Genomic DNA, 72,089 nt, shown 5'->3' with positions numbered 1-72,089 from the left:
TTCTGTGATTCTGTGATTCTGTGATTATAATTCATTCCCACAGACATTCACTTATGCAAGAGACTATTGGGTCCAAGTACAACTCTCTTCAAGTCAACCTTACTGCATCACCAATGAAAGTGGGAATAAACCTACTTCAAATTATGGTGTTGAGACTCAGTAGCTGCAATGATATCTATGAGAAGGTGAGAATTTGGAAACTAGGAGCACGCAGAGTCTGTCACATGGCTTGGTCATGTCCCTGTCTCACAGTACTAAGCCCTGGGTCCCTTGACCCTCCATGGGGTGCTCCTAATTGTTTCTTTTTTGCAGGGTTACTTTTTTCAGTTCAGTGTCTGTAATATCATGACCACTCAGCTGTAACCCATCACAGTGACATTTTTCTACCATGAAACTGAGGATACATATATTAAGAGGACATATTAGGGTATAAAACCTCCTGTGGCAGTGTTAGATGGATTTGTTTTGCTTTCAAGAAAGCTAGCTTGTTCATTCATTAAAAAAAAAAAAGTCTCCAGGATTTCCAGGATTATATTGTAATATTTATACAGTGTGGAAGTGCCAAGAACAAGATTCATAGTGAAGTGGGTAGCTAAATGTTTTGACCAGCTGTACATACCCTATGCGTGCTTAATACCCTTATAATCATTTTTATAACCATTTCCTGCAGCATGAATATATGCCTCAGTCTTTAGGGATGGCATGTGCAGGCAGTTCGGTTGATAAGCCTGGCGAAGGTTTAGATACATTTTATACAGCTCAGCTATTTTACCTCTTATTTTTTATTTTCTTTTGTTGTTTTTGGTTTGGTTTCTTTTTATAGGAGGCCGTTTTCAGTACCTGTGTCTCTGTCTGTGAGAAAAGGAGTAAGAAGGAATACTGTTTTGCCTCAGACTATTGAGAATGGATTTTTTGTCCTTTAAATTATTCACTGTCTATATGTTTTTAGAGCACAGTGTGTTTGGACATCATGCAAATTTCACATGGATAATTTTTTAATTAAATATAAATTCTCATCACTTCATATTACACATGCACTTTTAATCCATTTACAAGTGGCTATGCCACATAACACATTTGTTCCTGCAGTCAGTAGTTTCTTCGGCACAGCTGTCCTGTTATGGCAACAATCAGCATTTTAACTATAACTTAAAGTTTAGATTGACCTGGGTCCCTCAGATAATTCTATACTTTATTCATAAGAAGCTCATTTTCTTCCAGATACTATTGTTGGTTTTTCAATTTCAGCATAGTTCAGGGAGTGTTTGCATTGGATACATTTAAATCACCGTAAATCAAAAAACTTCAAAGGTGTTTGGCTTCTGCCATACCTGCGTGGCCTAGTGTGTGAGTGACATACTCAAATTATCTTAGATATCTGGGTCAGCTGTTCTCAATGATTTACTTACATTAGGGAAAAGTACTGCAGTAGATTTTCAAAGGTTTTTAGCAATTGTGGTTGCGGTAGTGTAAATAGCTCTCTGGGACTTGCCTACTGGTTTGTCAGTGCTGTAAATGTGCAAAATTAATGTTTTTGCTAAACACGACAAATCAGACTATGATATATGCATATCTGTGGCTTGGCCCTGAGTATCTCTGCTTCTCCCTCTCATTTTAGTGGACATTAGGTTTTGTCATTAGCAGAAACCATGCAAAATTGCTTTAATGCTTTGGAAACACTTTGCAGTTGTCCTGTCTATTTGTGTCCTTGGGATGCAATCCTTCCCAATAACTCCAAAGACAAAAAACTACCAGTTCGTAAGTGTCCTGAGTGGCAGTTCGTACAAATATATGCCTCTCTATGTGAAGCTTCAGATTCTACAAAGTAGTTGATAATTTACATAAATTAAAACTTGTCAGTGCTTTATTAAGTCATACTGAGGAGACAAAACCTACTGTGGGTGAGAGTATCCAAACTCACTATCTGCCCCTATTCCAAATCTTGCCTATTTGAATGATACAGGAGAAATAAAGACAGCAGAAGATTGGAGTAAGTTATCCTATGTTATTAAAAGAAGAATACATTTTTTTCTGCCTCTCCTCCTCAACTTTTCCATAAGCTTCTCCTAGAAAACAGCAGTGGGATTTCTGAGCTTTTGCCTTTGCTTCACTCTGTCATGTTATTTTTGAGATAATTCAGACTGACTCAGTTACTCTGCTGTCAAGACTGAGAAACTGCACTGACTGCACTAAATGTGCTCGGGTGGGTGTAACCGTAGCAGGAGAATTTGGCAGCATGGCCGGGAAAAGGAGCTAGCAAACAGGATTGCATATGACTTGGGAATAAGAGGAGATGGGCCAATCCACTCCAGCCCAATGCTTTGACCACTAGTTCATTCCTTCCAGCTGGAGTTTTAATACTATATATAGAAAAACAAAGCAAATACAAGCTTACCAGCCCATTGGCACCTTGATGCCATGATACTACATGATTTCTGTTCAGCTGGGGCATTGTCCCTACCAGTGATTCCAAGGATAAGTGCCAGGTTCTTTTTCCTTATCTGTTTCTCAGCTACAAAGAATCGATGGCATTCAACTTCCCTCCTTCTGCATTCTTCCCACTCAATGTCCACCCACTGTTGTCACGTTACTGGTCACCATATCCAAATCTCTGTTTATCCCCGGGTTCTGGGAGATTTTTAGTATAAACTCTAATTTGTTCCCATGTAAGCAGTGCAATGGTTCTCAGTGATACAGGTAAAGAACATGCTGTTATTTGTACAAAACAATTGGTTTCTGGAGAATGAATAAGATCCTTTTATAAACCTCTATAAATAAAAAGTTTTGCTTTTCTCCAGCTCCAAGAAACTAAAAACATGGCACGTTACCATTAGGATGTAGAAAAAAAAAAACAGAGAAAACATTCCATTAATATGAAACCACTTTCTTTTACCCTAAAGTAAAAAAAAACTGAAATAACCCTCTTTAACATAATAAGATTTTAGAAATCTACTTGCAAAACCTTGCAAAATCATTCTACATTAAGTACATTATTCACCCTGTTGTCTTCATCATTCGTTCTGAGGCTATAGAGCCTGTAAGAAAAAGGACCAAATACGCAGCACAGCATGTCTGGAAAAAGAAGCTTTAAAATAGCACTTGGCATTTTCCAGTTTATTGCACTGAATGTTAATGCACATTGGGAATTCATAAACACAGAGAAATGATTTAGACTTCCCTTCCTGTATAACAAACACAGCAGGACAGAGAAGTGCAAAAACTGATATTATGGTGTTTACAGCTGGGATCCAATTATGCAAATACTATTTTAATCTCAGCTAGTTTCCTACTCATAGACTAGGCTGCACCTATACTCAACCTGCGAAGCAGGGCTGGGTGACGCGCATACAGGACAGCTTTCGTTCAGCTCATTCAGGTGCTAGTACACGTGGCCATGCGTATCGACGTTACTTAATGGAGATGAATGAGTCCACGGACCCGAGCACTGGCGTGTGACTGCCCAGTATGCTCCTGCTGCGGTCATGCTCCAATCCTGGCCAAAGCCAATTAGCGCTTTCCTGGGGAACAGGCTGGGGACAGCAAAGGCCAACGGTGGCTCCAAGTCGGCACGGCAGTCCAGGCCTCTCTGTTTCGGGAAATAAAGAGAATGTGGCTGCATAGGCATGAGCTGTGCTCTGACACTCACCCTCGGGGCCAGCACACATGCACGGCTTGTTCTAGTTACTGGCATAGGCGTAGCCCATGTAACCCAGTTTTAGCTACAGGAGCAAGTCCAGAGGGTCACTGGTGGGCTCCCTGAAAACCCCACACTTGCTGTGCTCCCTGCCCTGGTAGCTGAGTTACAGCCAGCTTGACTCAGGTAAGGCTGTGGCCCACCCAGTTAGTTACAGCACAGCCTGCAGCGGCAGGATGAGAAACGATGACCTTGCTGATGCGGCTGCTGGCTATGTTAGGAGTCCTGTTCGAAGATGGTTAATAGGGCAAAGGTGCTAAAACACGCTTTGCCTCTCATTTGAACTGGCATCTTCATTTTCGATAGAAAGGAAGTGTGACTGATGTACTCCTATATTTGACAGTGCTAATCCCCAAGTTGTCTCACTCTGCCAGAGCTACCATGGATCATCTTGGTGGCAGTTGTCAGTGAAAAGCAAAGACTCTTTCAAGAAAACAAATTCAATATGTACACGCACGCACATATACATATACATATACATATACATGTACATGTACATGTACATGTACATGTACATATGTATATGTATATACAAGAAGTTATTGATTATTTCTTAGTCCTTTTTCTTCCTTTTCTGTTCCAGGGTTAGATAACATTCCCCCTTGCTGGTTTTAGTCACTTTTTTTAAGAAATGTCACCCAAAAACATTGTTGCAGCAGTTAACTTGTCATGTTGCCTATCAGCTTCCTTCGCTTTTGGCCTGACTTAGAATTTTTGGAAAAAAATTAAAACAGAATTTTTGACATACTAAAAAAACATGTGTTTGCCTAATGAAAAAATCTCTGTGTCTGTATGCAGTGAATTGATTTAATGTGATTATAGCTAACTTAAACAACTTGAAAGACATCTCTGGCAGATGGGATGGAAAGTTAAAATACAAAGGGAAGCCAACCCTCATACAAATAAAAAATATCAACTCTGCCATCCCTCTGGCAGGTTGCATGCAGTCCAGACAAGTGAGTGAAATTCTTAAGTGAAATAGTTACTCCACATCTTCTGCTTCACAGGCTGACCAGTACAAAAATAACATTCTAGTGTAGCTTAAATGATGGATCTTTAATCAAGGCTTCCCAGGTAATGCAAAGGACTTGCACAAGTTTTGTTCTAGAACTCGACCGTTTTTTGCTGTCCATGACAGAACATTATGAAAATACTGATTATGCCTATGGGACATCCTACAGTGCCATCCAAAGAGATCCAGCCCTGGAAGATCAGGACATCGTCAGCCAGGGCTCTGAGCTAACTGGGTCTGCTCAGATGCAACGTGAGTTAGCTGGAGCAGAAAGCCCCAGCAATGTGACCATGCTGCTTCCCGACCTAAGCAGTTCTGCACGATGCTGCCTGGCACAATGTAGACACATCCCTGGGATAAATCTTCAGCCTCATATAAATTAGTGAAGGCCAGGCTTATTTCAGTTGATATCATCTGAAGATTTGAATCATGTTTTGTAATTGGGAGACATGTCTGGATGTGAGAATGAAACATAAGCACCCAGTGAATTCTCCTCATTCCTGAACTAAAAACTTTGCCAGGCCATCTTGTTTGGATTCTTCAATGTATTCCCAAATTTTCAGTGGGAAGAAAGGAGGTTTTATTTTGTTTTAGAATTTAGAGACAGTATGAAGGTTATTTAGTTATTGAATCAGCATGACTTTTTGCTATACAGAAGGCTGAATGTGTTAAAAACATGAGAGAATGAAGATGAGCTTTCTGCTTAACATAATTCTTCCACCTAAAATTTCTAAAATATAGAATTTAAAGTCAAATAATCCAGAAACCTCAGTGCTACACTCAAACAGTGTGTAGAATTACGTGTTTCAACAGGCCTTTTGACGTGCTTTCACTCATTTTAATCTGGCACCTAGCAGTTGTGAAAATGTCCATGGTGTTCACTGGGGCAAAGCCTAGGAAATACTAGAGAAGCTTTTGAAAACATACTTGAAGTCTGAGACTTGTGAGAATTCAAAGCTCTTTGTTGATCTGTATAAACACGAAACTGAGAACTGCCATGAGTTTTATGAACAATGAAGATCCAGAAATGCCACTGCCAACTGAACAACAGGCGTGTAAGTAATAGTAGATTACGGACTGGACCCTGGACTGAATGTTAGTGGTGGGGTTAAGTATTCCTGTGAGTAGAAAATCACTTGTATGCTTCCAGGGGAAAATAAATTGTCTTTGAAAAATTCACAACTTGAAGTAAAAAAGCATTTTATCAAATAATTCTACCTGTGACATCCAGTACTTTTTCCTTATTTCAGCATTAATAAATCCCAGAATGAGAAATATTAGAAATTTCCTCTTCCTTCTCAGTCTGTCATTGCTTTGATTACATCATTTTTTCCTATTCTATGTAATGGCGTATGACATTACAATGGTTCAGAGTCACTAGTCTGTTTCTCGCTAGCAGTATCATTTTATCAGACTCCCAGCGCATGTGCTCTCTGCTAAGTCAGGGCCATGAAAAACACAGAGTGCTGTCAGATGCCCTCAAAATCATTCACTTTTTATCATGGCTATATCTTCTGTCTCCTATCTATTTTCTCTACAGAAGACTTGTTATTAATTGGGTTTTGATGTAGCTTCTATTGCAAGCCTATTCTTTCCTTTCCACAAAAAGAAGGGAATAGTCTTCTCAGAATGTAAAGCATGATTCGCCCGCATCACCCCATATCCATATGGTCCCTTCTGTTTCCTCTCCCACTGTATTAGTAAAGGGATTACTTCTTACTGGTCACCTACAGCATTCAATTTGTACCTTTAACTCACAGGAAGTTTTTCATATTCAGAACTAACATTACTGCTGACAAAAAGAAGTGTGGCGGTAATATAATAACAACAACAAAACCAGTAATAATGTTTTACTCAATACGGAACCATATGTAGATAAAGATATACCTACACGTAATCGAATTGTCTCTTCACTTTTACTGTTACATGCATTGTTTGTTAGTTTTCCCTTTAGCTTCCAAAGTAGCAAATATATTCTAGGCATTATTGCGAAAGTGAAAGATTTTATATTCTATAACATTGATCTGCAGTTTGGTCTCACATAGATTTCAAGCCTTTTTTGGAACAGAGAGGCTTCTTGAAACCCTGTGAGCAGACCAACTACCATTACACAAACTCATACACATCACAGAGTACAAAGCCCTGTGTCTCAAAAGAGATAACTACATAACAGAATTTCAGCACTGGAGACTGTTGTAGCAAGTGGGGGCCTCTGGCTGCAGAATCACAGAATCACAGAATAGTAGGGGCTGGAAGGGACCTCTGTGGGTCATCTAGTCCAACCCTCCTGCCGAAGCAGGGTCACCTACAGCAGGCTGCACAGGACCTTGTCCAGGAGGGTCTTGAATATCTCCAGAGAAGGAGACTCCACAACCTCCCTGGGCAATCTGTTCCAGTGCTCCGTCACCCTCAGAGGGAAGAAGTTCTTCCTCATGTTCAGACGGAACTTCCTGTGCCTCAGTTTGTGCCCATTGCCCCTTGTCCTGTCACTGGGCACCACTGAAAAGAGCTTGGCCCCATCCTCCTGACACCCACCCTTCAGATATTTGTAAGCATTTATAAGGTCCCCTCTCAGCCTTCTCTTCTTCAGGCTGAACAAGCCCAGCTCCCTCAACCTCTCCTCGTAGGAGAGATGTTCCAGTCCCCTCACCATCCTCGTAGCCCTCCGATGGACTCTCTCCAGTAGCTCTTCATCTTTCTTGAACTGGGGAGCCCAGAACTGGACACAGTACTCCAGATGAGGCCTCACTAGGGCAGTGTAGAGGGGAAGGAGAACCTCCCTCGACCTACTGGCCACACTCTTCTTGATGCACCCCAGGATTCCATTGGCTTTCTTGGCAGCCAGGGCACACTGCTGGCTCATGGTTAACCTGTCGTCCACCAGGACGCCCAGGTCCCTCTCCGCAGAGCTGCTCTCCAGCAGGTCCACCCCAAGCCTGTACTGGTGCATGAGGTTGTTCCTCCCCAGGTGCAGGACCCTGCATTTGGCTTTGTTAAACCTCATCAGGTTCCTCTCTGCCCAGCTTTCCAGCCTATCCAGGTCACGCTGAATGGCAGCACAGCCTTCTGGTGTTATCTACCACTCCTCCCAGTTTGGTGTCATCAGCAAACTTGCTGAGGGTACATTCTAACTCTTCATCCAGGTCGTTGATGAAGAAGTTAACCAAAAACCACCCCATCTCCGGATGTGCTTGTTTATCAACTTTACGGACACTGCTTCCATAATATTCTTATGATGGCTGCTTTCATTGTGCTCATTTATGCATTCAAAGATGAAATAGCTTCTGAAGCTACTAAGCTTATAAAAAAATTTACTGTAGTTAATCGTATGCATATGCTTGAGATGTCTGCCAAAAAGAAGCCTATCAGATGTGTTGCATAAATAGATTTGTTTAGAGCCAGCTATTAAGCCTAACAAGCAGGGCAATTCAACAGCATCCTTTAAAACAATGGCTGAGATGCCACAAGCATCAGGCAGGAGCTGATCATTCATTTGAATCTATTAGCTGGATTTTGGGTACCAAAAGAGTACCCAAGGGAAAAAATTTCATCCAACAAGAGTCCTTTTGGAGAAAAAGAGGGATAAAGAGATGCTTCATAAGGTGCATTGCCCAGGAAGGCCTGGCCTTGGGGATGGATGAGGCTCCAGGAGCTGCCCAAGGCTCCTGTCTCACAGACTTCTCCTTCAGCATAACCCCACTTCAGAGGGAATAAGCAGGAATGGCTTGTTAACCCCACGCTCTTTGTTCCTGTTTTTTGTCTGGAAACCTCAGCTGGGGACAAAGTCTGAACTCTTTTAAACATTTATAATATTTCCAAACTCAGTGTACATCTGATAGCACTAAATTCATATCTTATTAGCCAAACCTGAACAGACGTTGCTATTGTTATATAAAATTGCTATTATTATTATCCATTTACAATGGTTTTTTAGATCAACTGAATACTGCTCTGACAACTGTGAAATGATTATCTATGTAAAACAAGATGAGGATAATGGTAATCCCATGTCATGCCATACACTTGCAGGGATTAGGAATGATTGCATAACAGTCCTGTCCTTCTCTTACTTGGTCCTGAAACTGATTTCTTCTGTACAGTGACAGGAGTAGAAATGTCACATTGCCCGTGTGGAGCAAATAAACCTGGGACAAGTTCACCATACTGTTCAATCTACTTTAAACGTGAATTTTTGACACTACCACAAGCAAGTAGTTTAACCACAAGGAAAATCACCTGCATTGATTCTTGCAGGTTTTGTTTTGTTTTGTTTTTTATTGCAAGAGGCAAGAAAACACTAAAGTTTAAAAAAATCAACAAGATGTAATTGTTGTAGGAGATTCTTGGGGAGATTAAATCTTTTGGTGAAGTCTCGCTCATTTTATTTATGATATAAAGCTGTACAGAAAAGTTCTATGTCTAAACCAGACTTATTCAACTCTGTAAAACCTCAGTAATATAATTTTCTGAGTTTTCTGTCCCTGCATATTACTGGTTGTAATTGCCATTTTAGTTTTCATTTCAATTTTTTTTTCCAAACACTTCAAAAAGATCTTAAGAAGAGCACTTCAGCAAACCAAAGGTAAAATAAATAAATAAATCAGTCTAATGTGATATAGCAAGCCACAAACTTTGGAATTCCACACTCAATTTTGTTTCCAACTTTTTGATATAGAAGTTCATAATTTTTAAAGAAATGTGGGGTTTGTAGATATCCCCTTGTTTAGATACTTTGAAAGTTCCTCTTTGTACTCTAAATCAGAAAGGCTTTTTAAATGAATTTCAATTATGATTTTCAATCATCTCTACTAAAAATGGTCTTAAATTTTTCAAGAAAATAAAAAATATAACAAGGGTTGGAATTTTTTACCACCTTCTGCCAGTATTTATTAGCCTGCATCACCAGCGGCCTACAGATTATATGAAGTGCTTTTTATCTTCATGGAAAGAAGAACTCCAAATTGTTAATTCACAGACACTTCTTTTCCAGTTTTGCGTACTCTTCTGACACATGACTATTCTGTGATATATTAAAATGTAAGTCCCTCCTCTTTTGCTTTTCTATAATTTAAATAATTACCTGAATAAAGCATGCGAATTATGGCTTTCGCGTTTCCCAGTTCAATCATGCTAATTTATCTTCTGGCAGAGAATTTCAAACAAAATTACTGTCTCATTCTAAGACATGATGTTAATAAAAGATATTAGTTACTTCTTAGAAGGCATATTTCTTTATCCAGACCACAAATTTAAAGACATTTGCCAGAAAAGAACAAACTCTACTTTAGTTCTCCCTCCTGACAAGCACTGAATTTCTCTCACTGAGACTCATACAAAAAAGTCCTTTTTTATCCTTCTTATTGAAAACCTTTCCACCTATTTCTTCTGCATCCTCACTGACCATAGGTGCCATCGCTTTCTGTAATGCCATTTAGGATACATTTACTTTGAAAACTCATCTTCCTAGCTTTGAAAATGTGCATGAAGAGCTCTGGTGTCTAATCAAAGCAAATGGAGAATACAGGCTATATTCTGCACTATTTTCCTTCCTACAAGAAAGGAAATCCTTTCTTGTTCAGTTTCATATACTATACCCTGCTGATAAACCAGGCAATTTTAACTAAAATTTTAACAGAAAAAGGGCATGCCATAAAAAAACATTAATGAGCGAAAGTGCTGAATGAATGTCAAAGGTTTTACACAGCATGAATTTTTAACCATTTAGGAAGAAAGTCTCCTAAGATATAGCTGTTTGTTGGTATGTCTGGGAAAGCATAAATATAAATAGAAAATACCTGATGAAGTCTGCAAACTTGTTTCTGCTTTTCCATTGAGGGGTGTGGAGAAAAGTTGTGATATTCTTAGTATTATTTTCTGCATGTTAACTTGGAATCTTAATCTAAAACTATCCCTTCATATGACTTCTAAAGAGTGTTCACTGCAGGTACGGAAAGGAATTTCTGAAACTTGTAGGTAGGAAATGTGTTTTCATTAGAGGCTAACAAGGTTCTATTTCCATCAGTAACACTGTAATGAGGGAAAAGGCACATTAAAATTCCAGGTTTGGGGTGGATCTGTTACCCTCTCACAAGGAATTTGGGAGGTATGTCCATTTATGCATAGAATCATAGACTCACAGAATCTTAGAATCGTTAACATTGGAAAAGACCTCCAAGATCGTGAAGTCCAGCCATCAACCCAACACAACCATGCCTGCTAAACCATGTCCTAAAGTGCCAAATCTACACGTTTTTTTAACAACTCCAGGGATGGTGACTCCACCACCTCCCTGGGCAGCCTGTTCCAATGCCTGACCACTCCTTCAAGAAAGAAATTTTTTTTAGTATCCAATCTAAACTTCCCCTGACACAGCTAGAGGTCATTGCCTCTCATCCTATCACTACTTACCTGGGAGAAGAGACCAACACTCGCCTCGCTACAACCTCCTTTCAGGTAGTTGTAGACAGTGACAAGGTCTCCCCTCAGCCTCCTCTTCTCCAGGCTAAACAGCCCCAGCTCCCTCAGCCGCTGCTCGCAAGACTTGTGCTCTAGACCCCTCACCAGCCTCGTTGCCCTTCTCTGGATATGCTCCAGCAACTCAATGTCTTTCTTGTACTGAGGGGCCCAAAACTGAACACAGTATTCGAGGTGTGGCCTCATGCAGGACCACTGTTCGCTCTAGACAGAACTATTAATTCCCTAATCTCCATTTAAGGGACAAAGATCATTCCTCTGTTCTGTTTCAGCACCTGGAAAAAAAATAAAGAATAAAAAGTGTAAGATTTCAATGTGATATCAATGTTCTTCTCTAAAATAATGTGTTATAATGAAGAAAAAACATTGTTGTAAAATTATATTGAGATAATTGGCAGTGGAAGAGACAAGGCTAACATTTTTTTTAACCTCTTCATTCAGTGCAACATAGACAATAGACTATTCTGGCTGTAGATACTGCAGCAATGCAAGAGGATTTATCTCGGACTGGTTCTCTCATAATAAACCACAATGACAGAAGAAAACTGATTTACCTTTTCAAATGGTGTGGCCCAGAGGTGCAAAGCAAGCAGCAAAGAGACAAATACACCGTGTTTTCACATGATGCTGGAGCAAGTCATATTAGAAAAGTATTATGCAAATAAAACCCAGAAGGACCATATGCTAAAAATATAATGATCTCTCATTTTCCCTTCATGGTTAGCCAACATTAAAGCATGATCTGTTGCCCTCGTCTGCTTGGCCACCATTTAATCTCTGCATTTTGCTTTTTCATACTTTTCCAAAGCAAAGCAGGCACTGGACTATACAGAAGCTTCCATTTGTGTTGTCCATATTTGTGTCAGTTTTAACTTTGCTTCACAGTCTGTTGCTGTATTTCTGTCCAACAAGAGCAAAAGCCGATGTGTTTCCTCCGTTACCTTTGCTCTTTCAGAAGAGTTTCACCTAATATCCTGTACTTTGCACTGAATTCAAAGTGCAAGTGATAACTGTGTCAGTATTCTGTCAGCTTTGTGTATTAATTCTAGATGTAACTTGGACTTCCCCTGGAGCGAGAGCTGCTTTCTCCGGGCTGAGCCCTTGACACTGCGACAAATGGAGCCGGTGCAATTCTTGCACTGGAGCTTGGCGCAGCTGCCAGCAGCCTCACTTCTTCTGCAACAGGAACTGCAGCGGCAGCTGCGGCCGGATGGCAAGCCCAACTTCACACAACCCCCAGCTGCTCCTTTAATACAACAACCTTTTTTCTGGTGAGGTACTCACCACCTCAGAAAATCACTCTTCTCTTACATTCTTTTACAATTTCATTGACCTACCCAGAGCAAGCCTTATATATTTGCACTTAAAAATGGATTCTATCTGTGTTTTTGTTTAATTCTTAGTTTCTTAAAACATTGATTATTCTCTTGACTTTTGCTTTTCAGAGTAGTCTTCATTTCTCTGTCATCCTCAGCTTTGTTCACATTTTCTCCAGTGTAAGCTCAAGGGAAGCTTATTTGCTCTTCATGTTAATTTTAATTTTACTTTAAATTCTTTAAGTTAATTGTAATTTTAATTCCTTTCTACTATCTGAATTCTTGTTAAAGAGTCACTTGTGAAAAAGAAGGATGCCCTGCATGTTTAATTAATACCTAGAGATAAAGGCTTATGTGTGTATCCACAAACACGAAAACAGATTCAGACACCGAGAGGAAGGCAGAAGCAGACTTCACTGTTAATGTTTGGGCAGAAACTTAAGATGAGATTTTACTAAGCTCAAATCAAATGTTGATTTTAGAGGGCACATAATACAAAGGCTGAATTTATATGATGAGTGAGAAATAATTTTCAAAAGGCTGAAATTTTGCTCAGATTTTTTTTTACAAGACCCCTCAGAAGAATGTATAGGAACATTCAACATGAAAGATATGAGAGAACTATCTAGTGAAAGAACATCATCCATTAATTGACTCAAGCATCTCATAACCGGGCAATGTACAGTGAGGGCATTCAGCAGCCTTAGGTAATCTCTGGGGATAAGTGGAGCCAAAACTCTACACATACTAGGAAAAACAGTATTTTAAAGTAAGCAATTACTTCTAATGAGGAATGCTCTGCGTGTCAGATGTGTCAGTGGTGAAAACACAAACCTGTGAGACGAACAGAAGATCGCAGAGCCTATAAAATGAAATGGCCTTTTAAAACAAACCAAATTCTGTACTAGGCAGAATGTTAAATAAAAGGGAGAGCTCCAAGCTGAAAGTAACAAACATATTCCAATGTTAGGAGATCTATTTTTAATCTTCCTTCTGACCGCACTTTGTAAATATGCTAAAAGATAGTGCAGAAGAATGGAAAAAAATTCCAACTCCCTTAGACCAACAGCAGTGATCTAATTCAGAAAGATTCCAAATGGCCCCCAAACCCAGGAGCCGGCTGGGAAAACTACTGACTCTATCTGAATCTCTGACTCACTAGGGTCTCCAGCGGGGCTGAGACCAAAATTTAATGACTTAGTCCTTTTGGATCTCTGGGCTTTCAGCTTTTTCCCCATGGAAGCCACTCCGCTTTTTATTCATCCAGCAACACATGGCACTGTGTTTTGATATTTCTTTTTGCTTTCATTCCCATTCCTGTGTCTGGAATCTCCATGTACTGTAAAAACTATAAGGAGTTTTTCATTTTTAATTCATTTTTAATTCATTTTTAATTTATGTTCAGAATACTGTTCTACATTTCCCACAGAAGCAGCTGTCTGCCCCACAGTGCAAATTCCAAATGGGAAGCAATAGGAATAATTTTTGAATGCACCATCCTGCTTCCTTACTGCCAGTGCCTCAGCTTTACCATGGAAGCTAAACATGCAAACGTATGGGATATGTACCTTTTATCCCAGGTACTGCGGAACACCAAGTGTAGGTGCTAAGGACCAAATCAGTGAAAGCCTCACCCTGACCCCAGCTATATTTTGTAAATGTGGATTAGCTCCATTGTTACAGATTTGCTCCATGGATTGTGTGGATTTGCTCCATTAGCAGAAGTGAGACAATATATTCGCAAGAACATTTTTTTTCATATATTCATTTCCATTTCCATTGTCGGTCATCAAGATGAAATGTTATAGCTCTGAAATCAGCCTGTCACTTATATAATTTGAAAACCTACTTACTATAGAGCTTGCAAGCATACTACTCCTACACACACGCACTCCTAGTCAAATTAACCTTCAAGTCAATGAATATTTAATTTTTACATTATTTTCAGCATCTCATCTCTCCACAGTAAGTGTGTCCTGGATAATAACATAGCTGATATGGTGCTAAATTTTTTGAGGCACAAGAGATGAGGTAATAGGAGCTACAGACCAACTAACTACTGTCCTGAATACAGAAAGCCCAAATCCAAAGATAAAAAGACTTTATCAAGTGGTGAAATGCAGGTGGAATGTAAGGACAGAGAAACTCAGGAAAGATCTAAAGCATGATTTCCTACCTTGACAGTGGCACCAAAAGTGGACTAGTAAGGAAATTAAAGCACTGGAGGCCACTAAGATATGTTATATACTAATCAATAACATAAAATGTCACGTGTATCTTCTTTCCAAAATATTCAATAACTAAACACTGACCTTTAAAAAGAGGTACAGAGTTGTGAGAAATAATCTGATTCATTTTGGATAATGCTATAAACCTGAAAGCACCAAAGAGAAAAGTCAACCAAGAGATATTACTTGCATTTTAAACAAGCTAGAAGGCTTTCCTTCACAAAAAGAAGAGTATCAAACACTCCTACAGTCTACATTGGGCAGTTCAAATTTTCAATAGTACCACTAGTTTGAGAAAAGAAAAAAGAAAAAAATCTGTATCAGAATTACTGTTGCAGCAATAGTGACGCACTTTACAAAAGTCTGTTGGTCTGAAGAAAATTTCACTCACACATTTCCTCACATCCAGCTTCAAATTTTGACCAGAGCATGTGCCAGTCCTTAGACTAACAAGGAATGTTCCTACAAAGTTCAAATTATTTCCTTGTGTCGGGCAGAGGAGTGGTTTGAGACTGTATCATTTCTCAGCTGACCAGCCTACCCATCTCTTCCTGCACAACCTCCAAATGGAGTCCCCACAAAATTTCAAAATCTCAGATTTTTTCCATGATCAAATTATTTTCTAAGCAACCCCACTGCTACTGTAACTCATAGGCTTGAGTACCATGAGTAAACTGCTAGATTAAACCTAAAATGGTGTTTCCACTAGTTTGATGTAAAAATATTTAAAAGAGACAGAGAACATCCATAACTATAGCAGGGAGCAATAGGATGTTCCTGCACTGTTGGGATTAGTGGTGTCTAATATTAATCGCCCTGCTGACAGTATTCACTGTCTTTCTCTAACAGATTATGAGCCACGGTAGGCAAGTGAGAAGAAGAAAAAAGAAGTACCTCTCTGTTTCCATCTGATTGCAATGGTTGAGTTATAAGCTAACGCAGCTCTTTAAGGAAAGCATGTCTTCCAAATAGCTGGTGTATTTAAAGGATTTCTAAAAGGATTTAGAAAAGCAGTCAGGCATATTCCAGCTAGGTTTTGCATTTGTTTTTATGTCTGCTTAGGGAGGAGGGTTATTTATACTATTATTTTGAATCTGTTATTCTTGTATTAGCTGTCCATGTCATGAATAGCATCTCAGGGAAGAGCTGATCCTGGGTCTAAAGAAGATATACAAAGCTAGGTATCCATCTGTGCAGAAATCTGATTCTTGGGATTTATAGTCCTAGCATCTTTCCTTACTAAATGCTTTCTGTGAGGCTGTAATTCCATATGCTATTGCACAGGACAGCATGAGAAAACCTTTACAGTACAGAAATCAATGTGGAGCAACTGTGAAAAATAGCAGTAATTATAGCAAAAGCAGTAGCTGGATTAAGCCAGACTATTCTTTTGTGCATTCACACATAACCCAAAACTGAAATCCAGCTCTATTGTTTCTAGGTTTACAGAAAAAAGGTAGAGGGAATGTGTTTAAAAAAAGACTACAGTTTGCTTTCTGTTGCAATACTTTGAATTGTTTTATTTTTCTTCAGAGATGTACACTGCCTACCCACGAGGCAATAGTGTGTGCTGGAGAGGGTATTATCTGATGTTATAGCTTACATAAAAGGAAAATGTTCTCTTTTTCTGTTCCACTTTTAGCTAGCCAGGACAGCCACATATTTTATGGGTATCAAGCTGGAATACTGAAAGCATGATAGAGGCAGTGTCTTCTGAATTTCAGTAGAAAATTTTTCCAATCAGGAAAACCAGGTCCCAGCACCACTCTGAAAGAGCGGTAGTAAGAAAGTAAGACCCAATACTGTCTTAAGACCCAATATATTCCTTTCAGTGGGAAAATGCAAAGCCATCGTTTTACATGAAATTCCCTAAATAGCCTTGCTGATATTTTTTCTGTATTTTTTTTTAAGTGGAATTTCAGTTCTACATGCCAAAGGAGATGGGCTGCTGATTAAACTTGTTTGATCACACACCAGCAGACTGAAGACCTGCCACTGCCCGCTCTGACTGCTCCCTCACTTTCTCAAATGCATGTCTTAACTATTTTGACTTCATCTGTAGCCTTGTGTAATAAAAATTAAGTAATTTGTCTGGTATGTATTTATATCACTATGATACCAGTCCTCTGTTTTCACAAATTGATTTTCAGTGTGTCATTGCCATATATACTACCCTATTGCACATTCCAAAGCTGCCTCAAAATAATTATAATGAGATGCTCATCCTAATATACAGCTGAAACTACATTTCTAACATGAACCTGCTTTTCAATACATAGTCAACGGAACAACTTTCTGTGAAAACAGTAATACAGAGATGTATTTGTCTGGTACTTTACTAACGCTACACACAACATCTGTCCAAAAGAAAAATTCATGTTAGAATAATTAACAACACTTGTCACGACTCATCAGGATCCGCACAAAAACTTTTGCTGCTGGCAACGCAAGTGACACACGCAAATCAGCTAGTGGCAAAGACGTGTTGTTCCCTCTAATCACGGGAGGGAGGGGAAATGAGATCTCCGCTCATCACAAAGTGCTTTCTCAATTTAAATTTAGTACTCATATTGATTAAAAGGTTTTCCATTTTAATCTTACTTAATCAGACAAAAAAACTCAGTACCATGTGTATGAGGTGGTATCTATGACTCATGATAAACTGCTGCTTAACCGAATGAATGCAGAATATAGTTCTTCTCACACAAATAGGAGGAAATTATGTTTGTAACTACAGCATTCCTTGAAAAACAGCAAGGTTCATAATAAACTACGTAATGAAATAGTATTATACCTTTTTATCATACATAATAAAAGAAATCTGAACACGTGATATCTTTTTATTAATTGACCAGAGTGTTACTGAAGGCTGATAAAAAATATTCCTTTCTTGAGGAAACAAATTAAGATAAAAATAAAAAAGTAAAGGTAGCTTCCTCCAAAATTTCATAATATTATGTGCAAGAAGGCAGGATTGTGACTTGTATAGCTTGATTATAGTTCATGCGTATGCACAGCTCTTGGGATTGTATGAAGAGTCAGCTCACCATCTAACTGGTTACTTAGCCTCACAGCAATCACGCCTGTACATATGGTTACAAGAGAGGCATTAATTTTTTGCACACATACTTTTGTTGCAGAACTATTAGCCTGAGTTTCTTGCTGTAGAGGACTGAGGTCATGTCTACACCAGAAAGTGCCTCTGGCAGGACTTTGGTCTGATAGCAGCTTGTGCGCATTGCACTGGAAGGACAGACACACACTTGCTGGACTGCCCTCGCTAATGCCAAGTGTCCTCCCCTTCAAAGTCCGTTTCGGCAAAAGATATGGTATACACCCTTTCTACTGACCCTAGCAACTCTGCTGAGCACCCCTCCTCAGGGACATCTTTAAGTGTGTTGCAGGATATCAACAAGGAGCTCAGGTTCTAATTCTCATACTTCCCTTCCTTCCACCCACTATGTCTTCCCGTTCTTTGACATTCACATTTCCACTTGAGATTTTCCAGAATGCCTTTTCATCTTTCTGTTCAATCTCTCAATCAGAAATTGGGCCCTGGAGAGATATGTAGCATGCCAGAGCCTGCTCGGAGACAAAAGCTCCCCGCAGATCTGCTCCCAAGGCCGCCAGTGGAGCTGCCGCAGACACCAGGCGGAGTGGCTGATGATGGCAGTGGATGAAAAGGGCGAGATGTCCTCGGTAGTCGGAGATCAGCACTGCACAACAGAGCGGCAGGAAGCAAGCGTTAAAGAATGTGCCACATTACTGCAGCACAAATGCAGGAAAATCACCAGTGACCCCAGATTTCACAAAGGTTGAAATGTCCTCCAGCACAGAGACGCTGGTGACTGGCAGATGAAGACTGCTCATTTGCCAACCCTCAGCCCAGACGCTGACGCACTGGGGGCAAGAAGGGCCAGGGAGTTTACAGCGGATATAAGCCCTCCCTTAGCACTGTGACATGGGCTCACTCTGCTCTGGCATAGCACAATATCCTCACAGCCTTATGGATGCACAGCCTTCCTCTTTTCTCATATCCAAAATCTGGCTCTGTCTGGCCAAGATAGTTACCAAAGGTTAATGAGGTTAGAGCTGGAACAGATTTTCAGTCACATGTGCCAACCTGTAGCAACAGGAACAACAGGCGGGTTTGAAACAATAATGGGACACCTGAATTTCTGAAAAGGCAAAAGTGTGGTGCATAACCTAGTTTGACTCATCGCATTGTGCCTCTGACAACGTAGGAACAAAGCAACAGCTACACTGCCTCAGACTAAAGGTCTAACTAGCCTTGCACTTCTCTGCCTGCTTCTGTCAGCAACAGACGCCGAGAGAAGAGTCAAGAGGAGACCAGGCAAGTGGTGGCACTTCTCCAGAACACCCTCACAGCCTCAGGACTTCCTATGTCAGAGGTTTTCACATTGTATCTCATAGTCTTTGATAAATTCCTTTTCCAGTAATTTGTGCTGCTGCTTTTCAAAACCCTGTAAAATTTTAGTATCCACAACAAGCTGTGGTAAGAAGTTTTACAATTTTGGGGGAAGTTGCCTATGGAATTACATTAATTACCTTTGAACAGGTAACTAAATTTGATGCTCACTGTATTTTATACTGAAGAAGACAGCAAGAAATTGCTTGCTATTTACTGTTTCATGGCCACATGGAACTCATAGTCTTCTATAATAGCACCCAGACTTATGCAACGTGGATGCTTCATGAACAGCATTCACTAGGTAGGGATGGTATGTCATGCTGCAGTCTTATAAATATAAGATCTTTTTCGACAAAACCAATAGGAATACAATTCTGGGACCTACATTTGTGGATTTAAAGAGTCAGTGCTGATCTTAGATGGCTATTTGCTTACTTGGTTAATTAAAAATAAACTGACTAGCAATAGAGAACCATTTGCCTTTTTTCTGAACAGGGACAACAAAGCTGTTGAATGTGTACCAAACAGACTGAAAAATCCTGGCAGTGACTCATGGCTAGCCTGAATTCTAATGAGTAAATAGTCTTATTGTTGCTACTGTATGTTATGTTTCCCATAATATTTGTGGAGCGAAAACTAGCGGGATGGAAAGTGAAGTGTAAGGACTGCTGATTTGTAATAACCTGGCAGAAGTAGAAGAGCTCAACAAGGCTGTAAAGATCCCTTTAACAGTCACTCAGACTTGCACAGCATGCTGCTTCTGTCTAGTTGTTTCCATAGTTGGCTTGGATTCGGATTTTTCATAACTTGTGAATGCCTGTTATGAATAGGGCAGAGGGGATGTTAGAGCCTGTACATATGTATAAATAGGAATGTCACACTTCTTAGCTAGTTCATGATTTGAAGACAGTTGTATCAAATTGTGATAAACTGTGCAAACAGCAATATACTTAAGAGCTTATGAACGTGAACATCAATACTTTTTTTTTTTTTTTAAACTTAGTCACACTAAGACGCATGTGAAGTGTTTTCTGACACATCCTGTATTTTTTCCCACAGGCCAGTGTATGCTTCCTTCTAGCTATTTGTCTTACCCATGCAAATCCTGTTACACACTTCCTAGACCTCCTGCAGCTTTCACCATTCTTCTAATATTTGTCTTACACTTTCTGCTTTTCTTCAGTTGTGTTGTGCATTAACCCTTTGTGCTTCTCCTTGGACTCAAGATGCTCAGCCATTGTATCGTGTACTCTCAGTGATCTCTACTATTACACTTGACAACCATGGGGGTGTAAGCTGCCCTGATTTCTCTGATTTTCTTTTCCTAATCAAGGCCAATTAGTAGAGGGCTCTGACTTTGAAAAAGACAAATATACACATTGAATAAAATTTCAAGTGATGAAAAATAAAACCACCTCGCTGAAAAACTGAAAAGGGTTAGATTTTCTTCAGGGCTGTTCCACAATTCGAGCCATCACAAACATGAAGGCACTCCTTAGAGCCTTCATGAGAGGTGTTTTGGGCAGGAGGGAGGACTGCCAGGGTCACTGGAGACACACTGACACCAGACTACTAAAACAGAAGTAGGTGGAGATGAGCTGCCTGTATTTACACTATTCATGACTTGACTGTGGGTTTTTGCCATGAATTCTGTGCAGCATTGTTCAGCCCAGATCTATGTGTTTTGAAGTCCTCCTGGTTAGCTGAAGGGTTAATGTCCCCTTGCCTCTCCTGAACAAATGCATCATCACTGGGTGCTGCCAGGAATCCTTCCTTGGTCAGAAAGGTTGTCCTCTCCCACTTGGGGCAGCAGGGATTTAGACATGACTGGAAGATTCTGGTAGCCAGAAATGGTAAAGTTTGGAGACAAGCACCAGATTATCCTTTGCCTTTCTTCATCCAAGAGCGCAACTAAAACAGTTGGTGTTGTTTCTTGTCCTTGTGGCTGAAGAATTCTGTTGCTTGCAGAGGTAATTTTACTTTTGAGATGGAAAGCTGATTTAACCAACAAGAACTTTAGCAAAAAACTTGACAGTGCAAGCTAAGTTTGGGAAATTGTTTTAAAAATTACTGCTAAAAATCACAGTCCTAAAGTACAAGCACCAAATGGAATTATTTACCATGCTGCAGATCACGACTGATCCTCTAATGCTATGCTTTGTATTAGAAAGACATTTTATCTTACAAAGACTTGAATATTTCAAGTGTTTCTTGATTTTCTTTTTGCAGAAACTAAATATAATAGAAAAATAATCACATCAACACCAGTCTCCCATGGTTTAGAAACTGTGCAGTAAATACTGATAACAATTAGCAAATCAATGTTTTTATTTGTTTTACATGATAATGCCCACAATAAAACATGCCAGTTTGGGAATGTTGTTCAGAAAAACACTTGAGGGAGGAATCCTGCCAATGATAGCTATATCAACAAACAGCAACAATAACACACATGCTTTTATATAATTAGGATAATTGGCTTTATATCTTAAAGCACAGGTTTGTTCTTATGGATTAATTGACAGGGTAAACATTTGTGTTACCTTAAATTACTCAACCCTTGTTAATCTGAATGCATCTTCTCAGTCTTCAGCAAATATGTAAACATCCACCACAACCTCACTGAAGCAGCTGCTACATTGAGCCTTTGATGATCTCGAAGTACTGTTCCTTCCTGCTTCTGCTCTCCTACAGCTCCTCCATCCAGCTTCATGGCGTACTCTACCGCCCTCCTGCCTCTTTCTAATGCGGCGATCCACTGCTTGGCCTTCTGCTTCTGTTTTGCTTCCTGCCTGCTGATGCAGTGATTCACCACCCTGGTCTAATCTCTGATTTGCAAGTGTGCTAGACAGCCCACAGTCCAGGAGATGAGACAGTGAAAAGGACTGCCAGGTGAAATTAAATCAACTAGGAATTTATCCATCTTTAGAAAACAGTGTAAAATCTCTTCATCTCTGTCACCCCAAAGAGTTTTTATGGCAAGAGTTCCTCCTTGTATGTGCCCTCTTACCTCCCTTTGAAAAAAAACCTGTAAAAATAAATACAAGCAAAATAGTGAAATCAATAAACTTACCAGAAAAAGGGTACCACCTGACTTCAAGCAGAAATGGACACTCCAAGAAAGAAGAGAAACTCATTAAGCCCATTAGGAACTTTGTAATTACAAGTGATTTTACACAGAAGGTGCCCCCACAGTATGACATCACAAGATCCAAAGAAAGGACAGGTAGAGAGAGGGAGATGCATGGACATGAAATTTTTAAAGCAGAACCAAGAGAGCTGGCAGACAGAAAAAAAAATATCAAAGCTTTCTGTAAATATTCTGGGCCTGATATAGGTATCAGTGCAATTCAGTCTTATTCCTTTGAATTTAGTGGAGCTATATTATTTACCACAGCTTAGTGTAAGCCCATCTGCCCCTTTTGCTGTAATTGCATGGATGAGAAAAGAATAAGGGGGCTATTTACTGATAAAATTAGACTAGCCATATTCTTTAGGAAAAGACATATGGGATAATATATGTGCCATTTCCCTGCGTGGCTCTATGTTCAACCTTTCTTTGGCTAGCAAGTGGCATGTCAGTCTTTGCGAAGATGCTTGTGCCAGTGTATGATGTTGTAATAAGATTTTACCACAGAAAAAAGAAAGGCTAATTAGCATCTTTTTGACATTTCTGGCCTGCACACATGTACAAACCAATTTTGACAAAACATTGTACTTTTGGATCAAAACATCTCTAGGCTTTACTAATAAAAGACTTCAAGAGTACCCACACTCTGTTTTCATTCCTACCCCATTACTTATGCTCTATTTTTTCATTCTTATTAAGCATTAGGCTGTGACAAGAAGGTACAGCATCCAACAGAGCTTGGTTTTGTTCCCTTTCAAAATTTATATTTGGAGCTTTCTTAAGAAGAGGGAATTGATTTTACTTGTTAGTTTTGTAATTTTGACTGAAGCTGGGGTGACTTTATGATCCTCAGCACCCGCATGCACATCTCTTGTTACGCATCATTACACTTAAGTGACAGAAGCCCCATTAAAATTCAATCATTTGGAGTTCCTCTTCTCCACGCTCAAACTACTACCTGTATATATGCTCTCCTCCTCCCACAGCGAGATAAAGAGGCTTAATCTTCTCCTGGGCTTGGCATGATCTTCTTTTATCACCTTATCTGTGTTCCACGTAATGAAAGTGACATCACAGAGTGGCTCTTTCCTTCTTCCCACATTGTTTTCAAATTAATTAATGTCCTAAGTTTAGAATGTTTAGAAGGATTTTAATTTTTACTTGGCAATTATAGTTTGCATACATCATTTTTATCTTTTTCTTCTGTTGTATATTTTTAGATCAGTGACCTTTTGGATGTATGATTCATGCTGATTTAATTTTTTCCAGCTGGTACATTTTCACTTAAGCTGACACAAACCTGGTGAAACTGATACTTTTGCAATTAAACCAGCCATTACACACCTGTGCTCTCAATTTTTTTACTGGTAATAAATAGATTTTCTTTTCTTTCATTCTCTAGTTGTTCCCAACATGTCTGTAATAACCTTTCATGAAAAAAATAATGTAAATAAAAAGCCCGAGCACCTGTACACTAATGCCACCTGTCACAAACCAGGAGCTATTCCAAATCAGATAACACTAATTTATTGCAGAACTATTAAAAGTCAGGCATATCTTCTACTTATTAATCATAGAATCATAGAATAGTTTGAGTTAGGAGGGACCTTTAAAGGTTATATAGTGCAACACCTCTGCAATGAGCAGGGACATCTCCAACTAGATCAGGTTGCTCAGAACCCTGTCCAACCTGATGAATTTTTCCAGGGTTGGGGGGTCTACCACCTCTCTGGGCACCTTGATCCAGTGTTTCACCACCCTCACTGCAAAATATTTCTTCCTTATATCCAGTCTAAATCTACCCTCTTTTAGTTTAAAGCTATTGCCCCTTGTCCTATCACAAGAGGCCCTGCTAAAAAGCCTGTCCCCATCTTTCTTAGAAGCCCCCTTTAAGTACTGGAAGGCTGCTATAAGGTGTCCCTGGAGCCTTCTCTTCTCCAGGCTGAACAACCCCAACTCTCTCAGCCTTTCCTCGTAGGAGAGGTGTGTCGCCTTCGTTGGCGTGGCGACCTGGTTCAGGGACGGCTCGGCGACCCACCCCTCGGCCGCTCGGGTCATCAGCACGCAGACACCAATGTGGTGGACGGCAAATGGCGTTTATTGATAAATAACACAGCGTTATATAGCCTAGGTTTACAGCATCATTTCCGTCTGCTTACTTCACGGGTTAAACGCTATTGCCTATTAGGAGAGGGGGGGGGACACTACCTTTCCGTACAGCGCGACATCTTCAGACCGCCAAGCCTTAACTACCCACATTTCCCCCCTCCTTATGCTTAACTAAATAGGCTAATATGAAATATAAAGTTGTAATACTTAACTTAACTTAACTTAGTATTTAACTTAAGACTTAAAATTAAATATTATGTTAGACTTAACCTTAATTAATCTTAACTATAACTTAAAAATATAAATATTAAGATCTTACGATAACAAATATAAGGCGCCTTGAACAAATGCATTTGTAAATTAGCTAAAATATAATCTGAAATATATATAATATAATCTTAAAATATAATCTTAAAGTCTTAAAAATTCTATCGATATTCTTATTTTATATTTATTCTATATCTTACATTATATTTATAGTTTTAAAAAGTGTATGCTATAAACCTGAAAAAGTATAAGGCACAGTAAACAGGTAAAAGTTGAGGTAACTTTTAGGATAACACTGGGTAGGTACGTTTCTAAAGCAGCTGACGGTGTTCTATGAACATAATGTTAACTTTCTCTAGCTGACTCTTGACGAACGACACGATTCCATTCAGTATACAGGGTCCAAAAATTAGTGCTATTACAATCATCGCGATTGGTCCTATCAAGGTGGATAGCAGGGTGGTTAACCATGGGATTAAACACTGCCAGAGATATGCCTGGAGTAAGGCCTGTTTTTGGAACAGATCCATTGAGCTCCTTTAGAGGGAATAGCCCATTTTTCTTTGGTTTTTCCCACTGTGGACGAGACAGAACTACAGAGCTTCCGTTTTTGTCCCCACACATTGCCTATACAGGTCCCAGATCCAGAAACATATTGCATGGTTATCCTCCTTTTCTTCTCTCCCCAAGAACACTGAAGTGGTACGGATCGGGTGTCTAGGCTATATGTTGTGTTTACCCCTATAGCCTCATAAAAAGGGGGTTTCACATCATAGCACAACCAACAGTGTGCAGTTAGTTTTGGGTTGGTTTGATTCAAGGTGTCATAGGTAGCTCGCATTAGTTTCCATAAGGGAGGTTCCCTCGTCGCATCGAGGGAGGATATTACATCACTTTGGGTGGTCTCCAGGGGGCTAGCAGTTATCTGTGGTCCACTAACAATTGGATTGGGGCCAACTCCATGAGGAGGGTTTTTTATTATTTCCTCCTTCCTTATATGTATCAATCCACCTCGATCTTGTCCTGGTTCCCAATACCTAATTCCCCAAGTTCTTCCTGTTACCCATCTTGAGTCTTCAGGATGAATTACTTGGAGGATTATAGCGTCACAATTACTGTACCCTACAGATCCTCCAGACCAATCAAGTCGTGGATGTTTGCAACCTAGTGGTCCCCATGTTGTTGTTAAATATTTGTCTGGGATTGGGGGTGTCCAAGCGGAAGCGATAGTGACACAGTCCCAATATGCGCAATAATATTGATTAGGAGAATTACAATATCCCTTTCCTGGGTTAGATTGTGGACATAAGTAATAGGGCTGATGGTTTAGGCAGGGCTGTATGGGTGCTAATTCACACAGGTGAGCAGCAAATCTAGGAGGTCCTGCTGTTATGACTTCCCTTACTACTCGACCATTTACAAGGTTCCGTAGGACCCACCTATATGGCTGATGGTGATGGTAACTTGATTCTGCTCGTCCTATAGTGACAAGCTCCAAGATTAGGATCACACAAAGGCATCGTAGCCCCCCTTTGTGGATGCTATTCTGCCGTTGTCTGGATTCTGTCCGTGAGGAGGTTTCAGGCTCGGACAGGACGTTTGCCGACTTGTCGTCTTCTTTTGTCGTCAGGGTGTGCGGGTTATGGGGGTGTCCGATGATCCGGTCCTGTGGACAAAAACTCACAGTTTTCATTAGTTTTATTCTGGCTAGTATGGTGCAAACAGCCACCTGGATCGGGGTTAGATGTTCTTCCTTCGCGACATGCTTAATCATGTCCTCCTCTACTACGTTTAAATCAGTTGCGAGCCACTCGTCCCCGCTGGTGTTCGAATCGGAGTCGGAACTCAACTGACTGGTTACTTCCGGTCTCCAGTACCTTTTTGCCGAGCTCCGGCCCCCTCCCCTATGGGCGGGCCGCTCCTGCCCCCCGGGCCCGCCCCGCGCTCCGCTCGGCGGGGTGCCCACCCCACAGGCGCACCTTTTGAAATGCACGCTCTGGTTGGCTCTCTGCCCCCCGCTCGCCCCCCTGTTCTCTTCCACCTCCCGCTTGATAACTTGTGTGCTTGATAACTTTAGCGCTTCCTCCCTGTTATCACCAAAGGAATTTTCATCCCGCCTTTCCCCTTTGGGCTCGGCACCATCTTAGGGCGCATAGGGCGGTGGTGTAGCCCAGACTTCCTCAGACCCGTTTTTTTCCGCGGCGCTCCTAGCCTCCTCAGCTAACCCCCCCCAGAAGGATTTAGCCTGTTTCTCTCCCTCCGTAAGCGGGTCGGGGTCCGGGAGTTGAGGGGATGTATCGCCCTCTTGCTGATCTTTAGGCTCAGCAGAGCCGTTATCGTCTGGGGGGTGCAAAGTCTGTGTAGCTGCCCCGATTCCCAATTTTGGGGTAGCAAACAAACAGCTCCCTGCCGCCTTCCAGGTCTCCTGCTCTTGTCTAGCTTTCTGCAGGGCCTGTACGACTTTCCCCCACGACTTAAGGTTTTTCCCACAACCCGAGGACATCATCTCCTCGGCTAACGCTTTAGTGCACTTATCCCACACCTCAGGGTGGAAAATATCCACCGGCTGGTCAATGACCCCGATATGCAAAAGTCTCGCAACTGCGAGCATAAAATCTTTGGGCTTACAATCAATCCCCCAATGCTTATGTAATTGCGATACGACCTTCACAAGGGATTCCATCCTCCTTGCTAGTCCGGGAGCGTCCTCCCCGCCGGGCTGGTCCTGCCGCTCCGGCCGCCGTTCACCCGATTCCAGGCGAGTCTTTCCCGGGTTTCGGCACCACTTGTCGCCTTCGTTGGCGTGGCGACCTGGTTCAGGGACGGCTCGGCGACCCACCCCTCGGCCGCTCGGGTCATCAGCACGCAGACACCAATGTGGTGGACGGCAAATGGCGTTTATTGATAAATAACACAGCGTTATATAGCCTAGGTTTACAGCATCATTTCCGTCTGCTTACTTCACGGGTTAAACGCTATTGGCTATTAGGAGAGGGGGGGGGACACTACCTTTCCGTACAGCGCGACATCTTCAGACCGCCAAGCCTTAACTACCCACAGAGGTGTTCCAGCCCTCTGATAATTTTTGTGGCCTTCCCCTGGACGTGTCCATGTATTTCCTGTGCCGAGGGCTCCAGAGCTGGACTCTGGACTCCAGATGAGGTCTCATCAAAGCAGAGTAGGGGGCAGAATCACCTCCCTTGGCCTACTGGCCACGCTTGTCTTGATGCAGCCAAGGGTACAGTTGGCCTTCTGGCCTGCGAGCACACATTGCTGGTTCATGTGCTCTCAATCACATCATCCCTCAACCTGTATTGATACCGGGGATTGCCCCAGCCCAGGTGCAGGACCCCGCTCTTGGCCTTGTTGAACCTCATGAGGTTCACACTCACTTCTCGAGCTTGTCCAGGTCCGTCTGGATGGAATCCTGTCACTCCAGCGTGTCGACTGCACCACTCAGCTTGGTGTTGTCTGCCAACTTGCTGAGGGTGCACTCAATCCCACTGTCTAAGTCATTGATGAAGATGCTAAACAGTACTGGTCCCAGTATGGACCCCTGAGGGACACCACTTGTCACTGATCTCCATTTGGACATCGAGCTGTTGACCACTACCCCTCTGGATGCAACCATTCAGCCAATTCCTCATCCACCAAACAGTCCACCCATCAAAACCATATTACTCCAATTTAGAGAGAATGATGTTGTGAGGGACCATGTCAAAGGCCTTACAGAAGTCCAGACAGATGACATCCATTGCTCTTCCCTTGTCCACTGACGTAGTCACTCCATCATGGAAGGCCACGAGATTGGTCAGGCAGGACTCGCCCTTGGTGAAGCCATGTGGGCTGTCTTGAATCACCTCACTGTCCTTCATGCGCCTTCGCACAGCTTCTAGTAGGATCTGTTCCATGATCTTCCCAGGCACACGGGTGAGGCTGACAGGTCAGTAGTTCCTAGGGTCCTCTTTTCTACCCTTTTTAAAAATGGGCGTGTTTCCCTTTTTCCAGTCACCAGGGACTTCACGTGACTGCCATGACTTTTCAAGTATCACAGAGAGTGACTTGGCAACTACATCAGCCAATTTCCTCAGGACTCTCGGATGCATCTCATCAGGTCCCATAGACTTCTGTATGTTCAGCTTCTTCAAGAGGTCATGATGCAAGTAACTAAGTAGATTAAACATTTTGTGCATCCATCAGACTGAAATAAGCTCTGTAAAATGATTATGTGATTTCCTGGGTTGTAATCTACACACATGTGGTTCTTAGACCCACTCTCAAGAATATTAACAAGCATGCCCATCAGCAGCTGAGCATTCAAAAAAATAAAGATCATAGCATGTTATTTGTCCACCGAGGAGCGGACCTAAGCTTTTAATGTGTTTCATTCACAGAGGCTATATAGTGTAGGAGCAAAGAGCACTTCCGTGCTTGCACAATTAGGCATGTGTCCTTTCTGCATTCTTATTTTGTCATGAGAAAAATGTTGCCACCAGCCCTGGTCCCCTCCCTGAAATTCTCCTCTTCCCCTACAAAACCCACACAGGCACGTAGACTCACTCACAGTTTGAGAATTTGTTTCACCCTTAACCTTTGGAGGATGGACAAGCTTCCTTCCACATTACTTCTATGCTCAGAAAGACACTATCTACCCCTACATTTTCTGCATAAGAAGGAGAATTACAAATAGTATCCTGAAAAAAAACAGAGAAAGAAACAAAACTGTAACAGGACTTTGAAAATTAAGGCCTTGGGAAAAATACATGGGGCCTCTTGGTTTAAGTACAAAGTCAACATCAAATTTCACAATCATATTATGTATAAAACATTAGGGCAGAAAAGCAGATGAGAAAGTTTTTAAACTTTGACCCTCATTGCTGCCTTAGCATAATCTGCAGCAAGTAGCAAAATCCATAAGGAAGCGGCAAGCCAAGGTACCAGTCAAAAAAGGCACAGATATTGTTGACATACACAGATCTCGGAAACCGGCACTGAAATGTGCTTTAAAGTTTGCAATTATATTAACAGTATTCTATATACTGGACTCTTTTCTTAAATGTTCTCTGAGGTGAGTGCAATGTTCTTAATGATTTCGTGTTTCCCATACACTATTGTTATCTGACATACTTAGGTTTGTCTGTTACTTATTCTATGTGATCCATAAACCCAACGAGAAGATTGAAGTACAGACAACCATTGCAGCCATTACATAAATTGTGTATCTTTTTGGAGGACAATGGTATTAAATAGTTTTACTACAAAGAGTTCTAGATGTGGAGTTCACAGAAGTGAGTCTAAATGCACAAAGCAATGCTGATATTATTTTCTGTGAAACGCTATTCGGAGTGCTTAAAGAGCTGGTTATATAAATCAAAATGTAATCAGGACATAGCCTGTAAATGCAAACGAAGAGATCAGCTGGACATTACTTGGGAAGACGCTATTGTTTGTTGTCAGTAGGTGAGATGTTTCTGAAAACGTCACACAGTCACTCATATTTTATATGTATAATGAGGATAATGTTAATTCTGGAAGTATTTAATTACTTGTTAATACCCAACTTCCACCATTAGCTACTGTACCAGAGAAAATATGGGTGCATTCTTTTGGGGAGCAGAATCTGTCCCCTGTTATTTGAGTGACCACTCACATGCTATGAATAGTGAGCAGCTGATATGAACAGTTTGCTAATTATCTACAACCTGAATTCTTCTGAAAAAAAAATATTCAACAAATACTTATGGACAATGGTTACACATGTAGAAAACAGAATTCGTTTGCATATATTTATATACGCAAAAGACCTACAGTTTCAAAAAGCTGTTGGGCCAGATTCCCTTGTCGTTCTTGCTTATGTCAGCATTCAGTTCTTCCACGGATTTTCTGCTCACATCTGTGGGATCACCTTCAAAGTGAACATATAACAAAAACAGCCTTCATCTTCAGAGGAACAAAAGAGTGACTGGAGAAAGAGGAGCCATCTTTTGTTGTAGTAACAATACTTGCTTCTGACTCTGACTTTGACCTCACACTTCTCTGCATCATGAAAAGCCTTAATGCAGTCAATGTCATCCGATTAATGCCAAATCAAAAGAGAGAGTATAATACAATAATTTTAGAAGGGACCTCTGGAGGTCATGTAGTCTAAACACTTGCTTGGAACAGGATCCAACTGTCCTGTTAGGCCAGGTTGATGTTAGATCACGTCAAAATAGAAATTCACTTGGTGACCACAATCATGATTGTTCTCTGATACTTTAATGCTATACAAAACACCATTTAAAGCACAGAAGAGTGCTTATTTGAATGATTTTGTTTTGCTTTTATCACCTTTGTCGAAAGTGATTAATCATCGGCCCTGCTCATAGAGGAGACATGATAGTTAATCTTGGTTCTCAATTTTAACACTTAAAAACCCCACCAAAAACAAGAAAAGGGCTAAAAGCTTACAGTAAATATTAGTCTAATGCCTTGGAGTCTTAACACCGAGCTTTCAGGCTCCATGTTCTTCAAAAATCCTGGAGACTTACAAGTGTTTCAGGAGTAAAATGAAACTAAAATGTAGGAGTAGAATGAAAATAAAAACAAACAGAGAACTTCACTGTGCAAATGTAGCATCATAATAGTAGTAGCAGCCTGACACTGATGCTGATTAGAGCTAGATTTGTTGTATAACTTATAAGAAAGATGGAACTCTAGAGATCAGTGAACTACAGTAAAACACATCAGCTAATAAAGAAGTGATCAAAACATTCGTATAAATAACCCAGAATGATTGTTGGTGAAACAGCTAACATGAAAAGCTTTCTGATGTAACTTTTTTAAGATGGTAATAGACATCAGATACTTTATATTTGCACTGATATTCTCAGTTTATACGTATTTTATTAACTGAAAGAACTGACGCTTTGCGAATTACAACAGAAACTACTTTAATTTCATAAATCAGAATCTCTGCCAGAAAACTAAGCTGGAGACTGAATTCTGCTGAGCTAGATCATTCCAAATTAATTAATCATTAGCCCTACAATTAATGATTCTAATTAACAGATTAGGCCACAAAGGGATTACTGCCTTACCAGCTGCTTACGCGATCGTTTGCTGCGCACTGGGGAAACGGGCTCTGCAGGGCTGCTGCAGATCCCCAGCGCAGACGGACAGGAGGAGGTGAAAGAGTCTGAGTGAAAGGGAGCATTTTCCTCCCAGCGGTCCCTCAGAGGAAGGGTGCTAACTCATCGGAGAGGCACAGTCCCGCAGCTCAGCTTCCCCGGGGCAGCTGGAAGGCAGGAATAGTCTTCCCAGGCTGCTCTGATTGCTATCGTTTAATTGCAGACCTATCAGTAACAGTCTGGGCGATCATTTTGGGCAGTGACAGCATTTACTGCTTCAAAAAGAACTTGGGGTGAGATGACAAGCTGCTTGTTTGCATGAAGTTTCAAAAGGTGTTTCCAGAATTAAAGAGAGAGCAAAGTTTAGTCATGCATCTGTAAACCTTTGGTGTTCAGAGTACACAAAATGTTTGCATGTTTACAGCGTGCTAAAAAGATATGATAATGGTAGAAGAGTTTCCAGGGGACAAAAATAAAATATCAGCATTTGTCGCTACTGTGATTTAGTGATTTGCTTCTGATCGGGGTTTAGAAATGCTCAGTGAGGATCTCACAGCCATTAGAGCTTCAGCTCCCTGCATTCCATGTGAGATGGTTTAGATGCTATTAGTCTTGGATTAAAGCAAAATACTTAAGGACAGATGAGAACTGAGGAAGAGAAATATGCAATTTCCTGTATTTGGAGTAAACAGAGGACTTTATGTCCAGAAATGTTTTTGATTCTCATGTTCATATGCAATCTTACATTGTGGTTCTGTTTGTGGTCACATTAAAATAAAATCCCTTTGTAGGAAAAGTTTCAAACAGATTTGAAAAAGAAAGGTGTGGATTTTTCTGTCCTGAGTTTTCAGTCCTATCTGGGGTCTCTGCCTTCTGTTCGCAAATGGTTTGCTGGAGAGCTTGTTGAAATTCAGCTATGCATTTTTAATATTGAAATAGTAAAATTACTTCCTGAGGTAGCAGAAAATTAATGGAAAATGCGCCTAAATCATAGTGGGTTTCATATTAATTTCAAGGACTGTGGGTGGTCAGCAAGAAGTGTTCCTGCTCTCCTAAACCTTGCATCGCAGCTTCCTCCACTCTCAGTACAACGGACTCTGTGTACAGAGTAACATTCTAAAGACCAGTGAGGGGGTGTAGGGCAAGAGTCACTCCACAGATCATTGGAAGAAGAATCCACTGAGGGCTATTCAATATAAGTACAGAGCCATCACCCATAACTCAAGAACCTTCTGAGCTACACAGAGTTATAAGGTGAGAAAACTTTCTGAGAAAATACCACTAAATGCTTGCTGTGTTCTTTTGGTGCTATTGGTGACCAAGAAAGGTTATTGAAGTAAATGGACCTTTGATACAATCTGATATTCATACAATTTTATTACCTCAACTGCACTAAATGACATGGACAGTGGTGAAGAGTGTGCAACTAGTGAACTAATAGAATTACAAGAGTACGTGGATCACAGCTGAAGTCTGTTGTGCCTTACCATGCACACAAGTCCACTGTAAAGACCAAAAACTGAAAATCTGCCCAATATTCAGTTTTTCCAGTATAAATAGATTGGAATGAAACAAAACTCATATTGTTAAAGGGACAGAACAAGTGGTTCAATTTCTCACATTCCAAATCCAGAATGCTTGTAAGGATGTTTTTAAAGTCTGTTGTGTTTATTCCTTCCAAGCCCAGCACGTATGTCTCCAGGAAGACATTCTGGAGAGAAATACAGCTTATAAATATACTGCACGGTGATCACCTTGTGTGACAGGTGGACAGACAGTCAATTACCAGAAGTGTTTACCTTTGAGATTTGAGAAGAGGTTTTTTTGTGTTTCATTGATGGAAGAGCTGTAAAGAGTGTTGAGGGATTTGAGTTTTGAAACAAAAGGCAGCAGCATCTAGTCCAAATGTCTCTGATTAATTCTACGAAGGCATGACCTCTTTAACCTCTCTCTGAAGTTCAGTTTCCAGAGGAAAAGCAAAGCTCATGGCAAAATCTTCATGAGAAACAAGGATATGGCCAGCTGAAAGACCTAAAACACCACGTGGAAGAACAAGGCAACAGTGGAAAGAGCTGTTTGTGATGGCAAATGCTCTGTTCTTAGGTTCACACGGTCTAACGCAACACAGTCTGACACCCTGGGCTGAAGGAGCAGATGCCTAAACTTGCCAGTTTAATGCAGGTAGAGTTCCTGGACATCAGCTGCACTTTGTCTTCTGGGGGGAACTGCAGTTCTGACCTACAGTTCCTATTTAAAACAGAAAACATTGAAGCAATCAGGACTTGCATAAACATGGATTCTCTATGGACCACAGCCAATTACCAGTAAAGTGACAGTCAGCAGAGAGGATGCACCTGTCCGTATCTCCCTGTATTGCAGATTATTTGAAAAATTGATGAAAAGATCGCTCCATTTTGTTTTAAGTGCTCACCACTTCCAAAACATCATTTTCTTTAGAAAGCCTTTGCTAAATCTCACAGAAAAATGACAAAACACTGTTCAGTGCTTAGAGGTTTCTGCCAGTAACTGGGATCTCTGCTTTCCGGGAATAACTTTTGGAAACACTCTCTTGTCACGGTTAATGAACAAAGGAATGTTTCTTTGGACCCTGGGTATGTTTTTATAGCAGCTGCACAATACTAAGTGGACCCTTTCACATGCAGGCCCAAGGTTTTACAGTTAGGTTCCTTTCTTAATCTGATTACCAGCTCTTACCTATAAAACAAAAGTATTAGATTTTATTCAAAGACTTCATCCTGGGTGTTGGCAGAATGTTTACCTAATCATTTGCCATAGAATTAAGGATAGAATCCATATAATTTAAACTTGATTCTCCTCAGCCTATGACAGCATTTATGTCTGCCAAAAATTGGAATCTTAGAAGTGTGTACATTCCACCAGCCCTCCTTAATCAGATGTGCATTTTGTCATCGCCTCAGTATAACTTTAGAGACTACAGGCATCACAAGAACCTTCAGCACATCATTATATCTTTTCTCACTCCATTAAAAGAAAGGAGAAAGAATCTGGTTATCTGAAACCTGTTTTCTAAGTACAGATCTCTACCCTTCAAAAATATGTTCTAGCATTTTTAACTAAGCGAGAGTTACAAAGTAATAAAGAGTATAGGAGAAAAACTAAATTGAAAGGGATTTAAGTACTACATCCAAGTTGAAAACACTTGGATGATTCCCCTTGGAACATGTTATGTTTTGTCCCATGTGAAAGGAAGCCAAAGATAATTATAGAACATAGTACTGGGAAGCAAATAAATCAAGATCTGCACTGCTGAATTCTCACATCTGCAAATTAACAACTATGGGTCTGTTAGCGTAGCCTCGTCTGATACAACAAAACAATACCAAATGTAAATATAGATGCCTATCTTAGGATAAGAAGATGTAATCCAAAAGGAAATGTCCACTTCACAAGAATTCATAGCCATGGGCTAAATCACCAGACATAGAAGAGTGCATTAGAAGGAGAGCATTAGCTCGGTGTATAACATTTTGCAAAAGCCCACTCACAACATCTGTGTAAAACCTGTGTACACAGCATATCATTTCAGCACTGTAAACATAATCTCAAATACTGAGGCTTACATATTATTATATGCTGTATATTACACATGTAGTATAATTGCATTCAGTAGTCCATATACATAGGGATCATCCAAAAAGTAATATAGAAATATATCACAGAATCACAGAATCACTTGTTTATGTGTGTGTGTGAGAGAGAGAGAAACAAAGACAGAGGGAAAAACATGCAAATATTCTTCCAAACAGAAACTTCCCCAGAAAACAGCACTAAAATTGCTATGTAACTGAAACTTGCACACCCAAGAACCTGCAGCATAGGAATGGTGCAGTCACCTCCGTCTGGGCAAGCCAGGTTGATTAGCAGACTCTTTGAACATTCAGATTGAAAGCTTAGTTCAAGTAATCACATTGCCACTAGCTTGCATGGTTCATCCACTTGGAAAAATTGGTGTCAAACTAAATTTTTTTCTGTTTGCCAGCAGTAAGCATTTTCAGGCAGCAATGGAAAAACACTACAACATCAACAAACATCCAAATCTGTGTGGACACTGTTTCTGAGGCTCAGTACTGTACTATGCAGTACATATATTAATATTCATTGCAGGACTCCACTGTAAGGCTCATTTTCCCTAATAGAAAAGGCAGGTTATATTTACTTGCTGCTAATTCCTTTGGCTGTTAGTAAGAATCATTCATTAATGGCAACATCCCACTTTGAACACTTGAAATCCTCTATAATGTCACCAGCACTGTTACTACGGGGAGGGAAAGGCACCACATGAAAATAAAATTGGGACAGTTGCTTTTTCTCACCCCACTTTGAAGAGCTATATTACATATAACTTATAATTATATTACATATAATTCTAACTCTCCCTATTTTGTTCTTCAGCTTTGTTTCTGGCTACTTGACTATTACCTCTCAAGAGTAAGCAGGGTGGCATCATAGCCCTGAGGGATGGTTCGCATTACAAGACATTGCAGAATTACTCCAGCTTTTTTCAAACTAATGCATTTAGCCCCAAGCCAAAAGAACAAAACACAACCATCCCACCTCACCACTCACAATCTTACTCAGGTGCTTCACTTCATTGATTTAAACATCTAAATACCTTTCTGGATTTTTTCCTACATGTTGCATTTGACTGCAGCACAGAATAGCTTTCTCTAGCCAGTGTAGCTTCTGTTATAGCAGAGGTCAGCCACTAAATACATATGCAGAGTTATCAACAGGATTTGTACAACATGTAAGGCACCCTCTGCAGTCCTGATTTCATCAGTCTTTTTATCCGTATAAGGCAAGATTAAAGCTAGCTAAGATAGCTAGCAGGGGAGGCGCAGAATTGTGTCAGGGCACCACTTCACCCGGGAATGCCTTTCTGCGGTCACTTAACAACGTTGCCGTGCTAAATCCAGACCCAGCTGAAGCCATTCGTTACACAGCGCTAAACCACAGATAAATACCGGAAGAGCGTGTTCTCACTGAGATTAACACAGAGGTAAAGAATTAGAAAAACCCTCAACATTGCCCAAGCTTGCCCCTTCACAGATCATCACAGTCCTGCTTCTAAAGCCAGTAGTGCAGAACTAGGCCACCACTGAACGCTTTAAATATGTCACATGCATGGATTACCATATATGAAAGCCACTGCCTTTTATTGCACTGAATCCAGTTTGCTTAGTCGTGTATAATGGCCATCGTAATGCTCGGGATTTTCCTCTTTCCTTGAACGAGCTAGATGCTGACTGGATTGCATGAAAAAGAGGAAAAAAATAGAACTTTTATAAGGGCCTTCTTTCAGCAGCTGGCCACACAAATTAGAACACGAAGTTAGAAGGAAACAGATCGGATTTGGTAGATCCCCGCTGATTTCCAGGGATCCCTTAGTGACTTTGGAGAGAAAATGAGAAACAAAAAGTAGATAGTACTAAAGAAAATCCCCCTAGATCTGTACTAGGTGCTCCTGTGCAGTAAGGCATCAGCATCCGTCAGCGCCGCCGCGGCTCAGCGACAGCGTGAAGTGAACTGTGCTTCTCATCAGCTGTGCCTGAGTTGCGGGGTGTTTCCCTAGATGATTTGGAAATACAGTTGGCATATTTTATTTGAATTATTAGGTAAATAACTGTGTGTTTGGAAAAAAACAAACAGAAGAAGCCTAAGAGAAATACAGGCAACAATCTTGTCTAATAAAAACATGGCAAAATCCCTTCAGCAGTTTACTGCAATGCAAAAGTGTCTCTCACATCATTAACAAAAAGAGTTTTTATGAAACATTTCAACTTTGAAGCACTGAATAAAAAGATCAGCATGCAATCACTATCTTGTCTTGATCTGCTTTCCATTATTCTGCTTCTACAGGAAAAAAAATGTTTTGATACAAGACACAAAGCAGCTCCCAGCTGTATTTTGTCATGAAATGGCTTTCATAACTCACAGATCTACTATCACGAAAAGATTCTCAGCAGCTGGGTAAATACATTCTGTTTTGTTGATGATGCCTGTTAATTTTGCATCTAAGGTTTGCCGACATTATAGAACTATAAAGCTTCAGAAAATACCATTGCCGGGAAGTGCAGTTGCTATACTATGGATAATTCATAGGCAACAGATGAAAAGGATCGTGCTGGTTCCTCCCATGAGGAATTCCAGGATTTGTTTTCAACACAGAGCCCAAAGATTAAGTAGATAGGTAGGCCGTCAGGTGCTTAGATAGTTATTGTAGTATAAATGTGTGTGTATGTATATATGGGCTTACTGCCAGATAGTTTTAAAACCACTTGTTTTAAATAACAAGTTTTAACCTCAGGAAAGAGCAGCTTCAGCATCATCCACTGTCATTTTAAAGATACAGGTACTGAAACTGAGAAGTTTAAAATGGTGAAGAAGACTCACGTTACAAATGGTCTTCCAGATACGGCCTTTAGTTTTAAAATACCATTTTCAAGTTATTAATCTTTGTTTGTGATGCTTCAGTGTGTTGGCTTTGTACCTAGAAATGTTTGCACGCACCTCAGATATTTAGAACATATCTTCATGGCATAACGTATCGCTGGCAAGGGATACCCACGTTACTGCAGAGTGAATTTTCTTCAGAAATGGAACACGCAGCTGTTAGCATGATCCAACAGTACTAAAGCTAAATAACTCTCCTTCCCGCTTCCCCGAACAGCCTGGGTGGACCTATGTGACTGAAAACACAATTTACACCAGCTAATCTGAATCTATGCACACATGACAGCATACTTACAAGAGGCATCATCCCTTTCCTAAAGAGTACACAGGCAAAAATACTCTGACACAAACGATCCGCCACCCCTTTCCACTGCCCTGTGCTGTCTCCTCCCTACCACATCCAGCCCAGCTCCCTTCTGCACGGAGATGTTGCTCTGCTCTCCCTTATTCACCTCCGCACTCCGCAAGAGCCCCTCTCGAAAGGGGCTTGGCACCCTGACACTCTCCCACCCTCGGTGTGCTTCTGGCACACTCATTAGCTTCCATTCGAGATTTTCCTCTGGTAAAACAGGCTGAAAGAGCCCTGGCACAGAGAACCAGTCTTAGGGTGGCTTTAGATAATCCCCTAAACCGATGACTAATGAATTTGAAAAAGAAACAGCAAAGGGAAAGGAAGAGCACTTGAAGCACAGATTTGGGCTGAAGACATTTGCTGTTAAACCGAAGCTAAGTCATCTTAGCAGCTGCAAAATTTCAAATCAGTTACAGGGGCTATAAACTAAGTCACAAGAGGGAAGGAAGGAAACAACGAGAACAAGAAAAGATGAGCTGTTAAGCTTCTTTTGCAAATACAGAATTTGATTTAATGTTCCAGATTACTAACTTGGATTATTTGATTCCAGGTGCTGGGATTCCAAGGCTGAATGAAATGTTCTTTCCACAACCCTTGTAAAGATGACATAAAAGTACACAACATATATTAATAAAAGGGAAACTCAACATAATCCTTTATCCACAAGCAAAATATCATAAAGTAGCGTGGTCTCCATAGGAACCACACAAAATCTGGAGCTTGTATTTTGCAGGTCCCTCCTGCATTACCATTGCAGAGCTCAGCCTGCTGCCCCTGACATGACCAGCGGGCGTGTGTTGGCTAGCCTGGGAAGGCGAAAGGGGTACCCAAGTGTCCTCCCTTAAAACAGCTCACTTTTAAAGGAGCAGCGGAGTACAGTGCATCCGAAACTAAGGAAGCCAGGGTCCAATCTGCAAGGTAACCAGCAATCTACCCATTTATACGCTAAACAGAAAACAGGCAGTGCCCAACTAGATGCTACAATCATCTACGTATTTCCTTGCAAGTGGGTCTGATGTAGTTATCTCTACTATGTTATCATAAATACATATGTTGTCTATAGTGTATGCAGAAAAAATGCTATTCAGCAGCTCCTTTACTAAGAAAAATAGAACCACAAAGGGCAGTTATTTGCAAGTGCTTAAACCTTTTATGAAGCACGGAAATACCATGGAAGTTCTTCAGATCCTTCTGCTTCTTGTGCAGCACGGCCTCTGACGGGTACGAGCTCTCACTACAATGTCTGAATTTTCTTCATTGGTTAAGGGCCTAAGTTAGTGAAAACCAGACATGTTAGAAATCCTCCAGAGTTACAGCACTACAGAATTTTTGCATGCCTCTGTGTCACTAGCACAGCTCCCGAGTCTTATCTCTGCATATACAAAATGGGAGTAAAAATTCCCTCTCTCAGCAGTGCAGCAGGGAAAGCTGGTAACTCCGTTGAAGACGAGGAAGTCCTCAGCTATTGTAGCAGTGAGGTTCTTATGGGTATATTGATAGACAAACCAATACATTCAAAAGTATAAAAAATATTGTCTTATATAGTCAATTATAAATTAAAAAAGAGTAAGCAATACAGTCAGTGTTCTCTCGATAGGCCTTAGTTTCGCTGCACTTACTCTAGTAAAGTAATGATACATCTTCACTTGCTGAAGATACTTGAACCGTAAAGTTCTATCTTCATTAGGATAATGGTAGCAAAACCAGACTTGGCAGTTCTATTTTCCTTCAAATCTTCCTGCCCTAGTGCAGCACTAGAATAGCACTGAAAATTAAAAGGAGACAAGGGAGGAATACAGACATGAAGAGGAGGAGTAGACATTGTTATTGTCAGTGAGAATTAGTCAGTCAATCTTTCTGACCACAAAGCAATTTAATTTGGCCTTTTACTGCATCCATTTGCTCTGATTAATTTTAATGATATCAGACTTCTGGTCCCTCAGGGCCGGAAGGCTGCGGGACATTGTCCAAGTCTTTAACCCGAGGTCCTGTGTCCATCGGCCGCTCTGGTGATCAGGCAGGTGGGAGCAGCCGGAGTCCTGGTGCGGCTCGAAGGTGCAGGTGATAACCTGGCAAGCGTTCTTCCTCCCGCGGTGAAAGGTGCCATAACAATAACGGCCCGAGTCGCTGCTCAGCGCTGAACAGCAGTCGGCTTTTCCTGGCAGCATTAGTACAGCATTAGACACAGAGATGTTTCGACAGGGAGAGGTGTTTAATGAAATTGCGGGTCTGCGAGGTTTCTATTCAAGGTATTTATTCAACCAGAACTCACATCTGCAAGACTTTAAAAGGATTTATCTATATACAAAAGATACCAGTAGCTTGAGTCATTTGCACACAAAAGGACTCCACTTGATGTGGAAAGGTTTGCATTTTCTGACTCCCCTTACAGGAAATCTAATGTCACTAACACACGCAGCTTTGCCTGTTTGGAAAGTTCATCTCCTGTTGCTATGACCAAGCACAACACCGAGGTAGCTGTGTCTCATTCCTGTGTGTTCCAACGCTTTTCCGTAAAACCACATCAGGTACCATTAACAAAAAAAGGCAGCTTAAAAAATAAAGCTTGAAATAACTTCTAAAAAGGAGCCTTCCCCACCCCACCCCCTTTTTTTTTTCTTTTTCTTTTTGGATATCTACCTCCATCTGCTGCTTCTAAGTCTAATGCTTAGGAATACATTAACCAGTCCAGAATACATGTATTCTTCACAAACTGCTATATAAATTAAGTTGTTGGGAATTTATTCATCTTCATCAGACCCTTCTTTTGCCCCAGTTTTGCAGTCTGTTCCTTCAACATCTATGTTTACTCCTCTATATATTAAATTTATCAAATTCAAGTTCCCTAGTAATATGCCTGAGAGCAAGAATCTGCATACCTCCTTATCCAGACAGCATCTTCTTTAACTAATTACAGATGAGGATGAAGACATAAAAGTGAGATGATGAATTTGATGACAACATGGATTTCTACCTGTTTGCTGTGACAGCACATTTTATGCGTATTACTATGTTCAATGCATGAAGAATGCATTATTGCAAACTTAGCGTCTCTCTTCTGTAAACGTGGTAGGAAACCATTGAATATAGTTCCAGTAAAATAAGAAATATTTTGTTTTCATACCATTAGACCTTCTACAGGAACGAATGCTAAAGAAAAAGTGAAGCTAAATTTTAAGCAGATGCTTCAGTCTGACAGCTTGTCTTTCTTGTGGTCCCAGATGTGGTTAAAAACATGGTTATTTTGTAATCTATTGGAAAATAACTCATTTTCTCTAAGTAGTGGGGACCAAGCTGCAGTGGTATCAGAAGAAAAGTGTATTTTTATTCTGAAAAAAGGTTTTGCCACATAAATAAAGTTAACTAATATGTAAATTCAGCCACCTAATTAAAGACTGTATCATAGTACAAATGCAAAAGGAGGGGGGGGCCAAAGACACATTAGCTTCCTCAGTTTTGGTATTTCCTTACTCTTACCTGCTTAGCTGTGCAAACTGGATATTCCTTTAGCCATTGTTTTTGTTTAGAAAAAAAAAAATTGTACGGTCAAGAAATACACCTAAATATGTCAGAATTGACTGAGAGGTACAAAAAGACATTTTTAGAAGGAGCAACACAAGTCCTTCAGCTCTTGCAGGAGCAGCTGTGGAATAATACAGGGATACTGGTAGAGGACTGCCAATATGAATTAAGTTAATTAAGGCGAATTGTCAAATGCTTCCCAGTTAGACTGGCAATGTCACAGAATCACAGAATCACAGAATAACAGAATCACAGAATGGTAGGGGTTGGAAGGGACCTCTGTGGGTCATCTAGTCCAACCCCCCTGCCAAAGCAGGGTCACCTACAGCAGGCTGCACAGGACCTTGTCCAGGAGGATCTTGAATATCTCCAGAGAAGGAGACTCCACCATCTCCCTGGGCAGCCTGTTCCAGTGCTCCGTCAGCCTCAGAGGGAAGAAATTCTTCCTCATGTTCAGACGGAACTTCCTCTGCTTCAGTTTGTGCCCATTGCCCCTGTCCTGTCACTGGGCACCACTGAAAAGAGTCTGGCCCCGTCCTCCTGACACCCACCCTTCAGATATTTATAAGCATTTATTAGGTCCCCTCTCAGCCTTCTCTTCTTCAGGCTGAACAAGCCCATCTCCTTCAGCCTCTCCTCGTAGGAGAGATGTTCCAGTCCCCTCACCATCCTCGTAGCCCTCCGCTGGACTCTCTCCAGTAGCTCCTCATCTTGCTTGAACTGGGGAGCCCAGAACTGGACACAGTACTCCAGATGAGGCCTCACTAGGGCAGAGCAGAGGGGAAGGAGAACCTCCCTCAACCTACTGGCCACACTCCTCCTAATGCACCCCAGGATGCCACTGGCCTTCTTGGCAGCCAGGGCACACTGCTGGCTCATGGTTAACCTGTCATCCACCAGGACACCCAGGTCCCTCTCCACAGAGCTGCTCTCCAGCAGGTCCACCCCAAGCCTGTACTGGTGCATGGGGCTGTTCCTCCCCAGGTGCAGGACCCTGCACTTACCCTTGTTGAACCTCATCAGGTTCCTCTCTGCCCAACTTTCCAGCCTGTCCAGGTCATGCTGAATGGCAGTACATCCAACCCTAAAGGCCTAATGCCGACTGTATTTCTGGTTTTATTTCCAGACAAGCAAAATAAGAGCATTATATTTTGGCATGACAAGTGTAGCTCTGTAAAAATCTGTTACTCTACGTTGTAATAGATTATTTGATATGAACTGGGAGGAAAATGTGAGATTAATTTTTGATGTTTGTGCCTAAAAACATCTGAGAGAGTGACCCACAGGTAGAAGATCTCATTGTTTAAAATCGAAGAAGCTGCTTGACCTGTTGACTATGTCACTGTGTTAAACAGGCTGATGAGGGAAGTGGTGGAGTCACCATCCCTGTAGGTGTTCAAAAAACGTGTGGATACGAGACTTCAGGACACGGTTTAGCAGGCATGGTGGTGATGGGTTGACGGTTGGACTTGATGATCTTAAAGGTGTTTTCCAAACTTAATGAATCTATGATTCCGTGATTTTGTAAACTAATATGTACACAAAATCCAAGAGCCAGATGCATCCCTAGCTAGATGTCTAATTCCCATCACCGACAAGAACAGGAACAGCCGTTTATGAGCTGAGACCCTGGCAACCAACATCAGAAATCACTTTCTACAGGAATGTACATCAGCTTGGGCATTTTGTCATGACGTTAAGTCTCCTTTCAAACACAACTTTCAACTTTGGGAAAGAATGCGAAAGCAAGCAGAATACCCCTTCTCATCGTTAAGGGGTCTTTTGTATTTTGACTTAAGATGACTTACAGTATATGACAGTAGAAGTTTCAATCTGTGTGTCATTTGTTTGGAGGAAATCCTGAACCCAGTCTTCCAAACTCCAGCCACATGAGTAAAATAAACCACTTCTGGAAGTTGTTTACATGCATAAGAGCTAGCCAGGCAAAAAACTCATCACACCTGACAGCTTTCTAATGTAACGTCCTTCTTGCAGATCGGAATTACGTTGCATGTGATGCTTGTTTTATAAAGCTTTTGTTTTAAAGCTTCTGGTCAGGGCAGAGATTAACAAGTGTTTAGGCAGCAGAACTAAATGTTACCTCTAATTTTATTTTAGCTAAATTAATATAATTGCTGGGATTATTTAGAGTGTTTTTCCCAGTGCTCCCTGTATACTTGAGAGAGATAAAGCAACTTCACCTACAAATGTACATTTCCTTGTCCAGTTAATACTTGTGATCTATTCACTGGTTATTAATTAAAAAGAAGATATTAATGCTTATTTTCATGCCATAAAATCTACTTTTTATTCTCAATCAGCCTCCTTTTTTTTTTTTTTTGGTAAAGCAAGACCCTTAAAAACCTTTATATTTATACTCAGAGCCCTACATTCATATTTAGGCATAAATCTCATTCACCTCAGTGGATCTCGATGGGATTTTGGCTGGAGGTAAGACCAGAAGATGCAAACCTGATGTTCACGCGTTTCAACACAAACATCTTCATGCATTTTGAGTTCTTCAGTACTGACAGTATTGATCTTTTTTTTTTTTTTTTTTTTTTTACATCCTACCAACTCAGTGTATTGAATATTTAATAATACAGGTGGTGTTAGGCCCCATTGTCTGACTCATGTAGATAACATCATAACTGAAACCAGAACTTTGTCCTGCTACACCGTGTATGCAAGGCTGAAAAATTGATCTAAATGAATAAGTCTTTCAAAAAATGCCATATACTTCAGTGGTAATGTAAAAGAAGGTAGAATAAAGTGGACATAAAAAAAAAAAAATATTTTTTTAAATTTTAAAATATTTTGCTGCCACCTTCTGGAATTTAATGAAACGGGCATCTCAAATGTTTGTAACATGGACATAATTGAGCCTTCAACAGGAATTGCTAATGTTACTGCAGAGAAAGAACACATACATTTCATCTTTACTCTTTTTTAAATTCTAAACAAGTATGTCCAATTTCACGCTCCACAGAGAGATGAAACAGCATAGATTCAAATTTAAGGCTTTTATGCGTGACTACAATAGAAAAAAAAATACTCTGCATCTAGCGTAAGTCGCAACAAATGGCATGATCAGCATAATCAGCAGATTAACCGTTATTTGGTCATAAAGAAATACAGGGAAACAAAGCAAGGAGCTGCTCACAAGTGATACATAAATATCAATAATCGCTCACAATTAATTGTTAGTTTAAACCCAAGGTTACTCACCAAAACTCGGGGCCTCTTCCCCCCAGGTGTGTTGTGGCTTTGCGCAACGGCACTGCTTGTAAAAGTAACTCTGGATAAATACATGAGAGGCAGACAAGTCCTAAGGCCCTGGGCTCTGTCCTACATACGCTCTGTTTCTGTCAGAGAGATTTTCTTCTGCACAACATGTAAAAATCTAGTGCGTTTGGGAGAAGATTAACATATGCAAATTTAACACCAGTACAGAGAGCATGTCAGAAGTTCTTTATTACCACGAAGACAACTGAAGCGCTTATCTTCTTTTAGAAAAAGAGCAAGCATTTGAGCTGGAGGAAGAATTGTCCGTATCTGTGCAGGGTTCTGAAGTCAACAGCTTTCTCGTGGTGCATGAGACCTGGGCTTTGGTGGCCTCCATCACTGCTTGGACAGCGGACAGCTGACCCGCAGGACAGCCCACATGCTGGGGACCGGGGTTGCTTGGTGGTGGCCCGCTCAGCTGGGGCTTGGTGGCCTCCATCACTGCTTGGACAGCGGACAGCTGACGCGCAGGACAGCCCGCACGGTGGCGACCGGTGCTGCTTGGTGTTGCCCCAGCGTTGCCAGGCGACGTGCGGGGCCCGGCGGGCGTTGCCAGGCGACGTGCGGGACCCGGCGGGCGGGGCCGGCGGGCTCTCGGAGGGCTGGGCGGGAGGGCCGGAGAGGCGGCCGCCATGGCGAGGGCAGGCCGCGGCAGCCGGGCGTTGGGGCGGCGCGGTGCCGGGCAGGTGAGCGGCGGCGGGCGCGGGCGGGCCCGGGGGACTGCAGTGAGTGGAAGACAGCCCAGGAGGGGCGGTTAGCTGTCAGGATGGCAGCTGGGAGGCGGGTCACCGTGTGCGTGGGCGTGAGACGGGGACAGCCCCGCTGACGGCCCTGCCAAAATGGCTCCGGGCAGAGCAGGTTCCCCGGGAAGAGCCGTGTCAGCCGTGTCGGTCACCCTGCGCTCAAGCCTTGGGTGGTTTGTGTCTCGGGGTGTTCCAGCCTGGGGACACTGCTGCGCTTCGTAACGCGTCTCTAATCTCTGAGTAAGGCCAGAACCGGTGTAACCACGGTGTGTCCGTCACGTCGTGCAGCAGCGCGTCCGAAGGCTCGGCGGTGGCTGATGCGGAGGCCTTCCCCTGTCCTGGCCCTGCCGCCGGCCCCGGGCTCTGGCCCTGCGGCGGCCGGCGAGGAGCTGGCCCCTGCTCCCCTCCGCCGTCGCGCGCGGCTGCGCAGGCCTGGCTGCTCTGCTCGTGGCCATCAAAGCGTAGAGAAGGGGGGAAAGGTGTCGCGTGGCGAGAACGGTGCCACGAGTGGAAGAGGGATCTGCAAGTTATGTTTCTTGTGAAGACGAAATATAAATTAATACGCGGAGGTTTTTTTTAAAAACAGAAAAATTGGGGGAATGATGACAGAGTGGAAACACTGTATTTTACTTACCCTTCACAACAATTTTCAGTTAAACAGGTTAATCTCTGTTGCTCAGTTTTACTTATGTTTGTGTGGGAGGGGGAGAATTAGTGCTGAACTTGAGTGCTGAACTCAGAGAGCTGAACCTTCCCTTCTGCATGAAAGTTACTTGTGAAACCGTTTCAGGATAAGCTACAAGAAGCAATTTCTGCTCAGGCATCAAGAGAGCAAACAGCTGCATACTCAGAGGACTTTGAGAGCGATGAAGATGACATGTTAAATGGTACGAGAATTCAGTATTTTTCCTTGTATTCTACCCTTTGTTAACTCGTTACTGGATCACAAAGAATGTTTGTGAGTCAATAGGACTTCGCATTCCAAGACTCCATACTTAACAACCTCTGAATCACGTATTCCTCCTCTTCCAAGTTGGGAGCAGAATTCCCAGTGAAATCAGAGGTGGTGCCAGCCTGCTAGACCAGACACAGCTTGTGCTATTTTCCTACAGTTGCGAAGCCCAGTTTTACTCCTTAGCCATATTGTTTACGCCTGGATGAGACAGTAGCGCCCAGTACTGTGAGTGACAGTGGACGTGGGCAGAGAGAAGGCCATGTTGTTCTGGTAGTGTTTTCCCAGTCCGGACAATCAGCGAATGAAGGCTGCAGGACACTCTGCAGAGCGTGCTTGCCTGGCAGTGCACACAGACCAGGAACAGGCTTGATCTGGCTGTTTTTCTTGGGCCAGGTTGTGTTTGATATTTTGGTTTTGATATTGATGGTTTCTGTGTCCCATTGTTTTCCACTTGTCTCAAATGGGAGTTAATGTGCTATTTTCAGGTGTTGGGGAAGAACTTAACGAAAGTAATTCAAGTGCTGAAAGCACTAAGAAATCAGTTGCTGTTCAGAGTCCTGTCTCGGATGGCGGTGCTTCACAAAAAGCTGCAGATTTGGAAAGCAAAGCTGCTGATGACTTCACCTTATCCTGTCATGAGAAGAAGCTTCAGCAAATAATGCTTTTAGAAAGTGAAAACATAGAGGAAGACAGAGAAGATGGTGAAGAAGAATGTCTGGAAAGTTACAATGAAGGTGATGACAGAAAAAATAATGAAGAGTGTTCAGCTGAAGTACCACGTGGTAATAGTGACACTGATGCCTATGACTTGCCTATGGGTGAACTGCAGAAAAGAAGACGTGAAGAGGAAAACAAACCAGTACCAAAGCCACGGATGCACAAAACAAGAAATGCCTCAGCATCAGGTGAAAAGAAAGCATTTGAATGTTGTTGCTGCTGCTTGCTTAGCCGTATTACAGTATTTTAAAGTGCTGTAATGTGGGTTGTTTTCTGTGTTAAGTATCAGCTGAATTGGCTTGCAGGGAATGTATTAAATATTCTTCTAAAAATACATGTTTTAATAAACTCCTTTGTTTACCTCAGGGGGTAAACTGAACCATTGTGGGCCAAGTAGCAGGAGGTTGCTATTTGCCTTTTCCTTTCAGTAGACGAAAACCAGCTGTTTGGGCACTTAAGGTCCAGCTCTCCATCTTTGCATGTCCATGGAAGGTGTGGGGGAGCTGCAGAGTTGCCTCCTCTGCACGTGTGTCGCACAGGAAGCCGTGTTCACACAGTGTCCACAGCATCCATGCACCCTTTAGTGGAGGAAAGGTCCTTAAACAGGCGTCCCTTCCCTGTGGCCAGTGAAGTTGGACCACAGAGTTCGGAAATACAATGTTGAAGTCGTGATGCTGAGACATCATGATGCTGTAATGTAGCAGAATGTCAGAAAAAGAGCTGTAACCAAAACATTTATGAATGGTAGACTTCTCATCATTACAAAATTAAAATTTCAAATGATCTTTTACTTTGAAGATACTGAGCCACTTTAGACCTATAGTCAAACATGTAAAAAAATGAACTTTAATGTTTTATTATAAGAATAGCTAATTAATTTCTAATATTCAAAGCAGAACTTGGATTTCTGCTAATTGACTATATGTGCTTTTACAAATTTAGAGTGTCAAAAGACTTAGTACTTTTTATCTACTTCCTAAGATGAGAAGAATTTGCCCTGTTTGGTGTTGAGAGAAATTTATGGCCGGTCAATACCTGTGATGGAAGATTACAACTTTGAAACTGGTAGTGCACGATTAATGGTGTCGGCGCCTTTTTTCCTTTCCACGTGATGGCACCAAAGTGCTAGATATTTGAGTGCGCAGCTGGGCTCTGCAGGTGCCTCTTTCACGGCCACTGCGCCTGTGTGGTTTTAGACTGGTAGAAAAATGTTGAAGTACTCCTTTTCTGCGTGTGAATCTGAGTAGTACAGTGATAGTAGCGTATTCTCTTCAGTAGCTAACCATTGTAAATTTTCTTACATTGGATAATTTGATCTCTGTCCAACAGAGGAGGTGACTGTCCAGAGATTAATCAGCTTTTTCTGCTCTTTTGGTTTTTCTTGTGATTTACTGGATGGGAAAACTGTCAGTGCACTTGCAGGAGTATTGTTGTGACCTCCTAGCTCTCTAAACTTCACACTAATTATGTAATTAGACTTTGGGAAGCTGAGTGTGCTGGATGGTCATGGTGACTCCCTTTTCCTGCAGTAGATTTGTATGAACTAGGGCTTCAGAAGAAATGCTTCTGTGGCAACGTGCAGAATTAGATAATCATTGCTATGTGGATTGGTGTACGTAAAGAAAAAGGTGGGTAGAAAGCTGTTGTATGGCTTGATCTTGTTGGTGGCAGGACAGGGGGAAGAAAACATGAAGAAGATAGGATTGCTAAACAGGAGGAAGGTGAGGAGCCAGAGGGTAGAAATCTGTAAGAAGTGGTTGTGTGGTGGTTCTGCTGTCCAGTGACCGCCTGAGGGAGGAAACAGAGACATCGCTGAAGAAGCCAGCCATACACTGACAGCCCTCCTCTTCGACTGCATTTCTCGTGACGTCTGCTCCTGCCCGGGGTTGGTCTGTTCTGCGCTGTGCAGAGAGGGGCAGTCGTCCCTTTGTATTTTTCCTAGTAGATAATTGGACAAGCAGGATAGCAAAAAGGTTTTCTTACAACAGTGCTGTATTAGATACATGCTTGCTTCTCCATTTGTGAAAACTTGTCTGTCTCTCTAATTACAGGTAAGCCCTTAAGCGTAGTTTCAATATATACAAAGATAATGATAAATGGAAAAAATAAGTTTGTAGATTGTCTATGTAGAGATTATATTAGAAGCTTTAAAACTTTAATTAAACTTTCTGAAAAAGTGACTGCAACTCTTTACATAGCTGTTCGTATGTGGCCTCACTGTGTTAAGAAAGCTGTGCTATGATTTAAATAGCTCATTTAACTGAAAATAGTTCCTTGACTCTATTTTAACAAAAGAGTGTTCCAGACTAAAATGTCTTTGACTAGACATAACTGAAACTGGTTTTAGAAAGTGAAAACATAGAGGAAGACAGAGAAGATGGTGAAGAAGAATGTCTGGAAAGTTACAATGAAGGTGATGACAGAAAAAATAATGAAGAGTGTTCAGCTGAAGTACCACGTGGTAATAGTGACACTGATGCCTATGACTTGCCTATGGGTGAACTGCAGAAAAGAAGACGTGAAGAGGAAAACAAACCAGTACCAAAGCCACGGATGCACAAAACAAGAAATGCCTCAGCATCAGGTGAAAAGAAAGCATTTGAATGTTGTTGCTGCTGCTTGCTTAGCAAGCAATATTTATTGCTTAGCAATAAAATGTATATTTATTTTCAGCTAAGAATATCAGCATTCCTTCATTAGACAGCAGTTATAAACCATCACCTCAACCAAGATGTATGTTGAGAAAAAGTGCTCCTGTGGAAGATAATGAGATTAATAGGTCAGAAGGAAAAATGACCTCTAGAAGTGGATTTTCTTCGTTTTCGAAACAATCATCCCTAACTACTGGGAATGTCCAAGCCACGCCCAAGAAAAAACTGCTTGCTGAAAGTCCTGGTCCTGAAGTAAGAGAGTATATGTGTTGATTTTTTGCTGTCTATATTGGAAATTTTAGAAACTAACTTTTGTTTAGCTGACAGAATTTTTGGGGAGAAAAATAGGAAAAGGGTAGGAGTGGGAAAGAATGTTTTTGCCAGTACCATTCTTAGGATGAGGGCCAGATAAGAGAACGTCATTCATTTTCGTTCTAACTAGAAACAGGATTTTTTGATGGTTTGCAGCCTTATGTGCTGATTGGTTTTATTTCTCCAAATGTCAAATAAGAATTTTACTTCTAGAGAGTTACGAAGAAACATTCTATCAAAGTATTACAAAGTGAAGTTAAATTCTACTGGTTTGTTGTGAATTGCTTCCTTATTTGTCGCTTTCTGATCTCAGGGTCCGTGGCTAGAAACTACTTCACCACCATTTTCCGTTAATTTTACTTCTCGCAATGAAAGATTTGGAGCCTCCAGTTTACTGATATGTGGAGAAGCACTGCGTGTAAAAGGTAGAATTTAGATATGTAAAACCAGATAAATGTTACCATTTATACCTCAGTACTATCTAATGGTCCAGTACAAGTCTTCTTAAAATCAGTGGCACTCTTAATTTCCTTTCTACTCTCTTTCAGTATCTTTCTCATGCCCTTGTCCCTCCTTCTGTTCTGGTTTTGAAAATGGCCCAGCCTCTTCTTGCAGTTATGTCCAAGTACAGGATCATCCCAGGTGTTGAGAAATTTGGCCCTAGATCCCAGGAATGGAGATTCCATCCCAGGAATGGAGAGAGACAGAGTAACATTTGAGAATTTAGGTTTTGTACCTTGACTTATGTCAAGTGTATGCATCGCTGACTGTCTTAGAGACTTCAGTAATTTTTATTTCATTTCCTCTTCTGCATGCAACAGGACGAGAGTAAATCTTTCACCTCCTCCTGCACCTTTCCCACAAAGTTTAATACAAACTGAGTAGCACTTTTCTGTTCTTTTGGATCTGTGAATCCCTAACAGCTCTTGGGGGATGTGCAGACCCTGTAAGCGACATCAAATCTGTGGGCTTCTCAGCAGTGTCCGTTGAAGTTAGCTTTCTTAGTCCCCTGTTTTCAGACTGGTTACAAAAAAATCCATGGACCTCAGCTTGAAAAACACTGGAATAGGCTGTTAGACGCCTTTTTTTAATTTGTGGAGGGAATCATGCTGGGGGGCAATTTGCTGTGTGCAGGACTGTAGCAGGTAGGTAACATAGACTGTCAGATGCAGCAAGGAGAATCCTGTCTGTATGGACTATGTCATGTCTGTACGCTGCAGCCTAATGGGATAAAGCTAGGACTTGGCTTGAAGAATTTCATGTAGGAAGGTGAATGAAAGTAGAAAACTCAGGCAATGTTCTGAGTAGTAAATAATAAATATGCTTAGATCTGTGTTTAATGTCAGTTCTTTTATATTTTGCTGATTTGTTGGATTAGAATATTTGTCTGGTATAGCTTGATCTTTTAAGCATCATTAATGAAACAATGTCTACGGAGAGTTTGTATGGGGAAAAGGATATGAGCATTAGTGTACCAGAATGGGTAGGTTCTCCAAGTGCAGGGAGAGCGTAACAGGAAGAGAATAATAAAGGTGGTGGCGTCAGAACAAAGGAAGACATGGAAACACCAATGATAAGGAGTCTTCAACAAAAGTGGAGGAAAAGGGATTGGAAAAGACTGTTTAAATAAGGTGCTGAAGTGTGCAGGTGTAAGAATTTCAAGCCGACTGATCAAACGTATAGCTTGAACTGTCAAGAAAGAAACTACAGTAATAATACGTCCAGGTTTTATGTGGCATTTCTCAGCTAACCATGGGAAGGTTAGCATTTTGTATCAGTTTTGCAAACAGAGCCAAACTGACTTGCATGTGAAGTTCTCTGAAGTTCATGCTACAAAGTGCTTATAGTGAGCAGTAACTCTGCTGTCACCAGTGTCCTGTGCAGTACGTGCTGCAGCTTAACTAGAGTTGTGCAGTTTCTGGTGCCTACAGTTTATATACAGTTGTGCTATCTAGTAAGTTTAAGTAACATATGAAAGTTTACATGAGGATAGAAAATGGTTATATAAAATTAGAATTCTCCTTTTCACCTTGGATTTACCTTCATCACTGTAAATCTAGGTTAAATTTCTTACATTGTCAGCATTGATATTCCTTTCTTCAGGTAACTTGATGTTAACCTCTCATCCACAACTTACATTTATTAAAAGACTCCCCTCAGAAAATTGTGGAAAACCGTACTTTGGAATTTACCGTGGCCTGTTTTGGTTTGTGTCTGAATTGTTTTACGAACTTAGATCTCTGCATTAATGGCAGTTCAGATCTGATAAAAATGTTTTTTAAGTATTGTTAATGAAGTGTTTTGTAAATGACTATTTCACCACTTTGGTATACGTTTAAATTGAGATGATGTTTTGTTTAAATCCCCACTGCAGAATCTTTCGATTATTTCCTTGTATGTCCCACACCCATGAAAAACACAATGAAAGTAGTTTTTGTTATCCAAATTGTCACATAGACTTCCTTAGTGGTTTGCTAGATGTCAGAAGAGCTCTTGCTGTGATTGGAATGGCTCTTGCTTTTGGCTTCTGCACTAGAACTACGTTTGGTTGATAAGGCAGACGGGAAGTTTTGCCTTTGTCATGCTCTCATATTCTAGAACATTTGTTAGAACTTCAGTTGCTGCTCCAGTCTTACATTTAAATACAATACAAGTGAATACTCTGCTTATTAGTCCATGCGGTTCTTAGAAGGAAGTGTACAGAAAATACATTCTATTATATCCAATTCAGTAATATGTTTCATACACAGTTTTTTTGACTACAGAAATAACAATAGTCAGAAACAATGAAGTTCTTGTTAATGTGTCCTCTCAATCTTTTTTCTCCCTTTAGATCAAGATCAGAAGAAGATCAGCACCAGTGACATGAAATTGGAGGACAACAGCAGCAGATCCTCTTCTGTGACAGAAGTAACAATGACCACAGTATATGAGAAAACAAAGACATCAGAGAAGTCAACAGATGACAGTTCAGATGAAATAGGGAAAACAGTGGAAGGGCAAATAGTAACTGATACAGTACAGGAGGTATCAGTGAATGATCAGCCTGAGCATGGGGACGCAAAGAACACTTCAAAGGACTCTGTCAAGGTATTATTCATATGCGTTTTTACCATTGTTTAGAGCATTGTCCTAGAAGCACGGTGAAAAGTTCTGTAAAGTTACTGTTGGTACCTTGAATGTGTAGAACTCTGTAAAGCTGACAATTTGCCTGTGGCTTCTAGAGCGGAGGCTCTTACAAATTCTGCATAGTTTTATGGAAGATGTAGGGAATACCTTTTACAGAAATTGTTTAAACCAGATAAAGTTATTGGAATGTGTGTTTTCCAGTCTTAAGAAAATATGCTTATCCGAATGAAAATGTCAGATCTCTGTTGTGAGGTTAGCTGAAATGGCGTGAGCAGTGTGTGTTGGCAGAGGATGGAATCCGTGGTGTGGTGGTGTGATCCATCTTCATAATGGATAAGAGGCGAAGCACTTTGTGCTTTATCATAAGAATGAAAATATGTAGATGTATGTAATTGTTAAAGCTAAATAGTAAAAACAGTTAAAAGAATGTTGATGTAATAACAGGGGAACCCACTGCCCAGGTGGGTTCTTTTTATTCCTTTGTATTTCTAAACTGTAGACTATAATTTTACATGACACAAAGAAATATTTATAGATACCGTTCCGAAAAGATACAGGCGTTCTGAACGTTTGCTTGTTTGGTTTGTGAGTTTTTGTTTTTTTCACTTTCTTACCCTGTACTATACTCTTTCTATGTTAGAGTGGCTTTCTTGCATATTTTTCTAACGTCATAGAATCATAGAAGATCTCGGGTTGGAAGGGATCCATAAGGATCGTGGAGTCCAGCTCCCAGCATCCTTGTTAGCTTGTAGAAATCTGTTTCATCCTGATGTAGTTCTGTTGCTTGAGGGACACGATGATTTTACTTTTCCTCTGTGTTTCTTAGAAACTAAGTGAAACGAAGGAGAGAGCTCTACAAAACCTGAAAGCTTCTTTATCTGACAGGTAAGAGAAAGATGCTATGTATCACAGTCGGCAGAGTGTAAGATGCATGCCAGTGCCCTGGCAACGCTGCTTCACTCTGGTTTTCTGTCAGTATTGTCTTCACTGCTGACAGCCTCTGACCATCTGTGGAAAGCAGTTTAGTAGGCGTGGCGTGTTATTAGAACGCTTGCTCAGGATTGTATCAGATCAGACTCCAAGTCTTTTGCTAGTGTCTCTGATGAGTGTGTGCTACTGGATCCACCAATTAATCCAGTCCATAATGTCTTTACAGGTTTTAAGCTGTTTTGCAGATGAAAGCGTAAGGAATTTGTAAACTTTCTTGGGCTGAATATGTTGAGTAGTGGTTTGTTTTGGCAATAGTAAAGAAGAAGAAATAGAAGAAAATGGGCTTCTTCCTCCTTTCCTTTTCCCCCTACCCTCAGCCAAGTGCCTGTAAAAACAGAATCACAGCAATTTTTGGTATACACTGAAATAAAAGGAACACTGCTTGGTATCAGCTACAATAAATGGAATGGTTGTTAATATGTTTGTGTCTTGGCATTTTTATAGGTCTCTGTCTTCTGCACACTTAAAGAAAAAGGCAAAAGCTGTTCCATCAGCTGCACCTGTTTCATCTCAGTATCTGGGAACACCAAAGGTGTTGGAGAATAAACGCGTGCAGAAGAACAGTACAGAATTTGACAAAGCAGATGGTTTACGAGCAGCTGTTTTCCAGGTAGATCTTACAAACAAAAAATGAAGAAAACGACCAAAGAGCAAAACTATGCATATAAAGGTCCTTTTATAGGAGTCAACACCTCTTCTTTTCTTGAAATCAATATTTCTGAGTATATTCCTTGCATATGCTTATATGTGTAATAATCCTTTTATTCCGTTGGCTGTCCCATTTCATCACATTATGAACTAGAAAGCTAGATGAGAGGGACATACTGTGGTTCATAATTTATTGTGTCAGACTGTTTTCAGAAACATACAATGTTTTTCTTTATTTCTGCTTCTTCCTTAACATAGTTGTGTAGTTTAAAGTTTCTCTGTGTGATATGTTCTATTCAGTTGGCATTCAGCAAAAGTGAAAACAGGTCTAGTATGCTCCGCAGAAGGATAGTCTGTGTGCATTCTCTGTAGAATCTCGTAACATTTAGTTTGTGGGTTTTGACAGACTTTTGGTACTAATCTGTGTGAGCGGAACTTTCATTAGCAGATGCTGTTCATATTGATATCTGTTTTTAATACTTTTTTTTGTTCTAGAACAAAATTTAGAACCTCAAATCCATATTTATACTGTCTCCATAATTTTATAGATAAAATTACCTTCATTTAGGACACTTGAATCTCTAAGCAGCATACCAAATATATTGTTAAACTTTGAAAATTTAAGCCTGATTCTGCAAATGTCTTATTACACTTTATGGATGCCTGAAGTCTTGCTCTTTCCAGTTGGATTTTATTCTCTTTAGTTATAGATATTTAAAAGAGAGACAATAAATGTAAATAATATTCCTATATACCAAGTGATAAGAATCTTTATTCCATTCTTCTTTTTCATTGTTCTTAATGCTTACATTTTTTTGGTGGTTTTTTTTTTTAAGATTTTTTTAAAAGTTTCTTAAGCTTTTTCATATTTTTTAGGTGTGATTTAAGAACCTTAGGCTTTTTTGATCACAATGTTTGTGTGACCACAGTTTAGTCTTCCGCATGGGGTAGTTATTGAAGTATCACATGGAAGAATTAGGAGTAATTTTTGGTGGTCATTATATTGGTGCTGCTCTAATAATACTTGGTTGTTTTAACAGAACTTTTTTAGTTATACCTTAAAAAGACTTCAGAAGTATGTAAGTCTTATAATTATTCTTACAGAATTGGTTGGAAAAGAAGATCTTGCTACTGGAATTAAAGAGACTTGACAAGAAAGCTGAAAACCTAAAGAACAATACCGAAAAGGTTTGTTTGCATTCTTGTTTAAAAAGAAGTTGACAAACTATAATTCCTTGAAGTAGGCTTACCTGTGCTTTCTGCCTAGTTACATCACTGCTGTTCTAAGGCATCTGGTTTTCTCTAAATAGCGCGAGGTGAGTTGAAACAGTAAATGGTATCACCCGCTTGTTATGGTTGCTCTGAGGGGTGTGCGGCTGATGCTTCCCTACACATTTACGTAAAGTGTGTTAAAAATGTGCTCTTAGATGAATTTTCAGGTTTGTTTACAAAGACCTTGGGATGCTTAACCCTTCAAGTGTTAAGTTCTAATTTGCCATCTGTTAGAAAAGAAGTTTGCTCCCTGTCTCAAGCGATGCATATCTACAGAGGACTGAATTTTTAATAGGACAATACACAATTCTTAGATTTGGCTGTTAAGTATTCAGTTTGTTTCGCTTCTAAGCAGTTAACATGTGTGTCATATTCTTCTACACGTATTTTGCAGGAGTAGTTTGTCTCATTCAATGAAGTCAAATTGAAAATGAGCATAGAAAAGCATGCTCTGTATAGTTCATATTTAATTTTGAGTATTACTTGGAATGATGTCTGCAAATGAATTTCCATTTGTTTATTTCTCCATTAATCCTGCATTTGACAATGAGTTTAAAGCATACTGCTTCAATTATAGTTTTATATTTAAGTGTATTTAAATGTAGACTGTTATTTTCAATCTAGAAAGAGGCTGTTAAAAGAGAGGAAGCAATCGCATCTTTTGAAGCCTGGAAAAAAAAGAAAAGCAGGGAAGCAGAGAAGTTAAATGAACAAATGAAGCTTGAGGAACTTGCGAAAAAGACAGCAGCAGAACAGAATGAGGAGAAAAAAGAAGCAGCACACAAGGTGATGTGAAATATGTACATAAATGTGTATCTGATATGGTTCAGGACATAGTGATTAATCTAGCAAGAGGTGGAAACCAATGAGATTCTAAAATCTAAACTTAGCTAATTTTTGAAGAAAGCTGAGGTCATATTAAATTCTGCATGCAGACAGGCATTTTTCCATATTTGAATTCTGTTAACAGAGAGTAAAATAAACTCCATACAGATATATTGGCAATGAACTATTACTTACTGGGGAAAATAATTTATTCTTTTTAGGTATAGTGATACCCATTTCTGAGCAATGCTACAAACAAATACTCCATATAGAAATGTGTAGAAATTACAAAAAACAATAATACAGAATAAGCAAGTGGAGTATTAACAAAAAGGTAGGGCGTAAGTTTTCTAATGAATCTTTGGATTTCTTCAGGCATTTGAAAAATGGAAAGAAAGAAAAGCAGAATATTTGAGAGAGCAAAGCAGAAAGGAAAAAGAGTATGAAAGAATTAGGAAGAAGAAAGAAGAGGAACTGGTTGCAGAGAAGAAAAAAGACAGCATGTCAGCAGTTGCAAAATGGTACTACTCCGCTGGGTTTTGGAGTGTTATAGTTTCCCACATCTTTGCTTATAAGTGCAGGAGGTCTGCTGTGAGTGCTTGATGTGCTTTTGGTTGGGAGATAGTGGCATGCTTGGGATCAGACTCTTCAGTCGCAGTGGAGAACAAGTATAATCTCAGAATCACAGAATGGTAGGGGTTGGAAGGGACCTCTGTGGGTCATTTAGTCCAACCCTCCTCCTGAAGCAGGGTCACCTACAGCAGACTACACACGACCTTGTCCAGGAGGATCTTGAATATCTCCAGAGAAGGAGAATCCACAGCCTCCCTGGGCAGCCTGTTCCAGTGCTCCGTCACCCTCAGAGGGAAGAAGTTCTTCCTCATGTTCAGCTGGAACTTCCTGTGCTGCAGTTTGTGCCCGTTGCCCCTTGTCGTGTCGCTGGGCACCACTGAAAAGAGTCTGGCCCCATCCTCTTGACACCCACCCTTAAGATATTTGTAGACATTTATAAGGTCCCCTCTCAGCCTTTTCCCGGCCGAGCTCCCTCAGTCTTTCCTTGTAGGAGAGATGCTCCAGTCCCCTAGTCGTCCTCGTAACATCATAACGTAATCATCCTCGTAACATCATCATCCATCATAACCACGAGAACAAGCTGTACAGGTTCTTTCACTTCAGTAACTTCAGTGCTTTCCTCCCCAAAAGGCTACTAGCCCAGGCAGAGATACTGCAAGTGAGAAGATCCATTGAGTAGTATAGTGCCTTATGTGATTAGTCTCACGCTTCATTACTAAGCCGTAGAAAGGAAAGTAAATCTTCATCTTAAGGTTTTGTGGAATACAGTGTATGAATGTGGATGTATTCAGAAGCAAATGAGATGTGTCTGCTGGAGAAATTCTTTGTTAGTTTCACAGGCCAAGAGTTTTCACAGACCATGTGCAACTTACTATTACCCACAGAAGTTTTAAATCTAACTTTTTATATGATACCAAAAAGTAGTATAGAAAAGGTGATGCCATAATGGATAGAATAGTAGGTTCATTTATACCTTGGTGATATAATACATAGAGATTGGACTTACAGGATTTTAAATATATATTCTCGATCTTTTCTTAAATGTGTAAAATATCTCTTTTGGCTCATTTTAGTTAGTCACAGACAGAGCAGTTTGTTACATGATGATCTCCTGTTCTTCCCTCTCGCTCTACAGGAATGAAAAAAAGCAAGAATATATAAAACAGAAGAAAGGAGAAAAAATCCTAGAGGGAAGAAGGCAAGAAATGCAACAGGCAAAGAAGGAAGAAAAAAACAAAAAGGCTGTGGAGGAGTATGAAAGATGGCTGGTATTTCTTTTTTTTCACTTTTTCAAAACCAAAAAGATTTATGTAGTAATGAGTGCAAACATTTTTTTATTGTCATATTCATGGGTTTTCATGCTGTTATGAGAGAGGCCAGATGATGGCAGCATTACATAGCTAGTCCCCCAAAATTCTTGAGCAAAATTATGATAAAATTGGTGGGCTTGTTATTTAGCATACATGGAAAATACATTCTCCCTACCTATATGTCATAGGGTTTTGAATTTCATAGTTAGTCATAATTTTCTGACATTTCATGTCAGGACCAACCATCTCTGAAGGGCCGACTTGCCACAGCTCAAAACCTGCAAAGCCAAGCAGCATCACCAGCTGCAACAGTGAGTGCATATACATTCACTGAAGCATTTAAAGTGGAGACTTGTATGCCTTAAAATTGATAAAAGCACTTGTAATGAGTTCTGAGATTATTTCTGTTTACTAGAAAGAGTGGAACACTGATGCTCCCAATTATACTGTTCCTACAACAGAGTACTTGAATCACAGTTGTTAAGCAGTAAACTAATCTAGTGCTCTAGTCCTAACAATAAGACAGGTGGGTTTTTTTCCTTGCTACAGAAGGACAAAGCAGGAGAGAGATCGCTACTATTCTTAGGGTATATTGTTTTCTTGAAGATGTGTGACTTGCTAGTTAAAGAAGAACCTGTGTTTTTCATCCTCGTCCCCTGACACAGTCATTCATCATACTGACTTTCAAGGTTTTCTTAGTTTGAGAGTGTTTCTTCTGTTGTCACTTGTGATTTCTGGCATGTGTCCCATACACATGGTCTCTTGCATTTTATAAGAATGGGATCTTGCAACTCAGCTGGCGTAAGGTCCTTAAAGGAATTCATTTGTACTCTCAATACCTTAAAAAAATCTTCTGCAGACTCTCGAGTGGGCTTTCTGGGTTTTTTTTGATTGGCAGGGGCATGGATGAGAACTGAGGCAGGCAGATGTACGGGTGTGGGACAGATTTTAAAAGAGCAATCGTCCTTTGCTTGGCTAACTCATAAATATGTAGTTACATGAAACAGCAAGAGCCTGCGTGTTTTCCCTTCTCTCTGTTTTCAAACCTTTTTAATCTTAGGTTTAAGTCTTTTAAGAGCTTACTGGGCATGGTCCCCTGTCGGAATACCTCTGGTTTCTGTGATAATTGGTGAGAAGTGTTTTCTCTGGTCCCCTTTGTCAAGATTTCCATCTCGGTTTTGTCAAATGGTTGATGTCCAATCTTACGTTATTTCTTGCTTAGTCAATATTCCTGTTCCCAAGGAAAGAAGTACTCTGCTTTGAGTAGCAGCTAACCCTCTGTCCCAGTGTGCTCCGCTTACTGAGACTATCCTCAATTAGCATAGTTGTACCAAAGCACGAGTGTTACCTCTCATTGTGCATTTGACTTCCTTGCTGTCTTGGACTCTGTATGAAGGTAAAAAAATTAATCCCTTTTTTGGGAATGAGATCTGCTGCCTAGCACAAGCTCCTCTATTCAAATTGTGTATAAATTCCTGAAGTTATCACTTCAGGGGGTTTATTAACGTAAATTTTAGTAGTTGGAGTAATGACCAAATCTAAACGGATGTACATGTGCTTGTATGAGAAGAGCAGTTTGAGAAGTAAGCAAGTGTTGAAGGATGTGATAGGTACTGAATTGGCTGTCAGAGGTACCTCTAAAATTGTCTTATTTTCGTGTTTGGCCAGAATATTATCTCGCTCTGTGTTGTAATAGAGAAAAGACACACCTTCAGTGCACTGCAGGAGAGAAATGCCTGTAAAGTTGTCAATGTATTATCAAGGGAACTAAGATGATATCTGCCTGCAGGAAGACAAACAGGCATCAAATCTGAGAGGGCAGAATTATGGAAGTCTTTCAATTGTATTATTTCAAATAAGAGGATTTTCATTTGAAGGGAAATAAAGAAGGAGTAATATAGTGGGAAGTATTCTAATATGTTTTCATTAACATTCAACAGAGATAAATGTGTAAACTCATCCTCAGCTTTTCCTGAACCAGGTGTTGACCATAGTGCATGAGTAAAACAGACATCAAAATCTCCTTGTAGTTCTTCTAAAACATAGGAAACATTCTGCTTTTATGTTAATGGAAATTCTGTTACTTACACTTTTAGAGGTTGCTGTGTGAATGTTTGATAACATAAGTGCATAGAGAAGATACTACTTTCTAAGCATGAAAATAAATGCCCTGAAAAAGGCTATTAACACTTGTAAAATACTAACATAAAAACGATAATCTTGAGCTGAGATACTTGAGTACTGCTGAGGAACTTAAGCTTCTGGTTTTTTTTGTTTCTTTCATAGTATTTGCCTCTTGCTGCTCACCACATACTCTTCAAGATGTTATGATTTTTTACTTAATTTATACTAACAGTGTCTGACACTTGTTATTGACATGCACCTATTCTGGGAGTAGAACATGGAGAAGAATCATGTAGAAAGTTTATAATAACAGATCAGTTTAGTTTCTATTGTTTTTGAGACAGTAACCTTGATACCAGTTTCCTGTAGAGAAAAGCGAGTGTTCTAGATCTGTTATGTTCTCTGTTTTGTGTGGTAAACATTAACCTAGTATGAGTTGATGAGAAGTAAGGCTGCTCTCAAATAATTCTCGAAAATGAACACAGTAAGGTTAAATGCCCTAGAAGTTGTTTGAAATTTTACCTTGAGGTTGAGCATGCTCGACACCTATTTTTGGCATTCTAAAGCTGTTTAAAAACATCAGGAAATGATGTACTGGATGAGCCTCATGGATTTGTTGCTTTAGGTTAGAAAGAGCTGACGTGGGTTATTCTTTTTGTGTGGTTTAATAAGATCTATCAGAAAATACTTTCTATATTGGAATTTTAATCTCCTGGCATTGCAAGATGTTAGAAATAAGGCTGTTATTGTTACTCCTCTTAAATGTTGTAAGGCTTCTGTACTATCTAAAATTCAATTATTATGTGGCAGTCACACTGCTAAAGAATGTGATCTGCCCAGAATTTTGTAAAGAAAAATGTATTCATCTTACTAGGCTATTGGTTAGGAAACTTCCACAGAGAAATCAAGTCATGCAATCGAATTGATCTAGCATATGACAAGCTACAGTTATTGATTTCCTCTTTCTCTGTTTCTGTTATTCTTCTGCTGTTAGTGCAAATAACATCTTGTTTATTATTAGGGAAGATTTTTATCAGTTATGTCTTGTTATTGTGAACTGTGGTTAGGACTGGAAAATGAAAAGCTTTGTGTGTGTTGAAGGCAAGAAGGAAGCCAATAAGTCCTCATGTCAAATTTAGTCTTCTAAAAATGCGTTAAATTAACTCAAGACTCTTTCCTTGGCACTGGGATTCATTCTTGAAAATTGGATCTTCAAACACAGACATTCAAAACTGAGAATCATAGGTTGGAAAAGACGTCAAAGATCATCAAGTCCAACCATGCACCCAACACCACCATGCCTACTAAACCATGGCACCTGAAGTGCCATATCTACATGTTTTTTGAACACCTCCAGGGATGGTGACTCCACCACTTCCCTGGGCAGCCTGTTCCAATGTCTGACCACTCTTCCAGTCAAGAAATTTTTCCTGACGTCTAATCTGAACCTCCCCTGATGCAACCTGAGACCATTGCGTCTCGTCCTATCACTAGTTACCTGGGAGAAAAGACCAACACCTGCCTCACCACAACCTCCTTTCAGGTAGCTGTAGAGAGCGATAAGCCCCCCCCTCAGCCTCCTCTTCTCCAGGCTAAACAGCCCCAGCTCCCTCAGCCACTGCTCGCAAGACTTGTTCTCTAGACCCCTCACCAGCCTCATTGCCCTTCTCTGGACACGCTTCAGCACCTCAATGTCTTTCTTGTAGTGAGGGGCCCAAATTAAATGGTCCTCACAGTGGTGAAATTGCAGTCACCTTTGCAAAGAAGAATGCTTATTTTGTATCGAACAGAACAATATAAAACTTCAAAAATAATTATAAATAATTGGAAACTATTTTTTGAATGACCGGTATCTTGAAAATCATTAATTAATCGGTCACAAAAAGAGCAAGTATCGTGCTTATCCTTCATCATCCTAACTGCCCATTGCTGTTTGAAACAATGGAAAATATCATCAGAACCTTGAAGTGTTTACAAAATAAGTTAGATAGATATTTGTTTATAAATAAATAGTTGAATTCGCAGTTTGTTCTAGTATGTGGCAAGTGTGGTTTAATAAGTAGGGAAAGTACAAAGGTGTGTCGATGTTCTCATGTAATGAGAACAACATATTTAGCATTGTGATTTAGCTATCCTCTTAAAGAAAAGAAGTAATTAAGACGAGGTTAATTATAGACAAGACAAATACAGTACCTAATCTACTAGGCCTTCTGCTGGGCTTTTTGTTCAGATAGCGCACAAAACCAACCCATCCTTGAGACAGTAACCTTAATCATAAAGGACATCAGCTGTGCTGCCTCGTGTGTTGGGTTGTGCAATGTGTGTGACTGAACCCCTACAAGGGATGTGCTAAGCTCCAAAAGGCAAATCTCCATTGCATGTTAGCTTTTCATTTTACATAAGCAGGGTGTAACAAGAATTGTAACTTTTGTGTTGGTGGTTTTTTGTTTGCTTTTTTTGTCCATTTGTTTTGGGGGTGTTTTTGACACGTCTTTTTATTCTCAGGAAAAGAAAGAGAGGAGAGAGCAGCTTGAGAAGAAGCAAAAGAAGTTGCGGGCTGTCCATGGGAATGTAGTGCCTTCTCCCTGGAATCCACCGGGCAAAGTCACATATTCAAGGCATTACTGAGCAGTTTATTGCCTTCTACGAAAAAAGATTATCCACAAAGTTCTGACAATGGCTAGTCATTATTTCGTTAACAGCTGATTTTCACTGAATCTATTATAGATGTCTCATCCTTTCTTTTTGGTTTATTTCATCTCAGCAGTTTAAATAGATCCGTTGTCCCTTTCCGTTGCTTTAGAAAATGTACTAATTTTTGTCATTTCACATTTAACTTAGTTTTGCTAAATCCTGTGTTGCTTTGTTCGTTTTTGGTGAAAGTGTATATTCAGGATAAATAAAGCTGGACTCTGGCATTTTGTTCACCCGGTAAATAGCAGAATGGTTATTTTTAAGTTACTAGGCCACACTGCTGAGGAGTCAAGTCTGGAAGAAGTGCTTTGTGAAGGTGGGGGGGATGATGGACAAGGAGATGTTGGCTCACTTGTGGTGATAGAAAGAAGACAAAAGGCTAAGCAGTAAGGTAGGGGGATGTCATTTTCATACCTGAAGAGATAAGCTACAGAGAACATAATTCTTAGATTATGTTACATTATGAAATATAAAAATAGCTTTTAAATCAAAATTTCATCAAGCAGAAACAAGATTTCATGGGGACAAAACCGGTCAGCTATGGGATGGTACAAAAGAATTAAACTGGAATCCATATAATGTAAAATGATCCAGGACTAAGTAAGACTGTAGCTATTAATTCCACTTCAGGTCTTCATATACATTGCCTAGATTTCCTGCTTCCTACAGGAAACAGCAGTTTTAGAGGCATGTTTTGTAGTTCACTCAAAATCTTCCATAAAAACTGCAAGGGCAGAACAGTGGTACTCTTATGAGGCAACCTTAGACAATGAAAATATTTTATTGCAACTGAATTTAAAGGCTTCTGTCGTTGTTTTTACATGGTTGAGTAAATCTTCCCCAAACATGGTTTCATCATTGCTAATGAGCTAGTTGCTGTAGTAAATTATTAAAATTTCTTCTGGGTTTGTTTTGGTTTTTTTTTTTTTTTTTGTGGCTATTTGCCTCACTATTTTGGAAATGGTGGCAACACTATGTATCTTTCAAGATCTTCAGATCTCTTGTTTGCCTGCTGTCTAAACTGAAACTGTTATGTTTGTATTTCCTTATTTGAATTTTAATCATCACTTGAGATCAGATTTTCTCCTCAAGTTTGTATTAAAAAAAAAACAAAGCAAGCATCATCAACCAAGAAGTAAAAAACCCCTAGTCTTTAAATTATAGATGTGTTTTCTCAAATGAGAATCTTGCTCCTGTTTCGACCGACGGCCTCCTTGGGAAGTCAGAAGAGCATTTGAGGAGTAGGCTTGCCTTTTTCACTCAAGTCCTGTACTGTTTGTAAATCACTGAGATACTCATTACTTCTGCATTTTGTGTAACACTGGGCCATCTCCTCAGGAAAGAAAAACCACAAGTCTGACAAACAGATGAATTTCTTTAGTTTCCTTATGTTTCTCGCTTGTTTTTTTTACATTTTGGCGAGAGCCACTGAGGATTTAGAGGCGTTTGTTTTGTCCCTAACTGTTTCTATTACTGGAATGCTTTACAGGTGAAATTTATTGCTGCTATGTATGTAAAAGTGAAATCAGAGATCTGTTCTATCTCATTTTTTAATATGGTCACGTTCATTATTGTTAGTATGAACTCTTAGCTCTGTCAATTCCTAATTCAGATCCTTTGTAAAGTTTATGACAGGCAGAAGCAGGTGCTAGAAAGCAAAAAGATGAGATATATTTGTTAGAACAGTAGGTAGGGGTGTAGTTACCATCATTAACCTCATTTCTAGCAATAAACAAGCGTAGAGGAAGGGTTGTAAAATGTACAAAATTGCTGACGCATGTGATCTATTGACAGTGTGAAGAAGTATTTGCTAATCTTGAGAATTAGCAGTGAGGTTTCACTAGTAGTTGTGCTGGATTTGTGTGCAGCTGACATCAGTTTTGATCCGTTGTGAGGAGTGGTTGCAAATTTGATACAGCTTTCTAGATCGTGGAGTATTTTTATTGCAGGAACAGGTTTGAGTGCCTGATATTTTACATTGCGTGTCTCAGCTTCCAGTCGCCTTTCATGCACCTTGTTTGTGGTAGCCCTGTTGTGTAATTGGATTTTGGAGCAGGTCTCTGCTGGTCCTGCCTCTTGCTGTAAGTTCTGTTTCTTCCTCAAAAGACAATTGTGCTGGACCTGGGTTTTATGCTTTTATTTGTTTCCAGCCTTCTGTCACTGGCCTGCTCGCCCAGAAATGTTGTTCCACTGAGGAGTCTGTGGAGAAGCTAGGGACCTTTATGACACCCGTCCTTTGATTATATGCACTCTGCAGGTAACACGGACTTCACAGAATCACAGAATAGTAGGGGTTGGAAGGGACCTCTGTGGGTCATCTAGTCCAACCCTCCTGCCGAAGCAGGGTTACCTACAGCAAGCTGCACAGGATCTTGTCCAGGCGGGTCTTGAATATCTCCAGAGAAGGAGACTCCACCATCTCCCTGGGCAGCCTGTTCCTGTGCTCCGTCACCCTCAGAGGGAAGAAGTTCTTCCTCACGTTCAGACGGAACTTCCTGTGCCTCAGTTTGTGCCCATTGCCCCTTGTCCTGTCACTGGGCACCACTGAAAAGAGCTTGGCCCCATCCTCCTGACACCCACAAACTTGATGTCTTCCAGTGGACCATAATGACAATGGTGACCTCTTTGCCGTTTCTGTAAGACTCGTTTGTGCCAAGAGATGTCGCTTGAATGCTGAACGTCCAGGTAGGGCAGCATTCATACAGATTCACACTAAACTCCTCTTTTCATGTGGGAGGAGGAAGACATTGATCAAGCAGGGGAGAGGGCAGGAGAGAGGCTGGAACTTTCAGAAGCACCCCGAAGCCTGCAGCCTGCTCTTGCAGGACCCCTGGAGTCTGGCTCTGTTGCTAGGCCATTTGTGGTTTTTCTTGAGCGCGCTCTTTGTAGTAGTACCCATGGTGATCTTCCTGCACTGCAGTGTTGCAGTACATTGCATTAGCACAGAAGTTCCCACTTAGGGAATCCTGCATGTTAGGGTTTTTTGCAGAGATCCAGCAAATCCAGATTTTTATCTGGCTTAAGCCAGGCTCTAGCACAGCTATTGCAGATAAGTGAATATAGGGCTTTCATAAACTCTTGGTCTGGCTCTGGCTGTTACCTCATGGCAGGTCAGGCATTTTTCCAGTGGTACGGGTATCACAGCAGCAGTATTGGCATCCAAAGAGAAGGAATCCGCTGCCGGCAGAAACTTTGAAGAAGCTGAGAAGATGCCCAGCCAGAGCAGCCTCAGTGGGCAACCGAAGAGGTAGGGTGAAATTAGAGATACCAGCAGGAGAGGTAGCAGAATTACAACACAGGCAGAATGCAACAGAAGTGCCGACTTGAAACTGACCCACACAAATTTTACAGAAGAAATATCAAACGATTTCAGGCATTTAGGCTGGAGCGGTAGCGTGCAGCATTGATCCTTTAGGCTTCGAGCACTTGGAGCTTTGAATTCAGGTTTAATGTGTTAAGAAGCTATAGCTATAACACCATGGGAAGATGAAATGTGTAGCTGTATGGCTGTCATGATCAGATGAGGAGAGCCTGAGGCAAAGGGTGCAGCCTGTGTGAAACAGGTCGTCTGGGTCTTTATTTTTGCAGTGTCCAGCTAGAGCAAGTAAGGCAGGTCCCTGTGCTGACAGGCCTGCAGGTGGGGGATGCAAGTGAAAAGGATGGTAGAGATAAAAGATAGAGGAAAAGGGTTTGTCATGTGCCTGTGCCTAAACTGAACACTGCATCCTTACTGACTTGAAGCCTTTAGATGATTGGGTGGAAAGTGTTTTGACAGAAGACAGAAGTGGGAAGGTGTTGGTGACATCTTTTGGAGGAGCGATATACCTGGCATTCACATCATAAATTCATTTTTCAATTAGAAAAAGATCTTGAAGCTCCATAGACATGGAGAAACAGTTGATACAACTGTATGTTTAAATTTTGTAGTAAAATTTTGTCTAAATTTACGTTGTAGAAACTTGGATATGTTACAGCATGATGCAAATGTAGAAAAAATAGAGCTGAGAAATATGAACATATGTACATTAATTTCTAAAAATGCACGTGTCTGTAAATCCTGTTAATATGTTTATTGATGACAGAGGGAAAATATTCTGGTATTTAATAAAGTATATTTTAGTATAATGTCCTCAATGTTTTCATCAGATCCGAGCATACAGATCTTTTTTTAAAGCTTTAATGCATGTAAATGAACTAGGCGGTGTCCCTGAGCACAAGCTATTCTTTCATCATTGTTAGCATGACAGATAGACAGGGAACTGTATCCCACTGAAGTCAGAGCTTCTGGCCCTACAGCTCTCTCCTCCAGCTCACTGACACCCACTTTGGCTTGGTGCCACACCAATGCAAATAAACACATAAAGAACACAGGACCTTCCAAGTAATGACCTGGAAGATGATCAGTATCTCTCTTTTTTTCACAGTGTTTTATTCAGGCATTCAGTTGTTGCATTGGTGCACTAAAGGGACATGTTGATGAGCCAATTAAACAAACTTAGAAATGTGTGTGCTACGTACAGACCTGCCAAATACTGAAGCGTTAATGTGCCAAGTGCTGTCCAGCCACAATGTGGGGATGCGGCAAAACGCCTCACCCCTCTTTCTCACGAACTGTCTCTGCAGAGGGAAATTTATATAAATCAGCTGAATGAGGAGGTAGAATTGCATCAAGGACAAATTTTCTATTCCAATTCTCTCATTCTAGGTAAGAAAGATGGTGCGCTGTTCTCTGCCATATCTTCTTTTTCTTTCATATCTACAAAATATAAGGCAGTTAGATCATCTTAGCTGACGTGTGTACTGTGGACTGCTACGTTTCACTCAGTTAATTGTGTGCTGAACGGAGTCACTTGAGTCTGACTAACAGGGGTGAACTAGTTTGGGTTGTGAACGCTGATGGCAGCCTTGGCTGCAAGTCGAGAGCTGGACTTGCTCCAGTATGTCCGTTTCTTTCTCACACTGGGGAGCCCAAAACTGAACATGGTGCTGCACTCGCACCCAGATGCGCTGTCACAGGTGCCAAACAGAGGGGACCAATCCCTTCCATCAGCCTGCTGAATACACTCTTGCTGGCACAGCCCACAATGCCTTTGGCATTCTTTGCTCCAAGCACCCATGGCTGACTTACGTTCTGCTGCTTGTCCTCTGGGACCCCTAGGTCCTTCCCCGCAAAGCTGCTATCTGTCCTGTCGGGGCTCAGCCCGTACTGTTGCATGGGGTTATTTGGCCCTAGATGCAGGGCTTACTTTGCCTTTCTTGAACTTCGAGGTTCCCATCAGCCCGCTTCTCCGGCTCCCTCAGAAACACCCTGCTTGGCTCCATGGACTTAGCAATGTCCACTTAGATGAAGCGCTCCGCAATTCTGTCTTCCCCTTAAACGTTTCCGTGCCTGAGGGCAGACCTCAGAGTAAAAAAAAAAAAAAAAAAAGGCAAAAAAGGCATCAAGTACCTCAGCCTTTTCCATGTCCTCTGTCACTAAGTCACCTGCCCCCCTGAGCAGCAGGACAACATTTTTATTTCACTGTCAATGTACTTATAGAAGCTTTGGCTTTATTAAATCCTTCCCTGCTCACTCAAGTAATGGCTGTATATTGCTCCTGGGTGGCAAGTACTCTCCACCATCTGTGTGCTTGCTTACTGTCTGAACTCAGGCAGGAGAGCCCCGTTCATGCACACTGGCCGCTTGCCATACTTGCTTGACTACCCACATGTCAGAATGGACTGTTCTTGCGCTCTGACGAGGATGTTCTTGAAGGTCAACCAACTCTCCCGGGTCCCTTTGCACTCCAGGGCATTCTCCTGTGACATCCTGCCAAACAGATCCCTGAACAAGCCATCATCTTCTCTCCTGAAGGCCAAGGTTGTGGTTCTACTATTTATCTTGCTTGCTTCTTACAGGACTGAAAGCTTCACAGTCTCAGTCATGGCAGGCAAACGGCCATCAGCTTTTACAACTCAGACAAGTTCCTCCTTGTAACCGTGCAATAACTCAGCTCAAGTGCCAAGCACCTCTGAGGCCATCAACACTTCCACCCTCAGGTTTTACTGACCTCTAGGCTTTTAAAGAACAGTTTCTAAAATTTTAATGACATTCATTGATTAGATTTTCCCCTAATCGGTAATAAAGCAATTGCAAAACTCTTACCTCATTATTTCACCTAGGGCGTGGAGAATTCTGCTCATATTAGCAGACTGCGTTCAGGCGGTTAAGCTATGCTTTCAACATAGCACACGATTTTAGCACCTACACTCAAACCAGAAGAAAAGTGCTAATAAAAACCTTTAGTATTGCAAGCTATATTTCTTTTTTACTACTATTTCATTTATGAATAGTCTTTCTCTGTGATGCTTTTATTTCTGGGTGGATTCAGACTAGAAAAGTTGAAAGTTTTTTCATTAGTTCTTCATTTCAAGAAGAAATGAGAACTCCCATTATAGGTTAATCATTTTTCATGAAAGAAATATAAAAGGAATATAAATTCATTTTCATGAATATAAACTGGGATGTCCAGTCCTTGATGATAACAAATGATAGGAGGATAACATTGTTTTCAAGCATCGTTAACTCTCAACAAATAGGGTGTTCCGGTGTTCAACTGTTTCAGTGCCCAGGTGTGGCATAGAGGTTGACTATAATACCCCAGCTGATCTGTAATTTACCTTACCTATTTTAACTGCTGGACTGCACAGGGGACCCAATCCCATATGCTGCTTTCCAACCAAAAAATTAAGGAAAAACAGCAGGAAAAGAAAAAAATACAGAGGAAGGGAAAATATTCAAGCTGTTTTCAATCTATTTAACTTTCTTGAAGAAGCATCTGCAGAATCATGGAGAATAACTGACATTTAGGGGAAAAAACTTTCTTACCTGAATTCCTATATGCTCCTCAGCACTTCTGATATTGGAGTGTCCTGGGGAAGTGCAGAGGTGATTTAGCACCTAGTGTAACAGGCTGGTCATGAAACCTTGCAGGATAACTGCTCCCATCCTGAAGGGCTTCTGGGATACCTGGGGACTGCAGGTTCTGCTCCCTGCCACAGGCAGGATGGGATCCACTCTTCCCTCCCCATACCAGAAACACCTTCTCACTGATTGCTGTAGGCAAATACGAGCAGCAGTTATCTCAGTCAATAACTAACCACTGCAGATAACTTTCTAAACTTCCCAGATAGGCCTTCTGTCTAAGTAGACCCTTGTTGATAAGATTTTTATTGCTTAGATCTTCTACCACTGAAGGAGAATGTTGTCCTTGATTGAGATGGGAGCAGGAAAGAATTGTATTGCAAAAGCACAGGGAGCAAAATGAAAATATTCAGGCTCTTATTTAAACATTTTTTTGGCTGTCATGGTCAAATGGAGGATACCAGTGAGAAAATAAAAGCAATCAGTACAGTCATTGTTACATTTATCATTTGCAGAGACATTAGTAGTTAGGAACACGGTGCTGGATACTGCGCAAGCGAAATGGAAAGATTACTTGCCACAGAAGGCTCCCCATCCCAGAAAAGAGATACGAGAGATTTAGTCAAAAGCACAAGGAGAATGAGGATGGTCTTGGGAAGGCAGCAGCAGCTTCAGAACAGAAGCCATAGTACAGTTGTATCAACAGCTTCTGGCAGTTTGATTTCACAGTCCACCAGTTACTATTCTTGCTTGCTATCTTCAGCAGACAAAGCCAATGTGCTCATTTTTCCCTTGACTTCTGTTGTCAGGCATCCCC

General features: G+C 40.8%; 1 protein-coding gene across 1 annotated transcript; it reads left to right on the top strand.

Moving 5' to 3' along the window:
• Nucleotides 1-46,031: 46,031 nt before the first annotated feature.
• On the top strand, nt 46,032-68,411 carry MAP9 (microtubule associated protein 9). Its single transcript, XM_075421608.1, has 14 exons — nt 46,032-46,111; nt 46,959-47,055; nt 47,609-48,028; nt 50,188-50,424; nt 50,514-50,743; nt 51,117-51,228; nt 53,637-53,893; nt 54,759-54,817; nt 55,367-55,532; nt 56,675-56,758; nt 57,467-57,628; nt 58,043-58,188; nt 59,376-59,508; nt 64,180-68,411. The coding sequence occupies exons 1-14, from the start codon at nt 46,058-46,060 to the stop codon at nt 64,300-64,302; spliced, it is 2,280 nt and encodes a 759-aa protein (XP_075277723.1). The 5' UTR covers nt 46,032-46,057; the 3' UTR covers nt 64,303-68,411.
• Nucleotides 68,412-72,089: the final 3,678 nt, after the last annotated feature.

This window comes from Opisthocomus hoazin, chromosome 5 (genome assembly GCF_030867145.1).
Source record: "Opisthocomus hoazin isolate bOpiHoa1 chromosome 5, bOpiHoa1.hap1, whole genome shotgun sequence".
Lineage (NCBI taxonomy): Eukaryota > Metazoa > Chordata > Aves > Opisthocomiformes > Opisthocomidae > Opisthocomus > Opisthocomus hoazin.
This window is presented reverse-complemented; position numbering and strand designations above follow the sequence as displayed.

Excerpts from the sequence above, each read along its gene's own strand:
- MAP9 (XM_075421608.1), top strand. The coding sequence starts at position 46,058 with ATGGCGAGGGCAGGCCGCGGCAGCCGGGCGTTGGGGCGGCGCGGTGCC. Across the intron at positions 51,229-53,636 it reads AGAAGCACTGCGTGTAAAAG|ATCAAGATCAGAAGAAGATC; the intron begins GTAGAATTTAGA and ends TTCTCCCTTTAG. Across the intron at positions 55,533-56,674 it reads TACGAGCAGCTGTTTTCCAG|AATTGGTTGGAAAAGAAGAT; the intron begins GTAGATCTTACA and ends TTATTCTTACAG.